The following is a 72,089-nucleotide window of genomic DNA, read 5'->3' as shown; positions in this document are numbered from 1 at the left end:
TTCTCTTTCCACATTAACAGGTTTTATATTTCTAAGTGACATGATGAAGCACATTAAATTTTCATTATGCTCCTGGCTTCAATCCACCAAATTTGGGGAGAACAAATTATATTCTTTATTTTGTCTATCTTGCTGACGGATTACTTAAAATATCTATTGGTCCTCTATCTAGAATAACAAGAATACACATCCACATAAAAAAGACACAGTTTTTAAGAAACAGCCTGAAAAGTTACCTTTTCTCCAAACCTTCATCACTTCTTTAATTTTGCCATTACAAGGCTATGACATTTCATAATAAAAACAGTCTTAAACAGTTGCAAAGAATTTGGACACCTACAATAGCATAACACCGTGTTTCAGTAATTTAGCAAGGGCATGATTAATTCAATAGTGGCACTACCAAAAAAAGGAACAACAATTACTCTTTTATTGCAAATACAAATGGTTGTCTATCATCTTTATTAATTATTGTTGTTATATTATAATAAGAGTATTTGATGGATTCTGGATGGTTAGGCGGTGAGCTGTGTCCTTTCCCTCATTCAAATACAGCTGCTTTCTTTCTTCCACGGAGGTTGTCTCTACACAATGTTTTTGGTATACCTCTTTTGCAATGAATGAATTTGCTTACAGGTAGAAAATCCTTCTTTACTACACATAAGGTCTACAGGTTTTGGACAGAGTCATATTACACTCCTTATATTTCTTCAAAGTTATGACCACTCTTACTTATAATTGTGTAAATGTGTTCCCTCACCCTAAAACACTCTTCCCTCTCTCTTCTATCTAGTCTCTTTTTGTCTAGATAACTCCTATCTCATCTGCAGGCATTAGCTCAGATATCATCTTCCTTCCTTCTACTCACTGTGTTAATTTGCCCTCATAGGCAGTCTCACAGCATCACTTGTGAAACTTACAGAGCAATTGTTGGTACTCATGTGGAGTCTTTACCCTCTTCGGGAGGAGAAAGTCATTATCACAGTTATCTTAGCATATGTATCGGGTCTTCTCAGCTTCGCCTGTGTTCAGAACCTTTGGCTACTTATCTCAGCTAACACTGGAGAGACCATTTGTAGGAGGACTCTTCCAGGCATTGCAGAGGCACAGACTCACTTCAAACCTATCCTTCACCAAGTCTTCATAACTGAGGCTGATACATATCCAAAAATGCAGGAGAATTAGCACTCTGTGTGGCCAAATTTTGTCCAGTGGAAAACCTGAGACAATGGATAAAGTCTTTTTCTTTCCTCCTCTACATGTAACTATTCTGAGGCACAACCATTTAAGTGATTTCTTGGAAAGCAGTTATACAACATCAGTGATAATAGCTAGCTCCATAAGAAACCCTAATATGGGTTCTTCTTCTTTTCCCCTCTGTTCTCTTTTTCTCTCACTTTTGCTTTCCTAGGATTGTACTTCATAACAAAGGGAGCACATTAAGCCATTGTCTGAGGCTCTGTCTCCTGAGGAACCCAGGTTATGACAGGCAGTAATTAGAATATAGTAGTTGTTTAACAAAGGGTTGTTAACTAAATTAATAAATACCTCTAAAATCAAAAATACCTTCTTAAATATTTATTGATAGTTCAGTATCTCATAGAGTGAATGCAGGGGAAGAAATGACTTGGTCTGTTGGGCACAGTGGCTCACGCCTGTAATCCTAGCACCTTGGGAGACTAAGGCAGGCAGATAACTTGAACCTAGCAGTTCGAGACCAGCCTGGGCAACATGGTGAAATCTCGTCTCTAAAAAATAAAATACAAAAATTAGCCAGGTGTGGTGGCGGGTGTCTGTAGTCCCCGCTGCTCGGTAGGCTGAGGTGGGAGGATCACTTAAGTCTGGGAGGTCAAGGCTGCAGGGAGCCGTGATTGTGCCATGGCACTCCATCCTGTGTGAGTAATAGAGTGAGATCCTGTCTCAAACAAACAAACAAGCAACTAGACTTAGTCTTAGAATTAGCTAACGTCAAATGTATAATTGCCAGCATGAAATTTCATATAGGTATACTAGATACCCGCAGATAGTGCTTTATGCCTTGAAAATTTACAAAAGTAAAACAACTGGTAATTCTTAACTTCCGCTGATACTTTCCTTAGGATACCCAAAGGGTTGGAGGAGCAATTTGTCATAACACTTGGATATCAAACATATGATAGAGAGTAGGTTACTGGCAAGAAAAAACACTGGGAGACACTAGTGTGGTTTTAGTCACTTGCTTACCCATTAACACCATGAACTTGGTCATGTCAGTTAAATATTTTGAGATATGGTATCCTCACCTATAAAGTGAGAAACCAGATGAAATTTGTCTTTCTCAACCTAAACTATACTGTGTCCTTACAAACTAGATCCATTACCAAAATTCCATGTCTGGGGTGAGAATGTGAGGAAAACAGAATACAAATGACTAAGATGTAAACTTCTAAGGGGACTAGTCAGAGTGGAGAATAGTCATAGAGCAGTACAGTTTTGTGAATCTTTGCCTGGAAATATCAGAGAGGATAATGACACCCATTCCTTTCGGATTCAAAATTCCACAAGTTGTTGGAATACTGGGAGACGGCAGAGATGTTGCTGGTTCAGTTCCAGACCACCACCATAAAGTGAATATTGCAATAAAGCAAATCACACAAATTTTTTGGTGTATATAAATGTTTTGCATATAAAAGTTATGTTTATACTATACTGTAATCTAGTAAATGTACAGTTGCATTATGTTTAGAAAACAATGTGCACACCTGAATTAAAAATCCTTTATTGCTAAAAAATCCTAACAGTTATCTAAGCCTTCAGCAAGTCATAATCTTTTTGTTAGAAGAGAGTCTTTCCTTCATGTTGATGGCTGCTGACTGATCAGGATGTAGTGGCTGAAGGTTGAGTGGTTGTGGCAATTTCTTAAAATAAGACAATAATGAAGTTTGCTACATTGATTGACTCTGCCTTTCTTGAAAGAGGACTCTGTAGCATGTGACACTGTTTCACAGCATTTTACCCAAAATAGAATTTCTTTCAAAATTAGAGTCAGTCCTCTCAAATCCTGCCACTGCTTTATCAACTACGTTTGTGTAATATTCTATATCTTCTGTTTTTATTTCAAAAATGTTCATAACATCTTCACCATAAGCAGACCCATCTCAAGAAACCACATTTTTTGCTCATTCATAGGAAACAACATCTTATCCCTTTCTGTTTTATTATGAGATTGCAGCAATTCAATCACATCTTCATGCTCCACTTCTAATTTTAGTGCTCTTCCTATTACCACCACATCTGCAGTTACTTTTTCCACTGACGTCTTGAACTCATCAACATCATCTGTGAGGTTTGGAATCAACTTCTTGCAAACTTCTGTTAATGTTGATATTTTGACCTCTCCCCATGAATCAGTAATGTTTTTGATGGAATCTAGAATTGTTAATCCATTTCAGAAGATTTTCAATGTACTTTGCCCAGATCCATCAGAGAAATCACAATCTATGACAGCAATAGCCTTACAAAACATAATTCTTAAATAAGAAGACTTGAAAGTCAGAATTACTCCATGATCCACGAGCTGCAGAATGAACATTGTGTTAGCAGGCCTGAAAACATCAATTTCCTTGAACATCTCCATCGGAGCCCTTGGGTAACAAGGTATACTGTCAATGAGCAGTAACATTTTTAAAGGAATCTTTTCTTCCAAACAGTATGTTTCAACAGTGGGCTTAAAATACTCACTAAACCGTGTTGTAAACAGATGTGCTGTCATCCAGAGTTTGTTGTTTCATTTATAAGAGCACCATAAGCAGAGTAGATTTAGCATAATTCTTAAAGGCCCTAGGATTTTGGGAATGGTAAATAAGCATTGGCTTCAACTTAAAGTCACCAGTGGCACTAGACCCTAACAAGAGAGTCAGCTTGTCCTTTGAAGCTTTAAATCCAGGCATTGGGGCATTGGCATCTCCTCTCTAACTATATAAGTCCTAGAAGGCGTCTTCTTCCAATATAAGGCTATTTTATTTACATTGAAAATCTGTTGTTTGGTGTTTAGCCACCTTCATCAATGATCTTATTACTTCATTGATCAATGATCAATGAAGAGTTTAACCACTTTGATCAATGATCATAGCTAGATCTTCTGAATAACTTGTTGCAACACCTGTATCAGTACTTGCTGCTTCACCTTGCACTTTTATGGTATGAAGACAGTACCTTTCCTTAAACCTCATGGACCAACCTCTGCTAGCCTCAAACTTCTCTTTTGCAGTTTCCTCACCTCTCTCAGTCTTCATAGAATTAAAGAGAGTTAGGGTTTTGCTCTGGACTAGGCGTTGGCTAAGGATGATGTTATGTCAGGTTTGATCTTCTATCCAAACCATTCAAACTTTCACCATATTGACAATAAAGATGTTTCACTTTCTTATCATTAATGTGTTCAGTGGAGTAGCACTTTTCATTTCCTACATAGACTTTTCCTTTGCATTCACAACTTGGCTGTTTGGTGCAAGCAGCTTAGGTTTTGCCCTATCTTCACTTTTGACATGCCTTCTTCACTAAGCTTAATCATTTCTCTCTTTTAGCTAAAAGTGAAAGATGTGGGAATCTTCCTTTACTTGAACACTTAGAAGCCATTGTAGAGTTATTAGTTGACCTAATTTCAGTATTGGTGTATCTCAAGGAATAGGGAGGCCCAAGGAGAAAGAGAAAGATGGGAGAACAACCAGTTGATGGATCAGCCAGAACACACAAAACATTTATCAGTTAAGTTCATCTTCTTACATGGTTGCAGTTCTTGGTGCCCCAAATAATTACAATAGTGTCATTAAATGTCACTGATCACAGATCACCACACTAGATATAATAATAAAAATGGTTTGAAATACTGTGAGAATTAACAAAATGTGACATAAAACCACAAAAAAGCATATGCTTTTGGAGAGATGGCACCAGCAGACATGATCAATACAGAGTTGCCACAAACTTTCAATTTGTAAAAACTGCACTACCTGTGAAGCACAATAAAGCAAAGCAAAGTTAAGTGAGGCTTGCCTGTACTTCAAAAAATGTCCTATCTAATTGGAAAGAGTGAATTTACATAAGTAAGAATAATTTTAAATTTTTGTACTAATAAATGCTGAAAGAAAATATTCAAAAGTGAAGAGAATGCAAGCCAAAGAAGACTAATAAGTCACAAAGCCTTTTTCAAATGTTTAGCATATTATCAAACACACACACACACCACACACACACACACACACACACACACAGGCATTCTAATAAGAGTTGGCATTCTTACCAAGTCTTTGTAAGAGATAAAGCAGCTATTGTTTACAGTTCAAATCAATATTGGGCCAATACCTCAATAAAGGATGAAGGATGTGTTTAGGCGGTTTTACTAAATCTACATTTTAGATCATTGTAACTTCTCTTTCTCTTTTACACCCACTTTAAGCGATCATAGATTGATTAAATACCCTAGACAAAAATTAGAGTCAAGTTATTTGAAGGCAAGAGGAAGACTCATATATAAGTATTAGTTGAAAAAGAATTCATGTCAAGACGGCAGCTGAGCATAAGCTAAAGCTTCCCCACTCCTACTTCAAACAATAGAATGGCTAAATAAAATATTTTAACATGTAACATTGAAAACCATGACAGAGCTGAACCATAAGGATGGGAAATCTTCACAGGCTAGAAACAGAAAGAAAACCTATTGGTGGGGAGTATATAAACCAGCAAAGTCTACAGTGCAGAAATGGGGTATTTTTAGTCTGGCTATAGGACATGAGGCTAGAGTTCTAATATCGAGGCAGGAAAAACTAGATTTGAGGTTTGGGGCTTCAAGCATATAAGGAATCTAAAATTGAGTTTTCCACAGACAGTTAGTGCTGGTCCTACAACACAGGTTCACAATCTGTGATGAAGAACTTCAATATTCCTACCTTCCAGTTAGAGGGTTAGCCCAGATATATGCAATACATATATGGCTATGGTAGAAAAAGACTCACTAAAATGAGATTGGGACATTTAGCCTGCATTGCAGGAGGATTGATATTTTGAATTTCAAGACTGTAATTTAAAACTAGATTAGAGATGATATGTTTTGGGATAGGGCAGAAGCATTCTCAAAACTGCATTATAGAGAGCACCTGCAATTCTACATGAGATAACTAGTGGAAGATAACCTCACCTATTAAGAATTACAAAATTTGAGGAGATGCAATGCCTTTTAAAATAATATGCATACATCCCAAATGGGTGAATTCACTCAGAGAAACTAAAGAAAGGAAAACAGCAACCATAAAGGTTTTACTCAAGTTACAAAATTAAAGATGAAACACATCTTTTTTTTACTTGTGTCAAAGATGCAATAGAAGGGCTAACACCCACAAAACAAGAATAAGGTATTATAAAACAAAATCTAATATATTTAAAAATTAAGTAAAATTCTGAAAAAAGTCTACTCACTAAAATAAAAAATACTGAAAAAATGGTTGGAACAGATTAGACACCATAGAAGATAAAATTAGAGAATTGGAAGACAGAAAAAAATTACAGAGACATAAAGTGATAGAAATTATGGATAAAGGACTAAGAGCTTTGGAGGATAGAAACAGCAGCTCTAATATATATGTGAGGGAAGTCCCACAAGTAGAAACTAAAGAGACTTGTGGAAAGTCAATATTCTAAGAGACAAAGGATGAAAAATTTTCTGAAAAAAGAAATAAGTCAAGTAGTCAAAAGTTATGTCAAGTACTAATTAGGATACATGTAATTAAGTCAGCACCTAGGTATTGCTATCACAACACCTCAAGGATAAAGAAAAAGAAAGATTGCCTATAAAAACATGACAATTAGATCAATCACAGACTTTAGACACATCCTTGGGTGTTACTGTGGGTTCAAGTTATTAAGCATCAGATTGAAAAACATAGGAATACAGCTTTATACAAATTCCTACATTAGGATTAGAAACCCTGTGGCCTAGTTACCATTCACTCCTTAATTGGGATCAGAAATTCCCAGTGAGAGGTTGGGGGTCATGAATCCTGTAGCTTGGTAGTTTCCTAGACTATCCTCTTGATGAGCCTCCTGCTCAGGTCACACCCTCACATCCCCCGATCCTCTTTGACTGCATCTTGCTGGTCTAGTGTCTTCTTCCATCTACATCCTCAAAGGGCTCTAGGTTCTTCACTGTGCTTTTTCCCGGGCCTGGGCCACAGATGAATGAAGTGAACCTTTGGTATTTCGGGGCAACTACTGGTTTTAAAATCAATTCCAAAGATTGTGCATCCCTTCCCATCATCACTGCCAAAAAAAAAAAAAAAAAAAATTTGGCATTTAACACTACATGAACAAGACCATTTTTTATTCACAGACTGGGCTTCATAGGGCATGCAGAGTTCAGAGTTCGGTGTCTCAGATACTCATTATAGAAAGGACTAAACACACACATACACAGAGAGAAAAAAAATGCATGTCATTAAAATTCATTCTAAAGAAAAAAAACTCATTCTAAAGAAACTTGGTAAAAGAATGTAAGAATGAATGTTAATTATGGATTTTTTCCTTTTAATGTAGCAATAGATTTCATCAGTCAGTCAAGGCAATCTATATCTAAACATAGTTGACCCTTGAACAACACAAGGTTAGCATTGCCAACATCCTGTGGAGTTGAAAATCCTCATATAACTTTTGACTCCCCGAAGACTTAACTACTAATAATATAAATGGTCAATTAACACATATTTTGTAGGTTATATGTATTATGTACTGTACTCTTACAATAAAGTAAGCTAGAGAAAAATGTTATTAAGAAAATCATAAGGAAGAGAATATATATTTACTATTTAGTAAGTGGAAGTGGGTCATCATAAAGGTCTTCATAATTTTTGTCTTCAGGTCAAGTAAGCTGAGTAAAAGGAGGAAGAGGAAAAGGTGGTTTTCCTGTCTCAGGCATGGCAGAGTTGAACAAAAATTTGCATGTAAGTGAACCCTCACAGGTCCAACCTGTGTTGTTTAAGTAGCAACTCTACATACAATATCTAAGTATCTATATTTGTGTAACTAATGGATAATTTTGCAATTGTTTTTTATAATTATTATATAATACCTTCTAAATGGAATCAGAAGGTACAGTTTCCTACATGTTTTGTTACAGCGTGAATATTATCTCAATTTCAGTATTATTGAAAACGTCACCCTGAGTAAGAAATGGTTCACACTTTTCCTTTTTACCTACACTAGAAATCTAAAGCCTTAAGAGAAAAGAAGCTTTAAATAAAAGGAGCTGTTAGTTAGCATCATACAATGACAGTCATTACAATTTCAAAAAATATCCAACTATTGCAATTTTCCAACTAAATGAATGAGGATGCTTTGGGTTAAGTAAGATATTATTGTCAGGAATTTAAAAGTTCTTACATATGATAAAAATCTGTGAAGATTGCAGAACCATACATATATTGTTGCTCCAGAAAAGTCAGGTAAAAATCAATCAGATATTTTGAACAGCAGTGATCAAACAGCTGCCATGAGTCTTACAACCTCCAGACAAGGACTCCATGACCCACCTCCAAGTCATAGGCTTCTTGTTTCCCAAGCAGCATGTGTGTAAGGAAAGTAGGAAAATCAGACTTCTCAAAGATGTAGTAGACTGTTAGCTGTTTGTTTAAACCTGCTTTCTGGGATTAGCTCTATCTTACTTTGTGCGTTTGGGGCTGAAGGTTAGACAAGGGTCAAGTAGGAGATTTCAACACATCTGATAAAGGTTTGTTCTTCATGAGAAGAGGAGAACTTTTCACCAATTAGGCCTAATGCCCTCATCTTAACCTCTTCGTATTATTCGCCTGTGTAAGGAGGCTCAGGACAGCATAGGGCAATTTTAAATCTCAATGCACAAATCCATAACATTCATTATTATCTAACTTCGGAACTACTCTCTAGCCTGAAAGCTCACTGTTCAAATATGGCCTTGCATTAGCACCGGCCAGTTCATCCTGGACTGTGTTTGTGGATTAGGGACAAAGTGAAGACATTTTTTTTCCCCTTTCAAACAGAAATTATCACAACTAAATATTTGTGAAAGCCAAACAAAGGAATATTCTTAGATATTTAAATGCAATATGTACTCCCTATTCTTCAAAAACAAGTCTAGAATGATCTTAAATTTTTTTCTAAGATGATTGTTCATTCTTTAAACATGTTACTGTTTGTGAGGGTAGATTCTAGTCTTAAAGACTTATAAATCCCTCTGATTGGTACTAAAAGTTCCCCCATCTCAATGACATTGTTTTCACAGTTATATTTTAGGAGAGAGAGAAAAAAAGTATAAATAGGAAGAAAAGTTGTAGAGAGACAGGAGAGCTAATCCGTGTCTCACATTCTCAGTGTTTGCTTTGTAAACTGCTGCCACACAAAACTATGGTCATGTCTAGCTTACGACAGGGCTACAGTTTCAGAAATGCATCATTAGGTAATTTTTTTGTTTGTTTTGTTTTGTTTTTTTGGCTCACTGCAATTTCCGCCCCCTGGGTTCAAGGGATTCTCCTGCCTCAACCTTCCAAGTAGCTGGGATTACAGGCATGTACCACCATGCCCGGCTAATTTTTGTATTTTTAGTAAAGACGGGGTTTCACCATGTTGGCCAGGCTGTTCTTGAACTCCTGACCTCAGGTGATCCGCCCACCTCAACCTCCCAAAGTGCTGGAATTACAGGCATGAGCCACCACACCCAACCTCATCAAGTAATTTCACTCCACGGTAACTTCATAGAGTGTGCTTACACAAACCTAGATGCTATAGCATAGTATACACTTAGGCTATATGGCATAGGCTACAAACCTGTACAGCATATTGCTGTACTGAATGCTGTAGGCAGCTGTAACACAATGCTATTTGTGTATCTAGCCGTATCGGAACATAGAAAATGTAATGTGCTCTGTTTAATACTGTTAAGATGTTACAAAAGCTACAACACCACCAGGCAATAGGAATTTTTCAGCTTCCTTATAACCTTAGGGGAATTACGTGGCACAGAACTGTACTTGCTATGCCCCAAGGGGATTAACAGATGGGGAATAGGGAAGGGAGATGTTCTCATATTGGCGTCCCCAAGTCTGTGCAATGATTTGCACTCCTGCCTCCAGGTCTTAGTTAGCAGACATTTTCTGCAAGTCTACTGACTGACGAGTTTTAACATTACACTTATCACTCTGTATTTCATCTTCTGATTCCTTGTCTATCTTTCTCGATAGACTATGAACAACTTGAGTACAGCGTCTCTGTCTCATTTGCCTCTGTATCTTTAGTGCTTGACACAGTTCTGAGAACAGAGCACGTGCTCAATATTTAACCAGAGAATCAATGAACACTGAAGTTACGCCACTTCCCTTCACCCTCTACATACACTTAGATATACATAATATTTAGGGTTAATTCAACTGAATTCCACATACTTAATTAGCTGCATTTTCTTTTGCACATAACTATTCTGTCCTTCCATTGTGTCCTGGGTTAGTGCACCCCAGCTCTGCTTTCAAAACTTTTCTGTTACTTTTCTGTTCCTGAGTTACGCAAGGCATCTTAAACACCTGGAAATAAAATATTTATGTGCTTCTTTCCATTCTTCGCACCATAACCATAAGTGAAAGAGGAAACTATTTTAAAATAAGGCAATAATATTATAAAGTCAAATAGCCTTCTGTGGGGAAAAAAGACAGATAGTAAATAAAAGTCAAGATAGCCATTGAAGTTGCCCAAACTCCAATACTGAAAGGAAATAAGACAGATGTTTGAATTACATGACAAATCAAACTGAATGCAACGATACCATAATTTCATAATTAAGTATTTTCTTTTGCATTACTTTCTAGTTAAATACCAAAGCTAATCGCATTTTAGAATACTTCTCCAATATACTGCGGTTTAGAGGCCTGAGCTAGTAAACAACTCATAATGTTCTTTACTTCCTGTATCCTTTGTTTTATTTTAAACTGGAAATAGCCAGGTGTAAAACTCTGCATTGCATTTTTCTCATGCGGTGTGATTTTATTAGATCATTGTTTGGAATTAACCATATGATTAAAATTATAGCCTTTACCTCATCCTATTAAAGAATGGTTACAGAAAAATGACCCCAATGCAATATAAAACATGGTGGCTATGCTCCTATGGTTTTTACCTTAGGATCCTACCACCTTCTTAGCTTATTTCATATGTAAATAAGATCCTCCTTGCTCATGATGCTTCTCTGTTTCTCGTCAGTTATTTGTCATCTTTTGAAACAGGATTAACTGTTTCAATGACATGGAGCATATGTCTTTAATTCCACAGCCTAACTTCCCTTGAACTTGATTTTACTTTTAAATTTTACATTTTCTTTTCTCAGTGATTCACCCTCTATTCCTAAATATCACAATCAGAACAGAAGACAACTCATTTACCCTTGATATTTTAAATAACCTAGACTTCTCGCTCTCATTGTAGATCACAAACATCTTTTCCTGGAGCCTCACTCCTGCCATGCCAGATCTCATTTTTGCTCTGTCTAGCCACCCTGAAACATCTTTCCTGCTACTCTCTATCAACTCAAAACTTACTATTTCTTAAAATTGGCTCCTGTCCTCTTTTGCTTCTTGACAGCTTCTCCAAACAAAAGCAATCTCAGAGACATATATGGTTCTCAGTTAAAATGGCAATTTTCCACCATCTTCCCATTTAACAATTAGGAACATACTGTCTTCCATTGCTCATTTATTGTTTTACGGTTATTAGTAGTGGCTCTTCCATGAGATTATAACAGGGGTTGCAAACTCTTTCTGTAATGGGCCAGGCAGTAAATATTTTAGGTGTTTCATACCTTACAACATCTGTCACAACTACCGAACTCTGCCATTTTATATGTGGACAGCAGCCGTATGGCATATGTACATGAATGGAATGACTGTGTTCCAACACAACTTCATGTATGAACTCTGAAATTTAAATTGTATGTAATTTTCACGTGACATGAAATAATATTCTTTTGAAAAATTTCCCAACTATTTAAAAATGTGAGAACCTTTCTTAATTCACAAATCACACAAAAAGAGATGGCAGACTGGGTTTGGTCTCTGAGCCATAGTTTATTGACCACTGGATTATAAACTTCTTGAAGGCAGAAACAGATATTACAGGGTTTGAGAGTCCAACAGTTGTTCATCATTTACCTAGCCTGAGGCAAGGGACCAATGATTCTAGCCATCCAATCTGGGAATGTTTGGAGGGCCTGAAAAACATTTTAGAAAACAGATATAAGAGGTTGAAATCTCAAGGAAGAGGGAAGAAGAGGCTCCACTTCTCTCTCCACTTCCTAAGTTCTCGGGACGTCTGTGTTCAAACACAGTATTTCTTTGAACTAAGCAGAAATCTTTGAAAGGGCAGAAGGCAGGCTCAAAGCCGCAGATGCCATTTTGAATACAAGCTTCATATGGTCTCCGTGGGAGTCTGTAAAACCCAGCGCTCTCCTCTGTGGGAGTTCTTCACTTTTAGCGTGATGGCTCTGTATTTAATTACACTGTATATTTTCTTCTTTAGTGCTGTGATACAGAAAGACAGAGACACAGAGAGTGCAGGAGAGAGAGAGAGAGCGAGCTGTACTCCAGCCCTGCAGATTAGGAATGTCCTCAACATTCAACCCATGAAGCACACGAAGATACTCCCCCTTGACATTATTTATCTAGAATGTTCTCTTTGAGTTATAGTACCAAAGGGGGGAAATACTCATTTAATGAAGAGAGAGTTTCGTCCAGTTTAAAAGCCATAATTTTGTATGCATGTCAGAAAAACACATAATCTGAACAATAAATTCACCCAGCCAGACTGAGGGCCCACTTGCCACTGGAATCTGTTTTTCTTTTTACCATAATGAGGCGACATCCCTTTCCTTGGAGAGGAGAGTTCAATAGTTTAATTTTTGTTAACTGAGATCCCTTGTATGAAGGTAAATTACATTGCCTTTTCTATTACTAGCTCTGTTAATTGTCAAGCAATCAGAGTTTATGCACTCATCCAAGACAGCGGAGAATTTCCCATAATGTTACAAAATAAAACCTGACAAAGCACAATAATCTTTAGTTTATTGATGTGCTACCAGGCTGTTGAAAGCATCAGATCAGTAATGTGCTTTGGTTAGGAAATTGGGGTCTAGGGAGAAATATTGGGAGTTAGAGAGAGAACATCAGGGCTTGCAGAAAAAATATATTAGGAGTTAAAAGGGAACAAAGATGTTTGTGGTGGGATTTTAGATTTTATGAAAAAAACACTGAGATCTTGTAAGGATTCTGAAGAAAAACACATCTGGGGTGGACAGATGAACTTTGGCCCCAGTGGCCAAAAAAGATTTATTTATTTTTTGTTGGGAGAGGTGCTGCATATCATAATATAAATAACACACACAATTTCCAGAATTCCAGGAAAGGCACATTCTGAAGATAGTCATTGCATGGTTTAATAAAAACTGTAGGTAGCCAGGATGGCAAAACGAAATCTAGATTTGGTTTTTTAAAAAGTTAAAAATAGGAGCTCAATAAAATATCCCAGCTGCTTTTCTAGTTTCCTTCAAATTCTACCTGCAGTGATGGGAAAAATAACTCCACATTTGCTTGGAGCCTTGGGGACTTTTAAGATTTGCAAAATTTATTTGTGGAGAGTTAAAGCCCTCTCTTCATGCTCCTTCCTGTGCTGTTCTCTTCTTTCCCCTCTTCGCTATCTGATAAGGGATTCTGCCTTGGACTTGTCATGCCGGACACCCTTCAGGACTTCCAGGTATAACTTATGATGACAATATTCTGGCTGTTGATGCTGAGAGAAATGAGAGTGTATGGTCGCGAGTGCTTCCTTCTGAGTGCTTGAAGGGTTTACGTTTCCATTTTTAAAGTTTGACTTTAGTAGTCCTATTGACCCTAGGAATTAAGATTTGAGCCGCATTATTAAATTGTCCCCATAGATTGGGATTTTGAGCTCTAAGAAGCTAAAGACTTTGCTTGCTGACAGAGAGCTTATTTGGGAGCCAGCTTTACATTAATATTGTAATCGTACTCAAACTTATTTTAGGAGTCAAAGGGAAACCATGTAAAAAAAAAACCTCCCATATATCAAAGGAAAACGCTGATTAAACAACTGTCTTCCCAACCCCAAATTCAAACTATCTAAAAGCATAAAAGAAAATAAATTTCTTATTTGGCAGTTTGGTATTTTAAAAAATGAGATGTATTAAGTGTAAGAGTGTGTAAGTGTGTATAGGAGGTAAGTGTGTATACGTGCAGAGGTGTGTGTGTGAGAGAGAGAGAGCAAGTGAACAAGAGATTGAGATTCTCTACCTTGCAATAAAAGATGGCAAGGTGATAAATTAGTGCTCTCAATGAAATTGATTATACTGTGTTCCCATCCAGTTCATGTGGCAGCCACACAGATGCTCTGAAACACCTTAATGACACATTGGAGAAAACTTCTCAAGCGGGCCCCTTGTAGTGTTCTTTCCCTTCCTCCCCTCATTGGCTCCCAGAGTGAACATTGTGGATGCTGCGTACATTAGGGAAAGGGGCATGCAAACATTCCTCCACTCCCTCTTGCACAGAAATGTCTTTATTTTATATCTCAAGAATCCTTTAGACAATCCTAGGAGCCTAAATGCTAAAATGACAAATGTAAGTGATTTTGTCTTCTCAATGCTCAGATTTATCTATTCCCAGCTCTCTGGAGAGGCAGCACATATAGCAAAAAGATGAAGCAGCATCGAGCCACCTAGAGGCAATCTTATCCAAGCCTGCCCAGCAAAACAAAGCAAAGTTATGAGGCTTATTGCCATAATTGTAGATTAAATGAAATTGCTCAAGGATTGAAAGGAAGAAGTTACCAATGTACTTGAATTAAAGGAGTACTAGGGAAGATGGACCATTACAATGAAGCCCTCCGTTTTAAACAATTCAAGAAGTCTTAAGGTAAAAACCCTAATGGGATATATTGATAACTGCCGAAATGTAATCAATTGCCTTCCATTGAAATTATGAGAATAACTGATAACTTAAGAAATTTCAAAAATCTGTGTGTGTATATATATATATTAACATTTTTATATATTTGTGTATTTATAATATATAAATATTCCAGAAATTTTAATAAATATTAAATGCTCAGTTAATTTTGACCAGTACAAAAATAATTTAAAAATAGTATTTTTCCACTTAAGAGTATTACAGCTTTGAAAGGAGACCCAGATTTCAATGTCTATGTAAGTCTGTAAATGGCTTTATTGAGCTCTGCAAAGATTAATCAAAAGTTCTATTAGTTATTTATACATTGTTTTCTATATGATTAACAATCTACATCTATGTGTTGAATTATTATTTATGCTTAATAATTTTGAACCTGTATTAACTTCTTTTAAAATATTCTGTAGTATTTATAACACATTTACTGATCATTTCCATTTGGTGGCCTTAAACACTGAAAAGTTGTCACAAGAGTGATGGTTGATTTCATTGACTCTGGTCAATGCAGGACATTCTAGTGGTCAATAGGCACAGGCAATGGTACAAGCTCCTTTAATACAGGTAAAGCCTACAGCTTATTACCCAAATGAAGACAAAAGCCCTCAAGCCCCTTCCAAGGAAAGTGCCTCCCTCAAACAAGATCCTTCAATTTCCTGAAGACATTCAATCTTCTCACCCTCAGAAAGTTCCTTTCCTCTCTTGGCAGCTTCTCCAACTTTTCTGAGCCCTACCTCTATCCCTTCATGCCTGCCTGCTGCAAGAATCATTCCCCCTGTTACATTCGTGAATGTGAGAGTAGGTGATACAAAGATCAGAGTTCTTATGGCCCCATCTTCTAGCAAGGCTGGGTGACAGGCATCCTTTAGTCCTGCTACTGCAAAAATACTGCAGTATTTACCTTATTGAGGTCCACATAAACAAATGTTCCAGAAATGTATATATTTCTTTCTTTCTTTTTCTTTTTTTTTTTTTTTTTTTTTGAGACACAGTCTTACTCTGTCGCCCAGGCTGGAATGCAATGACTTTGATCTCGGCTCACTATAACCTCTACCTCCCGGGTTCAAGTGATTCTCCTGCCTGAGCCTCATGAGTACCTGGGATTATAGGCATGAGCCACCGTGCCCAACTATTTTTTGTGTTTTTAGTAGACACAGGGTTTCACCATGTTGGCCAGACTGGTCTCAAACTCCTGACTTCAGGCGATCTACTCACCTCAGCCTCCCAAAGTGCTGGGATTATAGGCGTAAGCCACCGCGCCCGACCAGAAATGTATGTATTTCTTAAAGAAAATCTTAAAGCATATGTTGTTGACAGAAACATTTGTTGCCTGCAAAGTAGTAGTCTCTTATTAAATCAAGCAGCATCAAAACTTTCCCACCTTTATTCCTCATCAGTTAAATAAATAATCCCTCAATTTTGTAAGCTTAAAAAATTGCATTGTTAATATCTTCTACTTGAGCAGATCTTCAAGTTTAAAAGACCCATGTAACTTTTTCAAAAACCGACCAAAATGTTAAAGGATTTTTGTCTGAGTTTATGTACCAAAGAGATTAGTTTACCAAAAGCAACAGTGGCAAATATAATAATAACTGTATATCTTGCTTCTCAAAATAATTCCTCAGACATTAGCTTAGTGGCTAGTATATTCTGTATTCACAGATGAAGATACTGAACTGTCAAAAGCTCAAATGAGTTGTCCAAACTGGCTGGTGACTGTGCTCGGCCAGGTGTAGTTAGACTATAATACAGGGGAGAGATGGTGAGAAATTGGCGGTGGTGTCACCAGTGTGTCTGTGACAGTTTTTTAACCCTACACATTTGGCACTGTGACAGAAAAAATAAAACTATGACCTGCATAATATAACTTGCATAGAACTGTTTTCATGTAATTCTAACAGTGTTATTGCATTTATGAAGTTCTGTCCTTTCTTCTTTGTGATGGGAGTCACATGGCCCCTCCAAGCCCCTTGATTTACCTCCTAGCACCAGAATAAAGCCTAAGCCTTTGTATCCTAGTATGTCACTGCAGCTAAAAAAAGCACACATTTGGAGATTTTTGACGGAGGATGGAAACAAGATTGAAGGAAAAGGAAAGCACACATATTTGCACCTTGCCTCTCATTATGTTGATAATTACCAGTGTGTTCGATTTTGCCCAAGAGAACTACAATATTCTGAACAAATGGTTTTAAAACATGTATTTTTTTTTTTTTACCAGTAGGATCTTTTCGTAAATGAAATCTTATGTTGAACCCCTTTTTTATAAAGAGACAAATGCCAAGCTTCCCTGGATGTAGATAACTCCTTGCTCTATTTTAAGGCTTCTTGAGATCCCCGCTTAGAACCCTACAACTCAGGAGGGTCTAATTTGAAAATCATTCTCCTAAACAATTGAATTAGAAACATCCTGCCTTGAGCAGAGGTCTTTTCTTAACTATATGTTATTGAGGGGTTGATTCAATCTTCCTCACCTCATTCGTTCCCCTCTTGGCATTTCTCCCCTTGAGCCCAAACTGAAACTGTCTTTTTTGTGTGATCTGATTAAATATTTCCTCATGACAGTGACGGAATTCTCTAGAAAAACTCCCCTTACTTTCACTGTTGTTCAGCCTTGAAGAATACTCTTCCTATTCAATAATAACTTATTGAGTATCTTCTCTATGCCAGGTACTGAGAAACCTGCAGATTTGTGTTTGTAGTCAGGAGATTCAATTCTACTTTGTATAAATCTGCTTTACTTTGCTTCTTACTTAAAGGAACCTTGGAGATTTTTTTTTCCAGAGATTTTTAGCCAAAAATTAAAAAAAAAAAAAGCAGGAAGATAAGAATTGTCATTTCCATGGGAATCTTCAATGTAATGGTACATACACAATTGAAATAAATGGGAAGTCACATACAATTATACTCAGAGAAGTGTAAGCAGACTTTGTAAAATAGTTGTTGCATTTCTTCATATTGAATAAAATAATAAATTATTTGAATAGTTCCATTATCTATCCTTAACTGAAACATACAGTGCCTGTCCTATTTCTTCAAAAAGCTTGTTAATATGCAATCACCTAGTACAACTGCTAAGTTTTGAAAGGTCACCCATGTTTTATTCATAAAGGGTGGTTTTCTGGAGGGGAAAAAGGTTACAATGTCATGTAATACCATATTCTGATGGAGGCTTTGCTTTCCAAGGTAGGTTCTAATGGATTGGATGGGGAAAGAGCGAGATTTGGGGACAGGGAAATAGCTTGTTTCAGAGCTTCAGTAAAACTGCATTTAGAACAGGAAAACTTTGAAACGGGGGCAGGGTGGGGGGAATTTATTCTACTTTTAACCATCAAGTAAGCATGACAGCCTCTGTTACTTACGCTCACAAATACTTGGCTTTCCCCTATGGCCAGCTACCTGGAAGGAAATATTTCCAGCCCCCTTGAAGTTAAAACTGTAGCCATGTGACCAGTTCTGTCCAGTGAAATATGAGTAGACGTGATTGTGTCACCTGAAACTGAAGCATTTTATTGACATTATTTGAACCACCTGCAGCTCCTCCTTCTGTCATGGTCATGGGGAGGGCAACGTTCTAGATGAAGAGATTAGTATCGGGGGTCTGCTTAAAGGACCACTGCCCCAGTAATTTGCACAAATGCAAATTTGTTCAGAATGATTCTGCATGGGAAGGAAATAAACATTTACTGTGTTGAGTCACTAAAATTCTGAGGTTGTTTACATAGAACATTATTGCCTTTTCCTGGCTAATGTATGGACCTAGTCATATCTTTTACACCTATAAAAAGTCAAGTCTCATCTTTTCACGGCTAAGCATAGTTAGCAAAAGAGGCCCTTATATTTACCTAGTTCATCACCCTTTGATGGCTGTTAATCCATCTTTCCAAGGTCATATATATTTACTAGAAACAGAATAGAAAGTAATTTAGCTAATCCTAATCCAAAGCCCTTTGTATAGCATCTAGTCTGTATTTCAAGATGAAATTATAGCAGTTGCTGTTTCCATCCTTGGGTAATCTTATCTTTTCCATTATTTTAAACTGCTCTTCTATGTAGAAGACAACAAAATTATCACCTCTAAGAATTTCTCCTTAAATTCCTCAAGGTGTCTCACACTCAACCACCGAAACAACATCACACTCACCTTCTAGGTGCCATGATTTATGCATCACTTGACTCTGGACAATGTCAAATATATTTCTTTGTAGTAGGGCTCAATAAATGTTTCAATTTAATTGAATGAAAAATTAATTTCTATTTTTTTCACCTTGATTCATTTGCACTGCATCTTTCTATGTGATCAGAAATCATCTGATTTCATTGCACTGGACTTAAGAACCTCAAAGTCATCTTTGATTTCTTCTTCTTCCTCAACACTAAAGGCCAAATGACTGCCAAGACCTTTCATGATATTTTTACTACATCTCCAAAAATCTATGTTCTTCTTTTCTGACTATTATTTCAGGCCTTCATCTCTCAAATGCAACGTATCTTTTCCATTTTAATTTCTGATTATTCCAATTTTTGTATTGGTTCTGGAACTAAATCATATTTTCTTCCTTTTATTTTATTTATGTATCATTCTTAAAATTTTCCTTCTGGTCAGAAAGAGCAATTTTTGTAGAAAGGAAGAGAGAGTTTGCAGTGTATAGGTTAAGGAGAGAGGTTTTAGAGCCCAACTCATCTGGGTTTGCATCTTGAAATCTGACTTTTCAGTTGAATGGCTGCATATCCTTGATCTCTTCAGTTAGAATTTCCATACTTCACTTTAGTCATGTAGACAACTGTGGCCTGATCTTGGCACTTACCATTTTCATGATTTTCGAAATCTCCTAATAAAACCTACTTATACACAAATACAATTACAGACACCCCCCTCACACACACACACACATACATTGGTAAGCAATGTGAAAATTATGAAAGATTTCTTAGAGAAGGTGAAGGAAAGGCCCTACAATGCATAGCTCCAAGCAGAACCCTTTTTTCTCTACCACTGCCTACTCACTTCTATTTGTTCTCTTATTTATTCTCTTCTGGGCTTTTTCCTTCTGGTATCTCAAATTTCTTGTCATTTTCCTTATGCAGAGCAAATTAGCAACCATAATTTTCTTGTGGTCTCACCCTTACTTTTAAACAGCTTCTAGAAGTGTATGTTCCAAACATATGCATTGTTTACCCTATAGTGATTTTCATTTAAGGTGTTCTCTCCATCTTTAACCTGGGATGATATCACTGTCCATATGTTTTGTGAGTATCCAATAGTTTAATGTATGTAAAAGCTTGGGAAAGAACCAATCAAATCCAAGTATTCAATAAAGGTTGGGTATCAGCATTATTATTATAGAAATATGAGTGTCTTATTTGGTGAGATATTTGTACATGACAATCACTGCTAGCACTTCTGGGGTCTAAATAAATCAGGATAAATATCAGGGGACAAAATACAGATAATTGCTAGATCAAGTCGTATTCTGTTTTGTTTTGTTTGGTTTCTGGAGATGGAGTCTCACTCTGTCGCCCAGGCTGGAGTGCACTGGTGCCATCTTGGCTCACTGCAACCTCCACCTCCTGGGTTCAAGTGATTGATTCTCCTGCCTCAACCTCTCAAGTAGCTGGGACTGCAGGCACACACCACCACACCTAGGTAATTTTTGTATTTTTTTAGTAGAGATGGGGTTTCGCTATGTGGGCCAGACTGGTCTTGAACTCCTGACCTCAAATGGTCTGCCTGCCTCGGCCTCCCAAAGTGCTGGGATTACAGGCCTGAGCTACGGTGCTCAGCCTCAAGTCATATTCTGATGCAGGTCATGCAGGTCTTTTGGGGGCTCTCATCTGAGCAATAACGAGGGACCCAGGCTTTTTCCATCTTGTGTTGCCATGGGTGGAAAGGAGCACAAAAGATACACGGCCAGGCTAGAATAACCAAACATCATTTCTGCTTACATTCCATTGGCTAGAACCAGTCATTTCCATGCAAAGTAGGCTGAGAAACAGTTGTTTTCTACTGGAAGAGGAAATGTGATTGGTGATCCAATCCTTGATGTAAGGTCTGTGTTATTACAAAAGTAAAAACTGTGGCTAAGAAAATCTCAAGGTAATATGCATGAGTAAAATGTTTGTAAAACTTTTGTACAAGATTAAGTTAAAATAAGATTTATTGACAAGGAGATATGAGGCATACCTTTTGCTCTACCATTTTCTTACCCACACATTTGAGGCAGGCTGAACTGAAATGTACCCCAACCCCCTTGTGTATGATTCTCACCTTCTGATATTCACTCCCTTGTGTAGCCCTCTCCCCTTGAGCGAGAGCTGGGCTGGTGATTGCTTCTAACCAATTGAATATGATAAATGTAATGGGATTTCACTTCCATGATTAAATTACAAAAGATGAGATCTTCCTTTTGTTATCAGACTCTTTCTGTTGCCTTCTGGATTTATATGCTCTAATAAAATAAGTGATCATGTTGCAAAGGCCAGGTTGGCAACGAATGGAGGTCCTCAGTCAAACAGCTCTCCAAATACTAGGTTCTGTTAACACCCTGAATGAGCTTACAAGTAGATCATTTCCCTGAAGTGGGACTTTCAGACAAGGCCCCAGCCCCAGCTGACATCTCAATGGAAGCCTAGTCAGAGACCCTGAAATACAGGACCTAGTGAAACCATGCCTGAGCTCTTTACCCACAGAAACCGGAAAATAATGAATGTATCGTTTTGAAGTGCTAAGTTTGCTCTAATTTGTTACACAGAAATAGACAACTAATGTACTGTTCTAGTTGGTGTTAAGATTGCCTAACACATATATGTATACATGTGTGTGTATACATGTATGTATGTATTAACATACACAAATGTATATATGTGTACATATACATATATGTGTATCTCCAGTTTGAATTCAACTAAATTGTTTTAGAATGTATCCATATTTTATATAGAGAAATTGATGCTTCCAAATCATCAGAGAGCATGCATTAGTACGTTTCAACCAATATGAGCCAACATAGAAGATGAAAAATACAAATTTATGGTAAAGTGCAGAAACAGAGAAATTTAGGGTTAGAAAAAAGGGAAGCCTTAAGATATGCAAATATTAGTTGTGCTAAATAAGAAAGGTGAATCTGAATCAAAGTTTAGGAAGCGTGTGAAATACTAGCACAGACTCTGAAGGTTGATGTGCCTGTTTGTTTCTTTTCCCTTAAAGCAGCTTAAACAGTTTGATAAGGGTTTTTTAAATCTATATTCATTTCCTTTTTTAAAAAAGCCAAAGTCATACATTGTCTCAATTTGTGTTCACAAAAACCAGATGCATTTTTCTGAAAAGGATGCCTGCACTCCTGGCTCCCTTCCTCACTCCTCTCATAGGTTCAGATAGAGCCCCAGTATTATATCACAGGCCATGAGGTAAAACCTACACTGTAACGAAGCTGCACAAGGTAAAGCCTCCAGTTGAAGTAATAACATAAAATGCATTGGTTTAGAGGCGAGGTTTTTATTTGTTACTGTGGTTGCTGCTATATTTTAAGAATATATTGTAATGAATGATTTAATTACACTTCTACCCAGAGGCTTTGCAAAAAGGATGAAATCTTAAAATGCAACAAATGGATTAAATGGCTTCTGTGTGTGTATAACACACACTTTATATGACTCTGTGTGAAGAGGACAGTGGGATCAGTGATTTGTTGGTTGATAGTAGAATGTTCAATTCGACCTCATTCCATGTTTTTTCCCCTTGGACCCAGAGGACAGTGCCAAAAATTTTAAGTTGACGCTTAAGCAGTTTCAGGATTTTTCTTTTAACTTATTAATAAAAGACAGTTGGTAAATTAGCTATTTTTGAGTTTAATAGCAGAGTTCACCAACAAATTTATCCATGTTTCCTCAACTCTTACTCCATGCAGATAAAACTAAAAGGACCATTTTAACTTGAACTTTGGATTCTGTGACAAACAGATACTCTTACATACACTTTTATGTATCAAGGCCTTTTCCTGTGTAAATGGATAAAAGGAAGAAGGTATCCAACCCACCTGTTCTCAAATGACTGTATCCAGGATCCTTGCTTTGATTGGCTCAATCTCCAATTTAAAAATGCAAACGTGCCTGTGAGAGTTAATGTGTCAATACAGTCATACTTTAATACGGATGAGTTTAGTCTAAGATGCATTTCTGAACAATTTAAGTGAGATACATAGGGTTGGGGAGAATGGGACTTAGGATAAAAAAGAACAGGAAGACCATGATAACTTAGAGGAGGAAAGTGCCATTCAATGCACAGTGTAGTGAGTCGTGTAAGTGGTACGGAACAGCTTTCAAACACTAGGACAGGAAAGAAGGGCTAAGAACAGGACCACTGGTGTATATGTTTATATACTGGAGCCTGTAATTGCAATCTTCCCAGGAAAAGAAACAAAAATGAATGGTGATTTGGGGTGTGCAAATTCAACTTCCCCAGGTTTTCAGATAAACATTTTTAAGTATTCTTTTTCAAAACTATTTTAAATTATTATTGTGTGTGTGTGCATGCACACGTGAAATCCTAAAATTCAAATTATTACTGCCTTGATGGATTTTCTTATTGCAAAATTCTTGATAAGCTCTGCTAAGCTGATCTTTCTCTCCCGCTTCACTGGTGCCCCAAACATGTGCTTTGGCCACCTCTGGCTACAAATATATTATTGTTTCAAGTTCTTACAAACAGAACACCAAAAACAAATTTTTCTGACCATTGACTATGTCTTCAAAACTACCATTTTTGTCGTCTTCACCTGACATGTCCTTTAAAATATAGTCTGTTCAGAGTGATTTAATTTCTTCACCAAATACTAACTTGCTCAATCCTTGCAACTTTTCTACTACATAGGGTTAGCAGATAAATAGTATGCCTAGTTAAAATCAAATTGCAGATAAACAAATACCATGTTAATATAAGTATGTGCCAAATAGTTGCTAAATCTGGCACCTACAACCTCAAACTTGGAAGTGTCCATTACAAGTCTTTATGGACCATTACATGCAATGGCGGGACCATGAGTGGACCAGACACACAACGTAGAATCTGAAGGACCATCTGCCCCATTTACTCAGTGACTTAGGACACATCAAATATTTCAGAACTAATTGGAGGCACATCTTCTATGTATACAGTGTGTGCTCTGAGTGTCAGTTTAGGTGCTGGCCATAGCAAGATAAAGCAACAGCCCAGTAGAAAAGCAGTGCTTTTGGACGCTGAAAATATAATATTCAAGTTTTACTCTTTTCAGGAGGCATTTATTTTTCTCAACAAAAGTTTAAAGTGGAGGTCTAATGTATGCAGTATACAAAAACAGAACTTCTGTGTTTGAGAGCAGAGACTGACTTTGCAAATTCTTGGCTCCTCCTTCATTGAAGACCATGGCAATCTCCAGTGACTTGTATGGAACATCTAGGGCTCTACCTGACACAGCATGTAAGCCACGCTTTTAATCCACTAGCTTGAGTGCAATGCTGCTAACAAGAGAAGACACTGAAGAGAAAAGAAGAGGTAAGAGATACCTCTTGTGGGTGTTCTGGCCTCTTTTGCCACATTCTCTGTTAAAAACCTGCATAGTTCACTTTGCATGAATGCCATCAAAATAAAGGTTTTTTATTTTTTGCTGTTTTTTTCTTCCTGTTTGGCAATATAAGGAATTCTCTTGGCCATTTAATGATTTACTATGTACAAATTCCCATGTCCAGATTTGGTGAAACAGCCCATCTGAATCTGCCCTAGGCAAAGAAATAATATCTCTGGCTAGATATAACATCAGTGTAAAATATCTTAATATGGTTGGCCGGATATGCAAATTCCCTGAAGGTATATGACCTAAGGGTCATATAAGAAAGAAGGCAACTAATGGGCCACCGGGAGAAAGATTTTGTTTTGGCCAGGCTTCATTCAGGACAATTTTTCAACCTCACTTAGCTAAAGGCAATGCTAAAAGCCACTTAACTCAAAGATCGGACTGTGTTGGTGTAAGTGTTTTATTATTACCACTTTATCCAAGTCTAAGAAACGTGACTCTGAATCGTAAGTGAATGAAGCAACTCTTTACCCTTTACAACCAGTCAGGTCTTTGGAGTTATTAAACCAGCAAAAAGAAACAGTTTGTTCCAGCATTTAGATGGCAAGTGTGCTCACTAAATAAATCTCAACATAAATAAGGTTCTAAATCTATGCATTTATTAGGATTCTTTACCAGTGGTGACATTTCTTTGGCCTCTCTTGGAGTTTCTACTTTACTCTTTTAGTTGAGACAATCACACTAGGAGGAAATATAGCATTGGTCATCTCCAATCTTCAGAACATGCCCTTCTTACAGAAGTATAATTCAGCGAGTCTCGGAAACATTTCTATCAGAACAAAGGGGTTGAGTAGGCACAAGCTGAGAACATTCTGGGGAGGAACTACTTTACTGTGTTAAGTGTTTACCTGGCATTCTATGGCATCTTCACGTTGGCTATAGACACACTTCAGCCACAAAGCTAAAAAGAGCAAATGTGCTTGTCTGGCTGCCTTGCCAGGTCTCATTATCTTAAACCCGTCAAAGGTACATTTATTTTACTGAAAACTTAGTAAGTCAGTGTCAGAGCTACTCTTCCCATTTTTACAAATGGAATCATACATCAACTTTCAATTACCAGGGATATCTGGTAGAAGAAAAAAATTCACAGATTAATTCTGAATCTTAATTTGGCAGTTGATTTCAGCCTTCCCTTCTTCAAGACAATTCTCAGTGAGCAGCCAGATGATCTAGAAAGTGACTGAATTGAGTAATAATAGTATCAACATTAATTATATGACTATGATTTTCAAAGTGTTTTCACATTCATCATCTCATTTAGTTTTCACAAACTCTCTGTGATGGAGATAGAAAGTGTGAGCTTTATTTCTCTTTCAGTGTGAGAAAGCAGAGAATGAAAGTTCAGATCACTTGCCTAGGTATTTGGCCTGTTTCTCTCTCTATAATACTATACCTAGATAATCCAAGATTTAGCAAGATTTACAGGTACCGCTTTGTTACCTGTACATTTATATTTGGTGAGCTGACAATGAGCTCATGAATTGAGGATATAAATACAGCAAACCTGGTTTTTAACAAAATGTTTTAACACTTTCACAGGATTCCTTCCCAAGATCCTGGGAACTCAATTTTGTGAATTTTCTAAGTACTGTGTGAATTTACTAAGCCACCTTTCTCTTCTTTCTTTTGTTCATGGTTGTTTTATTCTAGTGAGTAGTCTAGTCTATAGAACAATGTAAATCTTAAATGGTTTATACGTTTTATACTGTTAACTGGCCAAAATACAAGGCATCATTTACAATGGGAAATGGAATAACAAAGCTTTGTTCAAATGAAAATGTCCTAACCTATGCTGTTTTATATTCTAGATTCAAACATATGATCTAGAAATTTAGAAGTTTCCAGAGAGTCAGATATCCTGCAAAGGCCTTTTCACTTCTTCTTACCACATATAAATAAAAGAAGACATTTCTGAGGCATGAAACACCGAGTCTAACACTCATTTGTCCTCTTATCATCTCCCTGTCTCTTCTGGCACAACAGTATTCCATTCCTAGGTTTGGCAGAAGATGAGAAGCAGAGAAAAATGAAATGGAAATATCAATCAGAGAATACTTGCCTTTATTGTATTTTCTTTCCTAAAACTAATTATTCTGGCTTGAGAAGGAAAAGAATAATAAAACACTGTGAATCTTTACTTGATTTCAAGATTTGCTTAGAGCCAAAATATTGGGTAGGGCTTAGTTTTCCTTATGTTAGCTACAAGTTCAAACCCTTTCATGGGTCATTTTTCCATTATTTCATAACATATTTCTCCCCTTTCAACCAAAAAGTAAATACTCTGGTTTAGAAATGACAAATTTGGTTTTCACTTTCAAAATAGAGCTAGAATGTAATTTGAAGGGTCAGGTTAAATGATATGGTCAAAAATGCTAGCGGCCAAACTCACAAATTTACACCTCAGCCATTTCCAATATATTAGGAATTCTAAGTGTCTTGTCACCTTTTACATATTCTACTGAGTCCACAGTCCTGGAAGGGGAAGCCTTCCTGTGTCATTTCCACAGCTTCTCCTCCTCAATAAATGTTATTTATTTTTCAAGATTCAGTTGACACATCAACTTCTCCTAGCCCTCCCTGACTTCTCAATTGTGTTGTTAGCCTCTTGTGGGTATCTCGAAATCCTAGACACTTTTCTTGGTGCTGTTTGCACATGATTAAACCTGCAAGGTGGACCTCATTTTTGCCACTTGACACATACAGAAGCCAAGGTTCAGTGAGGCACAAGAACCTGCCCAAGGTCATGGTTGATTCAGGATTTATTTGTGGTTTGAATTCAGAGCTCATCTGTAGACTGTGTGCTCAAGGACTCTACCTGGGAAGGCAAGTTGGTTTATGTTACATGTACGTGAAGAATCCTATCAAGGTTATCGGTCAGTTTGGAAATGCTCACTAGGGAAATGTTCTAGGCTAAAATGCTAACCAATGTGCTACAGGACTCTGCCATAGGAAACTAGTTCAGTAAGCTACTTCATGGAAACAGGAACCCTTAATTGAATCAGTATTGGAAAGCCATACTATTCTTGGATATTTGCAGCTCACATTAGCCTAGTTAAGGCTTTAAGAAATCCTGCAAGGAAACAACTGGTTGAGCCTTGTTTTATTCATTGGATCTCAAACTTATTTGATCATAGAATATCCATATCACCCTTTAGAAATAATGCTTCCTGGAGAAAACTGTGTTGCAAGGTAGACCCTGGGGGCCCTGAGGAACAGTTTCTCCATCTGGAGCAGACTAGGAACAGTTTCTGAGGAAGACTCTTACTCCTCTAGGCTGAGGTGGAGGACATAGCCATCATACGATCAAATAACTTTCCCACCGCTCAGCACAGGATTAGTTGTCAAGGCATTAAGATGTTCCTTTAATCAGCTCCACATGGTATCTGTACTTCTGGTCTTTACCCAGGATGGCCTCCTGAAATTCTCTGCTCTCTTTTATGCTTATCCAATATCTTAATGTGAGGTGCACTACTCGGAAGTCTCATGTGTAACGCGAATGAAAAACAACAGTCCCTGTGTTGGGAATAGGAATGTGGATATCTACTCCCTAGAGTCATTTTCCACCACCTCCCACATGCACCAGAATGATCACCTCCATGGGGTTTGGTTTAAATGCACTTTTCTAAATTTTATAGTAGGTTCAGGCAAGATGAAAAGAGGGTTAGATTTTTTTTTCTTTTTTTTTTTTTTTTTTTTTTTTTTTTGAGGCGGAGTCTCGCTCTGTTGCCCAGGCTGGAGTGCAGTGGCCGGATCTCAGCTCACTGCAAGCTCCACCTCCCAGGTTCACGCCATTCTCCCGCCTCAGACTCCCGAGTAGCTGGGACTACAGGCGCCCGCCACCTTGCCCGGCTAGATTTTTGTATTTTTTAGTAGAGACGGGGTTTCACCGTGTTAGCCAGGATGGTCTCCATCTCCTGACCTCGTGATCCGCCCGTCTCGGCCTCCCAAGTGCTGGGATTACAGGCTTGAGCTACCGCGCCCGGCCGAGAGTTCGATTTTTTTCCTGCATTATTTTACCTATTCACACACTTGCTTTTACTGTAGTTTACCTGGATGTTAGGTCACTGGAATACTTTAAGGACCATACAATGAATGGTCACATCAAAGTGAATATTTTAATTATTGTGTAGTTGTTGGCAAGCCTCCCACCTATCATATAGCACAGTGTTTTCAAATTGAGACTCCATGGGACAATTTTCCCTCTCATCTCAATAACTGCAAAATCTCTCCCACTTGGTTTTAGCCAATAGCCTGTTATCTTATAAATCTTTGTAACTGATCACATTTCCTACTTTGCTTGGATGTCTCAAAAGTAAATTTAGTGCCAAACTTTTGTTTATTTTCAGCAACTTTGTAATATCCCTATGGAAGTTACACCTTGCATATTGGTCTTATTCTGTCCTAACTTTTTTCTTATCCAAGTTTTTCCTTTACCAGAAGTCCTTCCATTATTTGTATTCATCCTATATTCACACACACATACATATATACATACATACATGTACACCTATGTGCACGTATTTATGAACAAATTTAAATCCTTTGTGGAATGGGCTGGGGCATAAAGAATTAGTGTGTGTGCACATCTCTCTCAGTGTCTAGCTTAGTGCCTTATGATAGAAGGTACTAGATAAACATTTCCAGATTAATAAGTGGGGAGATGAAATTTATTTGAAACGTCTTCTATGTCAAATTCTCCGGCAGCTTTATTAATGCTAACCTTTCTATTACATCCACGCTGGAAAATGTTTCTGAAGCATTTGCCTTATTATCACTTACCAAAGGAACTTCACAAAAGATCCTGCTGGTGTATAACTGTGCGTCGCTGATGACGGCTGCCAGGGTGCAGTGCTGAGAAGTGCTGAGAAGGAACTGGGGCTGACTCCAGGCCTGGAAAGAGCAGGGTTGGTTAATGTTGTCTCCATTGGATACAGAAGACGAGAGTTGTGCACGGCCACCAACTCACCATTCCTACCTAACGGGAATGTTGTCCACAAAAGAACTTCTTTGCCTGTATTTAATCCATGACATAGAAAAGAAACCAGTGTTCTCTTAAACAAAGACGTATTTGGCCACTTAATAGTTTCCAAATATTCATTTGTTTCTGCAGTTATTCCTCCAATTGGTGTCAAAATCAATTAAAGAAAGAATCTTCAGCTTGGCATAGTTTTAATTCTGTTAGCACATTAATCTTCTATTGCCCTAAAGGTTTAGGATATCACTAAAACTCTTTCCCATTGAGTCCCACATGTATTTTTCACACAAGCAAGATTAAAATATATGTAAGCATGTTTCCGAACACGCTGGTATAAAAACAGGGATTAAATTTTACTCACCACACTGCTAACTAAATTTCACAGATGTTTTATGTGAATTAAGGATTGTAAAACACTTAGAACAAAAGAGCAAGTGCAGTGATTACCTTAAACTCAGTTTTAATGCCAGACAAGTTATTGCATCTGTTACCAAATGGAATTTCAAATTAACAAATCTCTACAACCTGTTCATACCATTAAATGGAACCCTGGTATTTAAATGTCTAAATTGTAAAAATTTCAAGTCATAGGCATGAATTAATTTGTTTTGAAATTTAATACTTTATGGAACTTGCGCAACGGAAGTAAAATCGTTTCGTGTAAGACAAATTATTTTCCAGAATTCTAGCCTGCCCTAGTCTTTAACAAAATCATGTGACCTTTCTAACTGATTTTAATATTTTGGTTCAGTGCCCATAGAATAACCTGCCCACTGCTGTCTCACATAAAGTTACTTCATTATCACCAAGAATCTGTATAAAACCTTCTAAAATTCTAATCTTGGGGACAAAATTAAAGCATAGCTAGGTAGTAATCACTTTCCACGGAATGGTTGTATTTCTGAGTGTTCATAGCATTACTTTATCCAAATAAATCTCACATAACTATATTCCCTGAAAGGTATAAAATAAAGTGGATTGAGATGGATTATACTAATTAATGGATATGAACTGGCCTTTCACCCCAAGAGTTGTGGACAAGTTCACTCTAGGAACTTAAATCAGGGTTTGCTGTTCTAAGCCCTAGCAGACATCAATTCACATCATATAATTTGGCAGAGCTGGCCCAGAAATGAACTTGCTGTGGATTTGATCCTCCCAGTCATAGTTGGGGCAGCACAGGGAAAGAAAATAAAAGCATGTACAGACACACACATCCAAACCATTACAACTGTCTGAATTTTGTGAAAAAGATCGAAGGCTCCACTTTAAAAAGTTCTACTTGAATGTACTGGTTACCAATGAAAATCTTATAAAATAACATTATATCATAATTCATCACTCCGCTCTTCATTCAGTTGAAGACTGAGAAGTAATCTATTTATTTATACCGTCATTTAAACCTACTGGATATTCATCCTGTAAAACAAATAGAATTTGAGGTATATAAGCATCATCAACTTTTACCTGAGTTTCTCTGTAGCCTGATTAAAAATAAATTCCATAAAGAAATAACATTTTCCCAAAGAACATACCTTTTCTGAAAATACATATCTCATTGCATTTACATCAAACTCATTGTAAATATAAATAAATGTACATATGTGTGTTTGTATTAGTCTTATTTGTAACTAGCCTATGAGACAGCTTTTCTGTGAGTCCCCCACTTTCTGTGTTAAAAAAAAAAAAATCATGGACAGCAATCCCAATGGTGAGAGTCACCAGTCAAGCCAGGACAGAAGGTCCCAGAGGAACCCCCTGCCAACTGAGTACTGCAGGGCTTGGGGTCACGGGTCAGACAGCCAGTGAGGGCGCTGAGCTGGTTTGAATAAGAAAGCTGTGAATGACAGAGGGGCGGATGGATTTCAGGGAAGCCTTCTGTCATGGTGACCATGCTAGCATGATGAAGCACTGCTCGGGGCCTTGGAGAATAATATTGCTGTTAGTGAATATTTGTACACTTGGCAGTAAGAATATTATTTTACTGTTAATGCAATTTTCTCAATACTTGGTGGCTGAAATACACAGCACAACCTTTCGTTAAAGGTCACATATCCAAAAAAAGAAAAGAAAAGAAAAGAAAAGAAAAGTACTCCTGTTTTCTAAAAACAAAATATTCTTTCGTTAAAAAGAAAGAAAAAAGCTATGTGAAGTCCATACCAGATCTGAAGAGTTTTAGCTGAAACATTTATTTGTGTGTAGTCAATGCAAAATTTGTTATGCGTTTTTAAGTTCTAAATACGGAATCTATTTGAATAGATGTTAGAGGCCTCTACCTGAAACATCCACATCTAGTTGTAACAAGTGTGATTAGAATACATTACAGCAGCCTCCTAGCGGATTTAGCTTAAATCAGCTCTGCCTCATCTCTGCATTTCCGTTTTTAGGGCATTTGAAAATATGTTCCATAAAGTCACAAATAAGTTGATACCAAGATATTTACATGTCTTATTAATAAAATTATAATCATTGTACATAGGGAATACTAGTTAACTCTCCTTAGTAGTAACTTTCGGGCTGTTCCTTAGATTTATAGCTGACGATTGACTGATTTAGGAAGGGTGAAACAAAAATTATTATGTGATTTTGTAAGTATGAAATTTTATGAAAAATCAAACCGTGCACACAGAGCAATGGAATTTGGCAAGTAACTTACAGTGCAGCATTCTATTTTAATTATCAGATAACTATGCTTTATGTTTCTGATCTGTAAAGGGGACGGAATAAATTGTTCTAGTTTACAAGCTCTTTCCTGTTATCTGTCTTAGCACCTCCCAACCCACTGTTTTTTCTTCCCTAAGCTTCAGTGGGATGTAAGCCATCTTTGTGTTCCTAATATTAAGACAGAGAATAAGAAGTCATAAAGAGTCTACACATTTATAAAGATCAATCATGTGTGTTCTTTTTCCTTTAATGCATTGTTAAAGAGACTTTCTGCATCAAAGTCTATGATAAGTTCATTCTGATGGGAAAATTAGAAAGTTGGACGTATTTATACCAGTCATGGGGAATGTGCATGTAGTTAAATAGGTCATTTCCAATTTTAACAATTCCACCCCCAATTTCATTCAGCATCTTTGACACAGAAACCCAGTTTAACTCCTCCTGGGAGGGGTAAAGCCCTGGAGCAGCAATTCCCCGAGTGGGGCCGGCGCATCCCTGGGATAGCTCCTTTACTTAAGAAGACTTTCTCCAACGTGCCTGCTGCTCCCGGCAGATGTGCTGGTGAGACACCAGGGAAGGAAAAATTATTTAAAACATAAAAGGAAATTCACAAAATGTATTAACTGCCATGGCTGAAGGAGACCAAAGAAACACCAGTTGTTTAAAAAAAAAAAAAAAAAAAAAGTAAAATAAGGGGCCCAGATTTGAGCTCATGTATGTTTATTCATCTGTAAAAACATTTAGTGTGCCACCCATACCTTTATTTCCTTTCTAATTTTATATGGTGTGTTTAAGCTCCGGGATTTGTTTGTAGAACAATTAGTTTACAATTGGCAAAGATGCCAATGACTAGTTTCTTCTCATTGGAGAAAGTTAATTAATTTCTTCCTCGTTGGCTTCTGCTAATGGAGGCAAAGATTGCATTCAATACCATTTTTGCTGTGTTTACCAAAAGCCAGAGAAGCCAAAACCTCTTGCCAAGTTTCTTCAAGTCGCAATCTGGAATAACCTTTAACTGCCCGCATAATTTGTTGAGACTACACACAGAAGAAACAATGTATGTAGTAAAAGTCTTGCAAGGCATAACAATGGTTACTGATACAGAGGCGGATGGCAGAGTAAATTGGGTCATTGACCTTGAACCTCTAAAGGCCCGAGGTTAGATCTGGATTAAATCACGAGTGAAATGATCACAGAGGTTTTGCTTCAAAAATTAGCACTCAGGTTGATTCACTTTGACAGGAAAAGGCGAGGGTGCCAGTGACTAAATTAAATAGAATTAGATTGTTCTGCCTAAGTGGGGCATCTGCTGAGGATGAAGCTTTATTCTCACACATCTTAACCTACTGAATACCCAAGTTGGATTTTTTTTAATAATATATGGTATAAAAATAGTTTTGAGATGGCATAAAGGATATCAAGATAGCACAAGAGGCTAAAAATGTACAGTGGCTGCACTAATTTGGCAAAAATAGCTTAGAAATTAATTACAGTTGAGTGCCAGTCCTTGGAACAGAAAGTATTCTGTTAAGTTTATATTCAGTTTCCCCAGTTACCAAGTCTCTCACCAGTATTTGGGAAAATATCTCCAGTCATCTGATGAATGCTGTGATTGTGTAGGACCTAAAAATCTCAAAAGGAAGACCTATTTTAAAAAAGAAGTAAACCTATATCTGATAAAGAGGTACCATTTTTAATGAGTATTTTGAAAGTTCTGGAAACTATGTAAAATATTTTACTATTATAATTATTTCAATTGCTTTCCAGAGTATAGCATAAGAAAATTTCAAGTAATAGAAAAACAGAAATTATGCAGTTATAAAGACATTCTTTAATTTTAATTATTTCACTTCAAGAAAATTGCATTTTATTTACTTTTTGAATAAGTATCACATTCACGTTTTAAAAAATAAGTATCACATTCATTTGATTCAGATTTCAAAAGCTAGTACAATAAAAATTACCCTTTTACCTTGTGTTCATTTCATTCTTTTCTCATCCTATAAATATTTTTGTGAATCTTCTAGAGATATTTTTACTCAGATGCAATAATCAAATGTATATATGTTGACTATGTGTGTGTATATGTATATTGGATACCTTGTTTTGCTTTTACAATACATATTTAAAATTATTTCATATCAGTAACAAACAACCTTATTATGCTCTTAATTAGCCATATAGTCGTTTACCTAGTTTTCTTTCAATCCTCAGTTGTATAAAGGGGAAAGCATTGGTGAGGTGTCAGTATTTCTGAAGTGACTTTTTAACATGTCCCAATCTCTCTTTCTTTTATACAAAAATAAAGATAAAAAGAAAAGAAAATAGATGGCAGGAATGTACATAATCTTAAGAAAATTAAGGCAAAGCTCTGCAGTAGTGAGATAAGTAGGAGCCATGAAATTCAGCAACATAAGATGTGGGGTTATGTTACAGGGAGGATGTTGAAGAGACCTGAGCCAGCATGCACAGTGATTGAGCCAGGAAGTCTCAGAGTGTCACCGCGGGATTCCCGTCCACCCACGTTCCACATGCACTTTGGTACCACCTGATTGCACTTGCCTACTCTGACTTAAATATCAATGAGGATCCTCCATCCTTCAGCTGGCTGGAATTTCCAAGACAGTGGCCATGATTCCAGGACCCTCCCACTTAAATGGTATCCATGTTGTTCACCTGATCCAAAGAGATTCAGTCAGAAGACTCCTAGGAGACCTGCTATCTGTGCCTTAGCTTCCCAAGACCAGATAATTTACTATTTATCTTCCCTATCTTGCCCTTGGCATCGTATTTCACTCCCCCCATCTTTGAGATAAGAACTCTTCAAACTGCATAGGTCCACCATGAACATCAGCCCTGCACAAAACTATATTCTCCATACAAATTGATTGTGCATGCTCTGTTGATCAAATATTCTGGCATAAATATCTGTGTTATTACTTTCCTTGGGTCTGTCTATAAGACATCTTGAATGAGGACTAAAAGACATGGAGAGGTGGTGGTGTTTACAGATGAGATGCTACTAGATTCATAGTACCCAGACTCCCAGTGCCATTGCCTTTCAATCCCCATATTTTTTTTTAACAGTGTCAGGTGTCTTTCCTCACCCAGATGAGGGGCTCGATGTGATTATATCTTCTATTTCTTCTGTAACCACATCCCAATGAGCTTGACCTAAACATATTTTTAAAATGCTTATCTAATGCTTCACATATAGTTGGTACCAAATAAATGTGTGCCTCCTGTGTGACTTTCTCCCTTCCTTCAAAACATAGGTTCTGAAGCTAAAATCGCTCTTACTAGATAAACAACTACCTTGTTGGCAGGCACCAGTGCCTGACACATAACAAGCACACAATACATGTTTGTGGAAAGCAGTGATTTTGAAAGTGAATCCATAGTTTACTGGTCTTTACTAAAACTCTGAATCTCAACCTCTCACCCTATGAAAGGGGTATTATAAGTACTTACTTTGGGAAGGGAGAGAGGGAAGGGAAAGGGAGGGAATAGGAAGAAACAGGGGGGGAGGGGAGGGGAGGGGAGGGGAGGGGATACAAGGGGAGAGGAGGGAAGGTAAGAGGAAGAAGAAAATCTCTTAGTTACTGTATATAGTAGGTGCTATATAGTACCTGATGGATATAGTAGGTGATTACCTAAATGGGATTCACATTTTCACTTTCTTCAGTATCCCCTTTATGTGTTAAGCCATCTCCCTTTTTTCTCTACTCTTTTATTCATAAGCATGAATGATTATCCTAAGAAAGCCCCAAGGGCTCATGAAGTCCTACAGTTAACTAAATGCAGCATTTAGTAAGCTCAAATATGTTCCTAGGTAGCAACAGGACAGTCAACCAAAAAACCCCAAGCTTAGGGGAAACTACATTTTTAGTAGTACCCATGAACCCCATTTATAGCTTCACTACTACTCAAGGGATCCCAAAATCTGGCATAACATTTTGGTTTGTAATAGTCAACAACACCGAAACTCATAATCACCAACAGTAGAACATCTTTTTGCCTAGTCTGTCTTCTGTAAATTAGAATTTTAAAACTGTTATTGTCACCATTGATTATAAATGAAGACATAGGAAAGTCAGGAGTTAGGAAAGTTGATTCCCTGGGTCACAGTGGGTGGACTAGAATTTTCTGTTATCCACAATGAACAAAAGTTTCCTCTACCCCTAGCTTTTTATTTTGGAAATGTTCAAGTCTATGAAAGTTGTGGAAGATTAGCACAATGAACACCTAAATACTTAACAGCTGGATTCACCAATGATTAATATTGTGCTGAATCATGTGAAAGTAAGCTATGGATGTCAAATTCTGCACATCTAAACCCTTCACGGAGCATCTCTTCAAGTGCAGGGGCATTCACTACATTAAGTAGTTATCCTACCCAAGAAAGTTAACATTGATTGAAAATGCCTTCCAACTGCATTTTAAACCACATTCCAGTGTGTGCTTGCCCTGGGGGATTTTACTCTTGGAGAATTCTGCTCTATTAACTATGATGATAGATGCTCAGAATCCCACCCCTTAATAGAAACAGAAGGGCAGGGAATTCAGAGGAAAGAACAGTCTTTGAAGGTGCATAAACTTTGATTTGAAATCTAGCTTTGCCATATGGTATCCATGAACTTGTCCAAATTTAACCACAACTAGCCTCCCTTTTCCCATAATAAAAGACAGGAATAAGAACACCTATGTCGCTTGACTGCTAGGAGATTACATGAGACAAGGGATATAAAGAAGCTGACCCATTGTTGATCCTCAATAAATATTGGTTGTTTTCTTATGTGGTCCGTACCAACAACAACAACAAAAATGACCACACCTTGGAACTTTCATAGAAAAAGATATCAAAAAGACAAAGGCAAAAACAGAACAAACAAACAAACAACAACAACAATAAAGCAAACTTTCCTGGAGTTTCACTCAGACCACAGGAAAGGGACTGAATGAGAGAGAATACTTGGAACTTCTCCATTGACATTCTCCAGCTTGCCTGAAACAAAATGCCAGCAATTGTGCCAGATCTCCCCAGTTGGAGAATGTGTCAGGATTTCAGGAATAACTGTGTGTGTGTGTGTGTGTGTGTGTGTGTGTATACACCTCCAATAGGCCTCCACCCCCCAATAGGCCTCAGTGTCTGTTGCTGTCCTCTTTGTATCCATGAGTTCTCAACTTTTAGCTTTCACTTATAAGTAAGAACATGTGGTATTTGGTTTTCTGTTCCTGCATTCGGTTTTTTAAGGATGATGACCACAAGCTCCACCATGTTCCTGCAAAGGACACGATCTCATTCTTTTTTATGCCTGCAGAGTATTCCATGGTGAATATGTACCACCTTTTCTTTATCCAGTCTACCATTGATGGGTGTTCAGGTTGATTCCATGTCTTTGCTATTGTGGATAGTGCCACAATGAACATATGTGTGCATCTAAATTTAATAAAACATTAATAATGTAAGTAGTGGTGGTAGAAATTAGCAGGAAAACCTACCTTCTACCTATTCTATTTCAATCTGAATCTTGCCAGACAACAGAATGAGCTGCAGCTTAGGTAAAGTGTTTTATTGATGTCTCTAAAAATCCCAGTTTGTTAAAAAGTATCAGGCCTACATTCTGAGGTGAGTAACCAAAAAGAAAAGGGCATCAGTAAAGTGGTTCACATTTTCTAATGCATTTTAGGGACCAGTCACCATCTAAACGCTCCATACACATTTTCAATTAATCCTAATTAGACAACCTGTATACAAAGGTACCACAAATAAGCAAAGTGAAGCTGAGAAGTATTTATTTTAGAACGGTGTAAAAAAAATTGTCAATAATTCATCTTTAAGCTTTTTGAGAAGACTGAGTTATCTATTTCTTCCTTCTTCCTTTGTTTAAATACATTACGTTCCTCAGAGAAGTTGTAAGATATTATGTTTTATGTGGTCACAAGAAGTAACTGAAGCCAGTGATAATGCCTAATGTTGTTTTAATTAAGCCCTCAATTAAGAATTTTAAAAGTTCCAACCTCAGGTCTCTCTGTGGCTGGGTTCCTGACCTTGGGCAATCTTTTCCCACATAACAAGGGCTCCATTCTTTTAAATAAAAATGTATCTTGATTAAGGAACTCTAGTGGTAGTATAGTTTTAAGTAGATAATAGCTGACATGGACTTTTTTTCCCCTTTAGGACCACCAGAAAATTAAATATTTTTGAAAGTCAAAACAATGTTGCTATGACTTTCAATGAGTTTCCATTTCCATGCTGCCTCCAAACTTCCTGATTCCAGCTGGGATTGTGATCAAAAATGCAAAAACATATGTAGAGAAGTTATTCTTCTGGAACATCTGACCGGAAGCAGGAAATGCAAGATATCTCATGGGACTGCCTGTTATCAAAATATACCCAGTCCAGCACTGCAAAGACAAGAGAAGTTTGTTTGTTCAACACCCAGATAAAGAGAATTATAGAACATTCTGGTATAGATGTAGCACTGGGAAATGATATGGGACAGAAATGCGCCTTGTAAGTTCTAGTCCCTGACTCACCCTGTATCATTATGTGACCTTGCAAAGTCCACCTTAACCTCTGACTGCCTCATTAAACACTTCTACACAACAGATTTTTACAATAATAACTTTAAAGCACATCTCCTTTAACAAAACTTCTAAATGGGAAAATCCTTTTATTATCCATGGGTAAAATGGAGATTTATACTCATAGTAACTGCTAAAGGTTACCATACACTCCATCCTAATGCTCAAAAAGAAAACTGACTTTGTTATTTGAATTTAAAATTATACATTTTGTTTTTCCTGTAAGTCCTGAAAATATTTACTTGAACTTTTTCAATAAAATCAAATTTCATGAAAACATGTATTTTAATTACATAATAATTAAGTTTTATCCTCTTTATAAAAAATAGAAGAAATTGAAGGGAAATATTCTTCAAGAATTCTAGCCAGGTATTTTAAACCCATCCATCATAAAATCATTGGCACACAGCAGGCAACTGGAAAAAGGATACCTTTTAACCTCAACTGGCATAAACGTGTGTATTTATTTTTAAGAAGTGAAATATAAACAGACATGCTGAGAGCCAAGTGTTTTATGAATAAAAAAAAAGATTTCATACACACACACACACACACACACACACACACACACATACATATAAAACTTTGGCCACCGAGGATTTATGTGGATGTGAACTCTATTTACTGTTAGTATTAAGGAAATAGTGGCTTTTTAACAAGTTACTCATGCCTGGAAAAAATCCCAGTTTTGCAAGTTATCCAGGATTCTTTGCCAACTGTCCGTGGGAATCACTGGGATGGGAAAAGTTCAAATTTGTTTTAAAAGAATTTGCTTAATGGAAAATTTTTTAAAAAGTAGAAGAAAACCAGTAACCCACTGTGCTAATCTTTTGGTTAAATAAGAATAAAATATGGTCTAGTTACTTTATTTTTCTTCGATATTATTTTAAGAAAAGGAAAAAACCCCCAAATTTTCCATTTTTATGTTATCGCATAAAGTCACATTTAGGACTTTATTTCAGTTATCCAAGGGTCTGATGACTTGCTGGCTTTGATTAGCCTAAGATTATACCAAAAGGGGCTTGGGGACTTTGGTCAGAGGCATTAAATCAGATGACTTGACATGGCTTATCTTATGTCATTTTCTTTAAGGTCTTTTTTTTTTCTGTTTCAATCAAACAGCACAGTCTAGCTACATTATTGCTGTCAATTTCAAAACTACAAAAGACTAAAAAAGCCAAGATTAAAAGTTGTGTCATTTACAGTTAGAAAGCCAGAATAATTGTATATTTTCTGGAACCTAAAAGGTGCCCAGCAGTGTTCCAAGTTCTTTTATATATATTAACGCCTTTCAAGTTTCCTTACAACCTTACGGTTTTACTCTCCTTTCACAGGTTTGGAAACTGAGGCCCAGGGAGGTTAAATAACTTCCCCATGCTACACAAACAGTAAATGGCAAAGCAAGGGCGGAAACCCAGGTAGTCAGGTTCCAGAGTGCTTGCTTTAACCTCATAAATTATACCGCTTCTAAGAAAATCCAATGCACAATTCTTTTGACCAAGAGATTTTATTAGAATATATCACAAGTTAATGTGATTTTAATTTGATATGACAGAACCCACTTTTTATAGAGTAAGAAATCATAAAATGGAAACCTTGCTTTTCCTCTTATGACATAATAGATGTGAAATAGCTTCTCTTGCAGCCATCCATGCAATGGGTGTGCTTGTTCTAGTTTTATTCTGCAAAAGGACCCTCGGGCAGAAGCATCACATATAACTGGGCTCGTATATAGAGAGTTCTCAACTAAGTAAACAAACAAACAAACAAACCCTTCTTCCTCCCAAAAATAAATCCATAGATTCCTGTCCAGAAAAGCAAAATAGTAAAAGGAAAAATTCTACATATTTTGTATTTAAAAAATATTGTTAAGAAAAGTGGTTCTCCTGGGTAGACATTTGATTAAAAAGTTTTTCACTCTCTTAATATTTATATTTTTCAAAGATACAGTTGAGCATATTCTAGAGATTCTGTCCATCAATTATTTTTAGCATTCATACTCTTAGAAAGAAATAGTGCTTCAGGTTCTTTTTTTCTGTGCATTTATATTCTTTGATTTTTTCAGAATTTAATATCTAGGTGATTGCTTTTACTTGGCACAATTGGGAAACACTGCCAGTCTAGATCTAAATATTTTCACATACAATAATAACAACAAAACTGTACTCTGCTAAGCTCCGCTGATTTATAGAGCTTCAAAAAATGGGTTTCAGATGTGATTTTGCCAAGTTGTAAACCAAGAAGCCTTAATTTAAATTTTTCCTGACAGGAAGCTAATTCTTCATCTGAGATAAAGTATTTTAGTATTTTCACACACACAAAATAAGGTTTATAAATTGCATTCAAGCTGGTATTATTCGCACGATGGCTTTTTTAATACCTTGATATGCAACATAAGTGTACAATATTTTCACTGGGTAGAGTCCCATTGGAATGACTAGGACAAGGTTTATGCTACTGATTCTAGTTATAATTTTTACAGTAAAATACTAGTCAGCATTATTTTATATTATTTGGTTGAAATTTACATACACTTGAGAGTTGAGATTGCAACTTAAGTTATAAAAGGAAGCCTAAGTTTCTAATTAATATCCATGAACTTCTCTAAGAACCATACTATTAATGCAAGTAATAAACATGTATGCTTATTTTTAAAAATTAAAATTAACAATATTAGCTTCACAGCTCACAGAAGAATGTCATGTATACCATGATTATTTTGCATGTTGCTGTTAAAATATGCATAATAAAGGTATGGCATTTCAAATTCAATTTTGAAAAGCTGAATTATTCACCAAATCCTGTTTTATTGGCTATCAGTGGGCAAAAAATAAAGTTAGATTCCTTCTTCACATAATTTACCAAAATAAACTCCAGAGATATTAAAATCTAACTAAAAAGAAGAAAAAGTGAAGAAAAATGAATAATTATTTTCACTCAGTGAACATGTCTCTTAGCACATAGTAAGCTTTCAGTAAATGTTCGTTGTAATTATTGCAAGAGTAAATTCTTTCTAAGCAGAAAACCAAAGGAACAATGATTGATAGATTTCACTATACTAGCAAAACAAAGTTTGAATTAAAACATCACTGTAAGAAAATGTAAGGCAAATAAAAATCTAGGTACAATGTTCAAAATATTTGACCCACCAAAAGATAATATCCTTTATAAATAAAATGGTCTTACAATTTAATAAGAAAATGATCAGCATTTGGTCAGTACAAGTCCTGTTCAGTACTAGGCAAGTACTTGGTCAGTACATTTGTGAATATAGATAAAATGTCATAAGTCAAAAAAGATAAACTAATTTGTTACAATTTCTACTTTTTCAGATTGGAGTTAGTGTAAGACAGTGAGGTTTTGTGTGTGGTGATACAAAGTGATAGAAACTTTTCAGAGCACAACATTCTTTAACCTAGAAATTTCACTTTTAGGAATGTATAGTATAGGAAAAAAATGGGGGATATTCACTAAAACATAGGTTGAAGAATGATCATTGCAATATTATGTACAACAGCAAAAGTTTGAAAACAGGTTTACAAAAATATTAGATTACATGCAGAAAATACAGAAAGCATACAATGAAGTCTTATCTAAACAAAAATAATATCTATAAGTTTATTAAATGGCATAAACATTTATTCACATAAATAATATAAACTGAAAGATCTAGTTGCAAAACAATATGAACATGATTTTATGTACAGGTGTATAGGTGTGTGTAAAAGATAATCCCTCCTTTAACCACACACAAATTTGTAGGAGAAACAAAGTAGAATGGCTGAATTCTCTTCCTCTTCTTTCTCCTTTGTTCTTTCATGTTTCTGCATTTTCAATTTTTCCTCAACTGATCATATATTGCCTTTGTGATTTTAATGCAAGATTTTAAGGCTATTGCTTTATTAACTCAGAGTTTAAAACACTCTCCAATTGTTTACTATTTTATAAAAATGAGTGCCTGAATACTGTGAAAACTCAACAGGTATGAAAAGTTTTAATCATATTTTTTATCATAATTCAAAAGACTAGTGGGACCCACATTGATTCCTACGCAGATATTTAGTGTCCTTATGGTCAGAGTCTTACAAAAACTTTATATTACATGAATTAACAATTTAAGATACATGAAGGTGGAAATCCAGGAGTCTACCCTTAGTCTTCTTGTTTCTCAGCTCTTAGAAATTAGAAGCCAATGGTGTTTTTAAAGTTGAAAGCGACATGTTTATGGAAACCCAGGGTAGCCATTAAGTTATCAACTACTACTTTTTTGTGTTTTCTTTAGAGGGTCACAGTATTATTTTAACCAAGGTCAGTTGGGTTTTTGTTTTTGTTTTTAGTATTTTTTTTCCTGGTCTTACTTTGTTGATGTGGAAAGTAATTTAAACTTTATGGCCCATTTGAAACAAGATTATTTATATCTGTGTGGCAGTGTCTGCGTGTGCATGTAATTTATACACCACTGCTATTGCTTCTCAAATTCCTCCTACTTGGTTGAATTTATTTCCATTGTAAGCTTGTTATTTTTCACTTTAGTTACTTAGAAATTAGAAAGTCGGAAGAAAAGTTTCCTTAACTAAGGATGAACAGTTGTTTTCTGTGTGTGTGTGTGTGTGTGTGTGTGTACTTGTTTCCTGCTTGACTTTTCTCTTTTTGTTTAGTGTTTGAAACTTAGCTTTTAGTGTTTGAAACTTAGCTTTTCTTAGGTGAGAACTGAAAACTCCAGAGTGAGTACTATGATGTTAAAGATGGCTTTAATTCATCCACTTAAACATTAGTTTAGAAAATTATGCCAAGAATATTATGATGGAGAATGCACCAGCAAAATATTTCTTTGAAAAATTGTATATTTAATTAACAAGGCAACAGAATATTTATAAATCAAATTGAAGTTTTACATCTTTAGTACAAATGAGAAGTTCTTCATATTAATTTCAATTCCAGAACTTTGAGTTCTACGATTCTAACTTATCATACTACAACATAGAGACATTTTCCCTCAGGAATGAAAATGTCATGCTTAAATAGAGTCATATTTCCAAACATAAAATCATTAAAGATGGTCTGATACTATATTTGAGAAAAGAGAGGTTTGTGATGAAATGTTCACTGTGATCACTGAATTTTTCGATGCTTCCTGACAAAATTGTTTGTCATTTCCTTTGAGTTGGTATGCGTAACCATGAACCATATTTTTAAAATGTTTTCTGTTTTTGGTGTCTGTTATTATACAACACATTTGTCTGAGGAAGAAATTTAACTGAGCCTCTAGGCCTTTAGGGATGTGCACCATGACCTAAAACCCTTTTCACCCTTTCTTCCTCCCTACATCCTAAGTGTATTAAGCCAAATGTCTCCAAATGGTATCTCCAAATGGTGGCCTCAATGTGGGAAACATGAACATTGGTAAGGGTAGGCCTTTATTTCTTTAATTTCGTGTCTCCAAATGGTGGCCTCAATAGAGGAAACATGAATATTGATCAGGGTAGGCCTTTATTTCTTTAGTTTTCACATTCTTAACTTTTCCATAATTTGAAAATTTCATGATACTTTCTTTCTCCATGCCCCTCTCTGATCAGGCCTGAGATTCCAATTTCACTGAATAATAAAGTTTCCATTACAAGTGCCCTCTAATCTTTCTTGCTCATGAAAGATAAACAAAGAAAAAGGGTTAGCTGTTCAAAAGGAAAATTGAGATAAATTCCAATATTCAAAGAAATGTGAGAGGAACAACAGAAAAGAATAAATGACTTTTTCTCCTCCTACATCCCCCACTAAACCTTGAAGAAAATGAGATTATTCAAAGGTCTAGTGATTTCCATCTGAAGACATCACTCCTCCCATTAGGAAGAAGAACGTGAGTTTCAGTGGCTTGTAGAGAAGAACAACTCCAGGCGTAGGATGTAGCATGGGGTATTGGTAAAAACATTCCTTCTGCAGAAATACTAAAGGGCCCCCTGTGTGATTTTAAATCAAACTTATTAGAGAAGAAATCTCTTTTGTTCTTCTAAGTGGCACCTGATCCAGATAAGAGAACAGCTTGATCTAAACAAGTTCATTGAGAGTGGCATTAATTATCGGCCTTCATTTTTCTATAAACTTATATAAAACTTGTAGCTTCATGTGTTTTGTTCCTATTGACAACTGAATCAGGCTAAACTTCTAAAGAAAAGATGAAGAACAAAAATAGAACACAGAATATAAAACAGTGAACATTCATCTTTTTGCTGTAGAGAAGCTGTTGCTTCCAAGTTCTGTGAGTGCATTTTATATAAGTGTTTATGGTTTAGGGTTGTAAACTTGGATTTCAAATGAGAAAATTTCTTCCTAAATCTGATTCAGCCCCTCAACTGTTTTAATTATTATTGTTTTCTACAAATCTGAACACTTGACTTCTCCTCCCTAATGCTTAGAACTGTGCAATAACATTTCCATAGGATGAATTAATTAATAAAACCGTACAGTATTCTGTTTTCCAGAATAACGTATAGCAGCCATTTTAGTATTTAGAGAGAGACAGATTCCCAAAATAAACTCCATGGGGGAGAAAAAAAGCTATCACTCTACAAATGCATTTGCAAGGCATTATGATTAATATTGATATAATGCCTCTATATATCTACTTGGCACCTGTTGAATTGTTGTACTTACCCATTAGCACTCCATTTAATACCAGAAGGCAGTTAATAAATTCTTCCTTCCTGTGCAGGAAATTGACTAAAAGACACAAAATTAGCTTTTAAATTTTAAAGAATTAAGATCTCTACTGCTGACTTTTTCCTTTATTCAGTTACCTTGAGAAGGAGCGTTCAACCTTATTCTTTGTGTAGCTAGAACCTGTTAGATCCTCAGACCTCAGACTTTGCTTCTAAAAGGCACAATCTGTGTCCTTTCTCAGATCTTCCCTGCATCAGTTCACAGGAAAGATCTAGGTTTGGATGACTGTCTGGGCCTTAGGCCCCAGAGGCCACAGAGTTCAGGCTTTTGTACTGAGAAGTTGCCTGGATTTCTTTACATTCTTTGTCTGATAAAAGATAGCAATGGCTTTTTGTACCACGCACACTCCACCCCCAACTGTAAGCACAATGGCATGCCAACCAAAAAGGGGCTAACCCAAAGAGGTACATCTTTATGGCTTCCATGGAGATTTTATATGGCTATTTTAAATTTCAGAAACAAAAAGGCAAACTGTCAAAAAAACTTGAATGCAAGAGTTTTGATTCTTTGCAGCAAAGTCTCAATATAAGAAAAATGCATATTTTGAAGTGTAAAAGTAGCCCCTTCTAGTTGATAAAATTCTTGTAGAGAACAACTTATAAATCTTTTTTAAAATACAAGATTCACATAAATCTCTCGAAATGGTATTACAAACACGAACAGGAAAAACTGCTGGTATCCGGAAGGATGATGTTAGAATAGTAGTGGGTTCTCTTGTTTGTTTGTTGTTGAACAGTTTAAGTGTTTATTTGCTTATGATGTCTGTTTAGTTAGCAAGAAGAGATATTTATTATTCTTTTATGCATTTAGAAGAAAGTCTGAATTATTTTCCTCCACCATCTCAACATTCTTCAAAACTTTGGAAAAAATGCATATGGTTAGAAAATCCAAAAGAATTCATCACTTTTTTCCTCGAACATCAAGAGTCTTATCATCTTTCCCAGGGTCCTTCAATGTAGTAAAAATCTACAGAAAAAAAAAAAAAAAAAAAAAAAAAAAACGGCCTCTACTTTAGAATGGGAGAATTTATATCTCCCAAACAAGAATGCTCCCATTATTATCAGAAACACACATAAATTGTGAGGGCACCACAGAAAAGAAGGGCAGGTGTTTACATTAAGCCTTCCTCAAGGCTGCCTTTGCCCATCTGTTGAGTATTTGTATACTTGGTTTTTGAAAAAAAAAAATCTGTGTAGCGACTAGAGATAGATGGGGGTAAAATAACAAATAAATCCATTTTTATTCTTATATTTTAGCTTCATCTATCCTTTCTATTTTAAAAGTACTATAACAGAAAACCAATTCTCTTTTTAAGACTATCTCCCAGAAATTACTGATTGCTACCTCTATGACTCTTCGGAAATTTCCTTTCACATCACAGTGATGCATACATTAAAAAATAAATTTCTCTTCAATAGTGATAACAGATTTTTCAAATATTTAAAAATGGTTAATTACCATTAATTGCCCTAAAATCCTTGGGCTTATTGCATTAGATGAGATTTGAGCATTCAGTCATTCCTTGCATCTTATTTCTTTAGCTTGTTTTTTTGTTTTGTTTTGCTTTAGTTTATTATTTATTTATTTAGAGATGGAGTCTCACTATGTTGCCCAGGCTGCAGTGCAGTGGGGCAATCTTGGCTTACTGCAGCCACTGTCTCCCACGTTCAAGCGATTCTCCTGCCTCAGCCTCCCGAATGGCTGGGACCACAGGCGTGCACTACCATGCCTGGCTAATTTTTGTATTTTAGTAGAGACAGTGTTTCACTATTTTGGCCAGGTTGGTCTCGGATTGCTGGCCTCAAGTGGTCCACCCACCTCGGCCTCCCAAAGTGCTGGGATTACAGGCATGAGCCAAAGCACCAGCCAAGCTTGGTTTTAAAATCCCATTCCTCCAAACTGATTTTTTTATAAGGGAAGCACTGTTTTCCAAATCTAGAACCACTCAACGACTCTGTAATAAGCATACGCTACTAGAATTTTCCCGAAGATTTTGGGGAAGCTTACCAAGGTGCCTATGCCATTGGGCAGCATTTCCCAAGTAACTATCTGAGCAGGAAGGAACAAAGGTGGGGTAAAACAAATCTTCAAGGATGGCCCTTCAGAGGGTAGTGTAGAGCTTTCAGCGGCTGCCACAAATGCCTGGCATTTGCCAATAGCACTGAGCTCTCTGTTGACTTTCTATCTGAGGCCTTAAAGCAAATGGACTGTCCAACACTGAAATATTGCCTTGTAGTGGTCCTAACTACAGCCAGGGAGTTGTCACATAACGCATACCATGCCATCTAAAGGAAATTCTGGTCTTTTCTTGGGCAACAGCCTAAATGTTTCTGGGTCATGTCCACAACTGCTCATATGCATCCATCATCAGGGTTTCCAATGTGCCATGGCTCTTTTGCCCTGGCCTGAGGAATCTCAATCATTCACCCATTTGACAAACATAGTAAGTTCCTACTTTATTCCAGGTACTGTGCTAAATGATAAACCTACAGTACTTAACAAAATTGATGTGTGTGTTACACCAATACATAAGTAATACATATCAATCATATGCCTAGGAGTGTGATAGATACAAGAGAATCCAAAGGATTCCCCTGCCTTTGCAAATTTTATAGTCTGATTGAGAAAAAAATGATGTTTACATTAGAAACCATTATGAGACAATACAGTATGGTATTATTTTCCCCATTCTACAAATTTTCTCTTCCTTCCACATGTTACAAGAAAAATCCTATTCCATTTTTGTGAAGTTATACATTTCTAGGACAATGCAGAAAATTAATGTGTCATAGATCCAGGGAGATTTTAGAACATTGTCTTTTCTCTGAATCCCAAGCTTTCTTGTGCAGCTAAGAGACCGAAAAACCTGCTCTTACTCCTGCTGTTTATTGCCTAAATGTTAACAAAAAGTGTAAATTACCATCTTCCTAATTCATGAATGTGTTTTCAGATTCTTTTAAAAAGCATAGTTTTTGTGGATTTAGCGAGTTTTAGAAGAGCCATCAAAATTCAGATTAGCTTAGTTTGTGGCCAAGAAAGTGGACAAGTAGTGTGAGTTCTAGGTAGTACGAGTTCTTTGCTAACAGACAAGTTTTGGCTTGCCACTGGACTAAAGGCAGCATTTGTATTTTTATGAAATGTTTTATGTTGTCCTCAGATTTAACAGACGTACTGTTTTGGGGCTTATCTTGGACTTGTTTTCACTGTTTCCTCAGAACCTGCCCCTTACTTTCATCTGTGCATCTCACAGGAGTTTCATATTCTCTTCAATTCCCTTGCATTTTGGAAATAGTTACTATGGCCAGTCTACAATGAAAAGCTGGAAGCTCCAACTCCCAAGGCCTCTTTAAGTCAAAGCTTATTGGACAATGTGATTCTACTTGATCATCATTTTCCTGGGCATGGAGGAGAGGAACTCAGGAATGTTCATCTGGCTACCATACACACAAACACACACACACACACACACACATACATACACACACACACGTACATACACATACACATACATATATACACACGTGTGTGTATACACACATACATATATATACACATATGTATATATATCACTAGATATATGTGTGTGTGTATATATATCCCTATATATATGTGTGCATGTGTATGTGTGTGTATATACATCCCCTTCTATATATATAGGTAGATAGATGGGGATTTCTTGCTTTCTTGTTTTTAACCACTGAACTGCTGCCCACAGTCCACTTTGAGACTTAGGGCAAATTTGAATCCAGAAAACATTGATTTCCTCACTGTCATGTTGTTGAAATCATAAAACTACATAACAAGAGTGCAGAAAGCCATATTTTATAAACACCCTAATGTACGGCACATGACTAAAGTGATAAATCTTGACACGTTCACCAAACAAAGTAAAAATCTTCGTTTGTCTTACAGAAAGAGAAGTACTCCCATGTGTTTGGACATCTGCACAGTCAGCATGTGGCAATTATTGTGCGAAAAATAGAATCACTGTCATTGCTGTTGCAAATCACGGCCTCATTGATTAGTATCTTACTCCCTCTCAAACTCTCCGCCTCATCACAAATAAGGAGACACACACACTCAAGGCCTTTTAGGAGATTTTCCCCAAACCGTTTTAGAATAGATTTACTCTCAGCAGGCTCTCCTACACCATTACACAGTCTTTGCTTTTTGTTGAAGGATATCTTCAGAATTTCTTACATACCCTTCCTGTATGTTTACTTAGGCACTAAAATAAAGTACACATAATGAAGCCATCTGCAGCAAACAGAATTAATAAATGGAATACCATATTGCTGTGAAGATGTATATTCAACAAATATGTAACATACACCGTTCTCTGCGGAACTTGGCATTTCTCATGTGTTACTGAGAATATTTGAACGGGTCCCAAGTTATTTTGGTGTCTGGGGATTGCATACTGAGGCTGGAAACCTCACCAATAAGTTCATCCTATAAAATGTTTCTGACTCCTCGTACCAGACTTTCTATCAGGAAACTAATGTGATATACACATATCATAAAGTTTGGGGGATTGATCAAATGAATATTATAAAATGCCAATCATTACTTAGTCTAAAGATGTTTCTTCTTAGATTTCCATGCTGTTTTTTCTTCATATTCACCAGACCTAATTTGGGGCTGATTATTTTTCAAGACATACATGAGGGACACACCCAGATGGTGTCAAACTGCCCCACTACGTTTATCAGAATTTCTTGGAAAAGCAAAGAAATAAAGTATGAAGCAATCATCCATGAGCTGCACTTGGCTTCTATATAAATATACCAAGGATTGATTATGCCATTTCTGTCAAGCTTGTGTTTGTCTTTATTTTACAAGCAAATTCGTATTATGCTGGAGATGCTACAAGACCTAGCTAAGGTAGGGAAATGGAATTTAGTCTTTGAACCAATTGCAGAGGGGAGTCAAACTGAAGTTCAGATTCATTTCCTTCATACCACCCCTAGATAAAAGAGGACACAAGCTGATATGTGTTCAACAGTGCTCCTGGTTTGGGAAAGGGAGGATATCTCTGACAAGGAAGATGCACTCTATGGACCAGCTCTTAATAAGCAAATGTGTGCTAACCAGGACTGACTTTCTCTCTGCTTGCACAGCACAGCCATCCTGTCATGGCAGCTCCACCAGAAGATTTGGCTGGGGGAGAAGGGGAGATGTCACTAGGACATTTGCCATCGTTGTGCAAATTTTTTCATCAAGCCATCCTTTGATTTGTATAGCGGATTCCTTAAGTCCATAAATACAGATTCCACAAATAGCACACAAAAGGGAAACCCTGGGCTAAACATTTGCCACCTTCACCAGAATATGGCACACTTATTTTCTAAATTGCATAAGGATCTAGACCAAGGTCAGCATTTCCTCGGGACAAGGCTTCAGGTTATGTTTTTGTTGTTGTTGTTGTTGTTGTTGTTGTTGTTTTTCTAGATCTATCTTCTTTCAGACACCTGGGTAAAAATCCCAGCCTGCAGCCACTTGCTTTTTCCGCTCACAGAAGGATTCCCATGGACACAACAAATGACACCAATTGAAAGGCGAGCCTGCTCTGGAAACTGACCTCACCTGCCTTCCTTCCCCTCTCACCCTTGAAGCTTCAGCTCAGCTGGCCCAAGTTCCAGGGGAAGTTTCCCAATGGCTTCTTAACAGTGTGGATCTCACTACAGGACACAGTGGAAGACGGTTTCTCTCTAGAGATGACTGAGGTGAAGAACTTAGTCTTCATACTTACCATCTATTATTACAAGAGGGAAGGAGAAAGAAGAGGAAGCAATCACTTGTTAAGCACTCACTCGTACTACACTGAGCTAGGCACTTAGACAGAGTCCTCATTTAATTCCCTATTACCTTGTGGGGAGAATGTTAAATTTACAGATGTTAAAACTGAGGCTCATAGAGACAGCCAGTGAAAGATCTTGAACTTGATTTTATGTTTTTCTAAATCCAAAGCTTATATTTGTGTGTGTGTGTGTGTGTGTGTGTGTGTGTGTGTGTTTGTGTTTTCTTTTTTCTTTTTGCTTCAGATTGCTTCTTATTGTTTTTAATTATTTTTTAAATAGCCCCACCTATACCTCATCATTGGAGAGTCTTACCAGGACAGTTGAAGGTTAATTATGTGAAAAATCTGCTGTGTTATGACAAAATGCCCTAATGCCAGAAGAGAAGTTGGCATTCAACATGCTAGTGAAAGAGCAACCCAGCTGGCAAAGAGGTATATAAATTGCTCCATAATTGACCTTCTCCATGGTTTGCTCTTGTATGACCTAAATGTGATAAACTGTATAAAGGGCTTAGCTCAGTGCTTGGCAACCAGAAGACATTTCCCTGTAGTTGGGGTCCCAGATGTAGCAAATGAAAATTCAGGCCAGCCAGTGAAATTGTAATTTCAGATTAAAAAGTGAGTTACATTTTATTATATGTTCCATGCAACCTCTGGGATAGGCTTATACTAAAATCTCATTTAATGTTTTAAATCTGAGATTCAATTTGAATGAGGCATCCTCTAGTTTACTGTCAAGGCATTCTATAGTTTACCGTACCGGTAGCGAGATGAGTATTAAAGCCCAGTGTGGTAATCATACTCTCTCTAGAGAAAGAAAATTTCCTTAAGTAATGGAGATAATAGTGCCTACTTCACAGGTAAATGGAAAGATTATAGGTGAACCTATACATAAAACACTTAATATATAGTTGGGATTTAGCGTAGAAAACTAAATTGTTTATTCACCCTTCGTTCAGAGAGTTTAAAGCTCTGAGGTCATCTGAAGCCACACCTAATTTGGGATTCCTAGGGGAGAAAAAGGAGAGCTGACTACCCCCCCAAGAGTCATCTCTGGTATACTCTGTAAATCTCAGAATCTCTGCAGCAGTCAAGACCACAACTTTTAATAACGAAAACCTAGTAAAATCTGTGTCAGATGCTGTTCTAAATGAATAACCTGAATCAAATTATTTAATCATCTCAACAACCCTGTACGCTTACCATCTTTAGTTTTACAAATTGTGCTTGAGGCACAGAGTGGTAAAGTAACTGGCTTAGGGAATCTCTGATGGTACAGAACCAAGGCAGCCTGGTTCCAGAGTACAAACTCTTACACCTACACTAAGACCCAGGACAATGACTGATGCACACGAATTGGGACTTTCTCATGCTTGATTGCCTGGGGTTCTGTGGTGGTCTGGCATCTGCTGCTTCCCACAGCATCTGAAGACAAGGGTTGGAAAAGGGTGAATGGAGTGTGTGCGATTGTGGAATTGCCCGTGGATGACATATTAAATCTCCTCTTGTAGAGACTTATCTTAAGGGATTAGCTGGGGACCTATTTTCTGTGTGCTGAAGAGAATACTGGTCATGTGCCTGGGAAACCTGTTCTTGAACATGGGACACCATGTGTGGTGGTAGAGCCAGCACCACTACTGGTGATTTGCTACATCTCATGCTGAAACATGTGTGTTTCAGTTGGTTCTTCCTGCTGCTGAGAACATCCTGACATAGCGAGGGCCACAGCATTGCCAAGTGGGCGTTTGCTCAATGAGACATAGCCATTCAGAGGCTACTCTGCAAGAGAGCAGTCGCAATCCACTGTGCCAATGATTGGCTGATTAGCTAGGCATTAGGGGTCTGAAGGGCCTCCCTGAATCCAAATGGATTTCAATTAGGCCCCTTTTTCAATACTATTAAAAAATGTTTACTTAAAACCACCATTAAACTACAAATGCTGCAAGAAAATCACATCAATTCTTAATACAACCACAATACCCAGAGGATAGTTGATGGATCACTGAGGCACTGTGCTAGGCACTAGGGGAAACATTCTATATATATTTCTCAGGTAACCTTCCAGTTACGCTTCAGGGTGGAAGGGTGATGTTAAGTGCTTTCCTTGCCATGAGACCAAAGGTAAATCAGGAAGGAATGGGAACTGATGAGTGCCAAAGTGACTTCATCATGAGCCTGCAATAGAGTTTACACTTCCTGATGAAAAGATTCCAAGACTTTTAGTTGGAAAAACTGCATTTAGAAAACAAATATGCATAAGCTACCACATAGATGTATCTTGAGCACATTGTCATTTAACAATTATGGAAAGTCCATTGGGGAATGTTCAGAGAACACACAGCTTGTCCATTTCTCCCCAGATTCTATATTATATCTATCCTCTGATCAAGCCAAATCAGGTGACCATTGATAATTAAATTACACCGTCTTTCTCTCTTCGCTAAGATAATTTCCCCCAACCATCAGTGCACACTGGGAATCTCGGAGAAAATAGCCCAGCATTGCTCTTGTCTCATCCGTCAAAAGATTGCCTTGAATATTGTTCACTCAAGTATACGGCTTTGCCCCTATGAGACTCCCAGGGAGAAATACTTGTCTGGAATTAGTACCAATAATAGTTGAAAATCCCAAAAGCTACTGGTGATTACTTATTTCATGGATGCTATAAACTATGTATCTGAAAATATTTCTCTTCACTTTGGCTTCTAGGAAGCTGAAACCTAACTCTTAAATCTGCCCAGAGAATCAGTAAATACATTGTGGCCAGTCCTATTGGTATCACTTTTCCACTATACTTTTTTTCATGTTAATTTTAATTCATTTACTCATATCATTTTAAGTGCCCTTTAAGGCAGCCATAACACTTTTCAAAAGACAATAAAAAAGGTAGGAAGGGAAAGGGAGAATAGGCAATATTCTTGAGAATGACGACATGTGTGAGAGCACAGTGTTAATTGTAGATTGTTGTGCAAAAATAATATATTTACACTATTAGTAGTAGGAGTCATATCTAATAATTGTGTTAATATTATTATTGGCATTATTATCCCTAATTTGGTAAGACAGTGATGAGTGACAGGAAAGAGAAGAAGAGAACTGGCATTAAACCAAACTTGGTGCTAGCTGCTGAAGGCAGGTGATGGCATCCATTCTTCAAGAATAACCCATGAGAGCAGGGTGTTCACATGCTCACTGTATAACTGAGGAAATGGAGACTGATGAAGCAAGCTGGTGGAGCATCAGCTTTAGTGGTGCTCAGGTCTCACCGCTAATGCTGGGGCTGGTGTTGCTGTCAAGTCTATCTGCCTCCGCCTTTGCACTCTTTATAGCACCCTATGGACAATGAGGCCAATATTCAGTCCTGTTTATTTGCATACCTCATTTGTCTCAGAAAATATTTAAGAGCGTAGCACCTGTTACTTATGTTATGCTTAAAGCTCCAGAAAAGATTTCCTTCCTTGCAGAAGTCTTTCCTGGCTCAGTCACTTCCCTTCCACGTTCTCCCACTATCACCGCACACATCATGGTGTGTTCTTACCTCGACTGCCCACTGGCTGGGAGCCTCCCGAGGACAGGATGGCTCTCCTCTCCAGCACTGTATTTGTGGGCCTCTAGCAGACTACCTGGCTGATGGCTAGTGCTACTCAATAAATGTTGAATAAATGAGTGAGTGGCGACTGGAAAGTCTGAGGCTGCCAAGGGCTGTGTGTCTCATAATTTCTTCTTTGTGTCATCTTCTCCTCCATTGCAGATGAAGAGCCGTCTTCTTTCTTTTTATGACTAGACCACCCACCTTCCCATTGACTGACTGTTATGTCATCTGCCTCTTTAAATATCTTGTTACTTTCCCACCAACATTTTCAACCTCTCACCCCTTTATACTAAGTCCTCTACCAGTGACAAAGTATTCCTGGGTATCTTGTGTCCAGTTGTCCCTCACCCTAGCTGATCATCCAGACTACCTGGAGAAATGTTGAAATCTGAGCCTCACCTTGGATTACTAAACTGGGATTTCCAGGATTGGGCCTAGGTATTACTCTTTAAAAAAAAAAAAAAAAAAGAAGAAGAAAAAGAAGGAGAAGGAGAAGGGGAAGGGGAAGGAGAAAAAATAAACCCCATCAACAATCCTTTACTCCCATAAATAAACTTCCTTTGTGGATGTAGAATCAATACTCGACAGCAATAGCTCACTCCAGATAACTCTACTCGCATTCTGCTTTGAGTAACTTTCTCTTGCTATTATTTCCTTCCAGATTGAAGTTTGAAGACATAATTTTTCTTTTTATGTTTGAAGTTTGAAGACATAATTTTTCTTTTATAAAACAGTGAGTTTATCATGTGGTCCCATCCCATTCTTGTGAATGTGCATAGACAAAGGTGTCTAAAAAGGTATAGTGCTGAATGCTTTCTCAACTGGCAATCTGGGAGAAAGAGAAATAGGCAAAAAGGGAGACAGGGCAAAGCGGAAGGTCTCATACTATATACATGAGCCCATTTATGCCCTATATTTTTCAGCCTCTTCAGGGAAGGTTGAATAATGAGATTCTTGCCAAGATTGAGTAAAAATAACAGTTTCACTTTCAGTTGAAGGTTTATAAGCAAGGGTGTGAGTTCTCCACGCTCATCCTTCTCCCACCACAGAGACCTTGAAAGATGTGTGTCCCAAAAGCTATATAACCAGGTAAAAGCCCCATTAGTCCCTCAATCCTCCTGGAGAAGTGTTCCACCCTGGAGAGCTGCTTCTCCTCTAGAGGACTTTGAATAAGCAAGAAGCTGTCTTTCATGTGATAGGCCACTGAGAACTGGAAGTTTATTACCACAGTACACGCTTTCCTATTCTTATTAATATAGAAATTGGAAACAGAAGTGAGAATTGCTCACAACAAAAACTAAGAATAATTGCCATTGGCTGAGCAGCGGGGCAAGAAGGGGAGAAAATGAATATCATATTTGGGAAATAATTGAAACTATGGAGCTGCTTGTCATGCAATGCTCAATATATTATATATTTCAAAACTGCTTAAAGAGTGGATTTTAAGTGTCCTCAGCACAAAAAATAAGTGAAGTGATTGATACGTTAATTTGTTTGATTTAATAATTTCTAAATGTATACATATATCAAAATATCACATCATACCTTAAAATGTATACAATTATTGTCAGTTAAAAATAAAATAATAAAAAAGAAGTAACTTTAAACATTTCAAAACATATGTACAGAAAGCCTGTTACCCATGTTCATTTGGGAGATGGATGCTACCTACCAAAATAGGAGAAGACTTTGGAAAACAGAATATTTAGCTGTTCTTAATTGAATTTGGCAAGATATTGTAAGAATGAGATGAGCTCAAGAGAAAAACAATGCCAGTTTGAAGGCACCAATGCAAAGGAATAGGGTGATTTAAGATATTCCAGGATCTATAAGATTGGAGAATATGAGGACTTGTAGAGATGAGGTTAACAAGATTGGAGGGACAAGTGCTAGGCGAATACTTCATTTGTTAAAAAATACTTCCAGGGCAAAGTCAAATTAGGTGTATGTAACCCTCTTCATTGATTAAAGTACCTGATGGCAAAAGTCATACTATAGTTATGTCCTCCTCTGTGAAATCAAAAAGCCACCAAGTAGCCACCATAGAATAGAAAGAGGAAGGCCTAGGAGAGAGGCAGACGAACAGGAAAAGAAATAAAACTGTGAAGATGCTTTGGAGAAAATCTTGGGTATGATTTGGGCACAGAAAACAGTGAAGGCAGGCCGGGCACAGTGGCTCACGCCAGTAATCCCAGTGCTTTGGGAGGCCAAAACAGGTGGATCACCTGAGGTCAAGAGTTCAAAACCAACCTGGCCAATATGGTGAAACCCCATCTCTACTAAAAATACAAAATTAGCTGGGCATGGTGGTACATCCCTGTAATCCCAGCTACTTGGGAGGCTGAGGCAGGAGAATCACTTGAACCTGGGAGGCAGAGATTGCAGTGAGCTGAGATCGTGCCATTGCACTCCAGCCTGGGTGACAAGAGAGAAACTCTGTCTCAAAAAAAATAAAAAAGAAAGCAGTGAAGGCACCATTGGGTACCTTGGCAGGCCAGAAACTCAGCAATGAGAGACACGGTAGAATAAAACACATGGTAGATCCCTTGGGATCCACCCAGACATGGACATAGAATACTGAGAATTGCTATAGCATATGAAGGGCTTACTAAGTCCCAGCACCTGGAATAACTATTTGTATTTATCCTCATTTTATCCCTGTGAGGTAAGTATAATTATTCTCATTTTAGAGGTGGACAAAATGAAGGCTTAGAGGAGTTAATTTCCTGAAGACCTGTTACCTATGAAGCAGCAGACCTAAGATTCCAATCTTGTTGAAGAGAAAGAGCACCAGTCATGAATTAGAGGAGGCAAGACAGATTTTATCCAGACTACTGCAATGGGAGAGAGAGACTCCAGTATAAGCTGAACTCAGTGTCAACTAAGATAAAGATGATTATGGTTATTAAAGGGAAAACAAAGAGAAAACAAACAAGGGTTATGAGGAAATTTTAAAAAGAGAAACAAAAAAGAGACTGGGAGCCAGGTGTGGGGGGAAGGGAAAATGATAGAAGATGTGCTTTGCATGGTTTGGCAGCACATATTTCCTTCAGCAAAGACTCAGCATAAGGTTTGGGAATCCCTGTTAGGGACAGAGCCTAGTACAGGTGGAAGCCAGGATAAATTTGGTCCAGTCTCTTAGAACAGTGTTAGGGCAAGACCTTTGTGCCATGTGGGAGTGCATAGTTCACACTCTTGCCTGGATGACTTCAAAAACCATGCTTTTAACCTTAATTACATACCATCTGTGGACAAATGGATAGTTGCCAAACAATTTCAAAAATGATGCAATGCTACAGTAAGGTAACACTGGATTGCAAGAGGGCATCAGAGGGCGAGGCATGGAAGTAGAATCTAAAAAAATGCATAGTTGGTGTCAAATGGTTTAATATGTGGCTTAAGATGAGTTTGGCATGATAAGCAGAAACTAGAGCTCAAAGGTATTTGAAAGTCAGGCCACAACATTTGAGTTTTCTCCTCAAGATCATGGAAACTGCTGTTCTCTAAAATGAATGAAGATTAATTACATTAGCCAAAATTAGGTACCATGTTGATCTAAAATTGCCATCCCAAAGTAGAAGTTGCCACTGACCAGAGGCCATAAAGAACTCACACCACTATAGGAATCTTAGATAACTGTAGAGGTTAATGGGGAAGGCAGAATTCTGTTCAGAATAATTTTAGCACACCCCAAAAGATTTGCCCATGAATGTCACGTATACATTTTAGACTGGAAAGTGATTTTCTTTTTAGACCCCTTCGTCACACCAATTAATCAAGTCAAAGAATATGAGATTGATCATTATTGGTCCCTTTGTCTCAAATCCAGAGGTTGGCTCTCATTTTATTCCTCAGGCCACCCATCAAGCCAGAAAGGAAGCAGGAATCACAACGCTCAGGGTCTCCTGATGCTAACCTCTATCCTGAGACCACCAGGCTAGGCTGCCTCACCCTGAAAGAGCTATTTTATCCAGAGAAAGCCAAACCCCAAAAAATTCTATGCTGGTCTGTTTTCTATGAAGTTCCCAACATTGCGGATGCTTATCTGAATGCTATCTGAACTATTCACGTCTCCAGGGACAGCATAATTGGACTGGAAATTTCCTAAAAACAAACTTTCTTGTAAACGTTTCAGGCTGCCCTGGGTTGGGTCAGGCCAGAAATATCCCTTCTCTAGCCCTCTGGCCTGAATTCTGCACCTCTGAGGATGAGGACAGTTGAGACAGAAGAAGTAAGGCCCTGGTGAAAAATGACAGGGTGGCCTCAAGTCTCTCAACACTCCCACAACATTTTGATACTGGGTCCTATCAAAATCTGGAAGTTTTCTGTTCATCTGAAAAAGAAGTCCCAGGTCCTTTGGGCACATCTCCAGGTGGCCTCATTAGTGGTAAATTAAATAAAAGCATTTTCTTACTTTTCCCCACAGAAAGTAATGATATTTTAATAATGCTATGCCATTACTTTCTTGGGATAACAACAGAGAGGAGAATAGCAAGGAACATCAGGCCTGGAAAACTGCCCAGAATATAGTATTAGGTGGTTAAGCCACAGAAGAACTGAAGAAGGAAAAAGAAGGCAAAGAAATACTTAAAACACCAAGACAGGAGCTGAAGAACAGCTATGCATATGTCACAATGTTAAGTCATTATTTCTTAACATTGGCTACTTGATGAATGATTGCTGTTTGGCCATTACAAACACACGCCTAAGATACCTTCACTTCATTTTTTTTTTTGTTCTTTTTCTTATTTGGATTTAACTACAGACAAACAGAAATGGCTTCTCAGGGAGCCATTCTCCTCTTAAAATGTAGATGTCAATTTTTGTTTTTTACAAGGTTTATTGATCACTTTCTAAACAAAGATAATTCAGAGAAAATTGAGTCAGCCTCGTTTCGCTAATAGTTGGTATTTTCTTTGCGGTGGTGGCATGCAGCTGGAAAGTGTGTGGAGGTATGAATTTTCACATTATTGCATCTGACTGTTGAGTGAAGTCTGCTGGGATTGTTGGTGATTTGTGACAAGCTAAGGAATTCCTTTCTCAGCCTGCAGTAAGCGTGAAGCACATTATTTAAAACCAACCCAGATCATTGATATATTGTCATCTTCTGCTTTTAAGAGGGTCCTTTCCCCCAGAACATATAATTTTCTGTATGGCCTTTAGCTTTTCTGTTTCAAATCTTACTCTTTGGTGTTATGTTGCTATTATCAAGATAAAGGGCCTATTTAAAATAGCTATCTATTTAATAATTTGATTACAGGTGACTTTTTGCTTTCTGTTGTCTAATTTATTTCAATAAGCATTTACTTAACTTTAATAATGAAAGTAACAAGTATATAAGTATTGTAAATGACTCTTTCATCTCTTTTGCCTTGTCTTACAGGTGAAGACTTCTAAAGCTGTAGCTCACACTGATTCTATTCTTCTTTGAACTGCTACAGTCCTTATTTGTGTTTTTTCATTTTAACTATTTTATATACTAGCTGTTAGTTGCCAGTGATGCCCCCTGAGTAATCATGCTTTCAAGTGTTTCTGGCCTTGTACAGTAGCCTCCTGCACCAAATGAAAGCTGAGCCTTCAATTAGTGTTAATCAGTAGAGAGAGGTGCTTAACCAGTCTTGAGTCAGTGGACAACGCCAGGCAGATTTGGCTGCTGCAATTCTGGGAGACTTGAGAGTTGAAATCCGGCTACGCTGTGGCTATTTTAAAATACTAAGTTTTGAGGTTACTGCTCATGTAGCAATAGAAGCATTCATAGATACCAAACTTTCATTTCCTTATGTTTTGTCAGAATGTCAGTGACTTTTTTGTCGGTTTCTGTATGTTAGTACACAGCTGACTACCACACACATAATAAGTTGTAAATAAATATCAAAAGAACAGATGAACTAATGAGCATATAAATGATTGAATACTATTAGAAAAAGAAGTCAATCACAGAGTGACAGGGGATTTTATCTGAAATATCTAAACACATCATTCAAGTTCAAGTCTTATTGTGTCATTGTGAACTCAATCCAATAAGAATAATGTAACTTTTACCTACAATGTATCAGTCTCAACTCCTATTATTCTCACTATGGTAGGGGATTCAAAGCTTCCACATCATCTGGGACCTGACGAACAATGCAGAATCTCAGGCCCCACCTCAGATCTGCTGAGTCAGAATCTGCATTTTAGTAAGACCCCAGGGAACGTGTGTGCTTGCTGAAGTTTGAGAAGTGGGACTCTAAGGCACCTACTTTTCTATGTTCTTTGTGAGTCTATCAAATGCACATGCTGAATAAATGCTTAAAAACATATGACAATAAATAGGATTCTTTGAGGAAGATATCATTTGTGATTGACTGTGTTTTACAAACAAGTACATTCTGATGTCAACAACATCCACATTCTCTAAAGGCTCCCAGCGCAGCCACAGTGTCACCCAGCTGTGACAGCCTGAGTGATTTCAAACACTACTGATTGACATCTTAAACGTTGCCTGGAAATGCCGCGCTCTGCAAAATCCTTCATCACAAGAACACATCTGCCTTAAAGTCGGCTGTCCAAATGGAGGGGCATTTCCTCCAGAAAGCAAAACACCAGCCTTTCATCTCTTCAAAGCAAATCCTCGTTTTGGGTACAAAGAGGAGTTTTCCCACCTCCTTCTAGTCAGTCGAGTGCCCCTCCCGGGTGAGCACCAGCCCTTTGCTTTGGGCCCTGACTTAAGAACAGCTCCACCATGCAGATGATAAATCTCAGCACTACCAAGCAGTTGCCATATTTCCCGGGATCATGTTGTGTGAATGGCTGACGGGAAAAACCCAGGGGTATCGCGTTACAGGAAAGAGCTGTGATTTATTTATTTATTTTCTTCCTTCTGTAACTAATTCCAAAAACAGACCCCTGCTTGGGAGCCGAAGTACCAGAGAACAAGATAAATTCTGCAAAATTCTAATTGGGGAACAGCTGACTTAATTGGTGTCCGTTTGGCAGACAATGGGAAAGGCTCTCCGGCTGGGCTGGGAAAAGACTCTGGGGGAATATAGCCTTGCAAGAAGCCCCAAAGCTCTGGGGACCAATTGTTTCCTGAGGTGAAACCTGGAGACCAGAGCTTGGATTAACTCTACAACTGTCAAGCTCCATTAGGGGCAATCAGAGGAGACAGAGCATGGGTTAAACACAGGAAACGGAGCTGACAATAGAGGCATATGTCTCTGAGAGCAGGGAAGGGAGGCAGGCATATCTACGTCTAATAACAAACATAAACATTTTTCTTTCAGGTTCAGATGTAGTACTGATGGGTCAAAGATATTCCTCAGTATGGGGTGTTAAATGTCAAATATTCAGAACCTAAGCAGTTCAGTTGCACATGCTTATTTTGTGCAATCTGATGGTGGTGAAGACCTTTCCTGAGCATCTCAAGTCTATGGAGAATTAGAGCGGGTGGCTGAGTGTTAAGAGCTGAGGGTTGCCTGGAGGAGGACACAAGACGACCCCAGGTTCCACTCCCTGCATTGTTTTTATCCTTCTGTCTGCCACTGGATGACTTTTCTGAGTACTCTAATCCTGGTTTGGTCATTTTAAAAATCGGGGGACTATTATCAATCATGTCTAAGGACCCTTCCACCAGTAACATTTCATTAATTTATATCTTGCTTGATTTCAAGAAACACAGAATCATTTTCTCTTTGTGTGTGTGGGGGTGTGATTATGTAACCAGCATGTACGGTGTGTTTTTCAATATATTGCATATTGATAATATAGCACAAAAGTTTGTGTATTGTTCTTCCGTAATATTTTTAAGTATTATGAATAATTATAATACATTACAAAAAAAATCACAAAATATACCATACCGATGGCATATTATTAAATGCTTAAATATGTAATTATATTTTGTAAATGCTTAAAACATCATAACTAAGAGTTAAAATCACATTAAATGCTAGCATAAAGAGAGCATCTATAGAACAATTAGTTCAAAATTCAAACAACCCTCATCTATGAAAGATCTGAATGTACTTAGATTCTGTGCTTATGAAAGGTGTACTTTTCATAGCTTTACACAAACGATTCATCTCCCCTAAAGACAGAAGACCTAAAACCATCCTTTTGCAAGGAATCCTTCTACTTGGCCATGCACTCCTCAAGAGCAAGTACTGCGCAGAATTCTCATTGTATGGCCAGGATGCAGGATGTGAACAGAACCAGGCCAGATATGTGCATATCGGTTCAAGACGGCAGAGGCAATGCCTTGGTTCATGAGACAACACAGAAACTTTTCACTTGATCTTTAAAGCACTCCAAGAACAAACTCCAGAGTGAGTACATGATCTGACAGGTGAAAGCAAGAAGGTGGGAGCTGAATTTCACCAGAGGGTGAATGTATAATCACTGAATGCAATTGACCATTGCAACGCAGAGCAACATAGAATGGAAGGAAAGGGCACCATTTTTTTTTCAGAATTGTCCAAAATTAATGGATTAAATTAAACATCTTTGCTCCACCTCTAGAATAATAGAACACATGATAGAAAGTCATTTGACTGTCCTGCACTCAAGGCATCGATCCATATATAGTTGAAGTCCCAGAGAAAGCAAGGGAAGAATTCTCTTCTTTTTTTTTTCTCTCATGGGCATTTCCTGAATGTTAGAAATGAAGTCGGGAGCTTTAGACTGAAGACACAACGCTAGTCTGCAACAACCTTGGTCTTTAAAATGGAAGGTTGGCAAAATCCATTTTGATCTCAGTTCACCTGTCTGCCTTCCCTCCTCTTCTGAAATGTCAATCTTACAGAAGAATTTGGTTTTGAGAGCTATGAAAAAATCTTTATAGGCAAAACGGATATTTAAATGCAAGACTTTTTTCCCCTCTCCTATTAGATTGACCAGTAAAAGACAGCTGTGAGATTGTTTTGTTTTTCTTTTTGTTTTTGCTTTTCTTTTTATCCTGCAAGTCTAACTTCGAATTAAGGAAAGTACCGTCACTGTCCCATGAGGAGTAATTAATTCAAAACAGGCTTTTCTTATTTGGGTCAGGATATTTTTAAAACAGGTGAGCTGTTACTGGTGATGATATGAGATGAAGAAACAGGAAGAAAACCTTTGTGACTGAAGATGAATTAAACTGAAATATAAAAGCAACAGTAAAGTGAAAGTATAGCATTCTGTGGTCCAATTAAGTCTTGATTATGCAATAGAATCATTTGGATTTTCCTCCTAATATTGGAAGAAAAGGCTGTTTTCTTGTTCTCTCCAGTTTAAGCACTTTTTTCTTGCCATTTTGTATTTTGATTTTGCATTCTAAGTACAGCATTCTGCCTCACTCCTCTTATTCAACAGCTACTTCTGTTTATCTTTTATTCTCCCTGTCCCACATACCTGTTGTGCACCTTTGTCTTTGTCCGTTGCATCTCTTAGACCAGACCCATGCTAGCCCCAGGGCTTGTCAATTTTATGATTCATAGCTATATTTTTTCCCAGCCTCCTACAAAGAAGGTCTTGGAGTAATTTAAAAACAGATATTTCCACTGGCAAGCTGGATTGGGGGGAAAAAAATCCCTTATTGACTGATCTTATCTCGTATAATGTAATCTAATAATAAAACCTGTTCTCAGAGGAAATATTCAATAGATATTATACTGTTAAAGCAGATTTTAGACAGTGTGCTCAAACACATTAAATACAACAGAGCTGTCCAGTTAGTTTCTATTTATCAAACTGCTTAAAAATAAAAGTTGTGATAATAATTTTCTCAAAGTCTAAGGGAGTCCCCTGTATGTTAACATTCCACAAGTCTATAATCCTAGGACATGCATTATCTTTACACACACCTTTAGACCATAATTAAATGGTCACTCATATAGAAAGTTCTTGGCAGTTGTTCTGGTAGTTAAATGCAGAATAGCAAGCCAATTTATTTATAGCAAATGGGTAAAAGCAGCTTCTGTCATCTGCCAGTAAGTTCTTTCATCAGCACCATTTTCTGAGTGCTTAACATTTTGAAAAACACCGTGCAGGCATGATTTCCTTCAACCATGCCACCCTATGAACTGGCACCATGGTTATCTCCATGTTACTGGGGATAATAGAAAGGAAAGCATGTAGTTGATGCAGTTACATGGTTGATAGGTAACAAGACTCAGATGAGGTTTTATGCATCCAGCCTCCATAGTTTATGCTCTTAACACCACACTATCCTGGCAAGAATTTTAGACCTTCAGTCTTTCATTAAACTCTTTTTTTGTTGTTGTTATTGTTGCTTTTTAAAAAAAAAATTTAAATTGTTTTATTTTATGGGTACATAGCAGGTATATGTATTTGTGGGATACATAAGATATTTTGATACAGGCATACAATGTGTAATAATCACATCAGAGTACATGGGGTATCAAGCATTAATCATTTATTTGTGTTACAAACAATCCAATTATACTCTTTCTGTTATTTGAAAATGTTCACTAAATTATTTTTGACTGTAGTCACTCTGTTGTACTATCAAATACTACATCTCATTCTAACTATATTTTTGTACCCATTAACCATCCCTACTTTTCCCTCCCCTCTCCACTACCTTTCTCAGCGTCTAGTAACCATCATTCTGCTCTCTAGCTCCATGAGTTAATTGTCTTAATTTTTAGCTCTCACAAATGAGTGAGACATGTAAAGATTATCTTTGTGTTTTCACTTAACATAATGGCCTCCACCTCCATTCAAGTTGTTGCAAATGACAGGATCTCATTCTTTTTCATGGTTGACTAGTAATCCATTGTGTATATGTACCACATCTTCTTCATTGATTTATCTGTTGATGAACACTTACATTGATTTCACAGCTCGACTTGTGAGTAGTGCTGCAATACACATAAGAGTGTAGATATCTTTTCAATATACTGATTTTCATTCTTTGGGGTATATACCTAGCAGTGGGATTGCTGGACATATGGTAGTTTTACTTTTAGTTCTTTAAGAAACCTTCATACTGTTCTCCATAGTAGTTGTACTAATAATTTACATTCCACCAAAGTGTACGAAGGCCTCATTTTATCCACATCTTCCACTCACATATGTTATTGTCTATCTTTTGGATAAAAGCCATTTTAATTGGAGTAAGATGATATCTAATTGTAGTTTTGATCCACATTTCTCTGATGAACAATGATGTTGAGCACCTTTTCATATACCTGTTTGCCATTCGTATGTGTTCTTTTGAGAAATGTCTCTTCAGAGATGTGCCCATATTTTAATCAAATTGATTTGTTTTCCTATTGCGTTGTTTGATCTACTTATATATTCTGGATATTAATCCTCTGCCAAATAAATAGCTTGCAGATATTTTCTCCTATTCAGCAGGTTGTCTCTTCAGTTTTTTTGTATAATTTCCTTTGCTATAGAACAGGTTTTCAACTTGACATGATCTCTTTTGTCTATTTTTGCTTCGATTGGCTATGCTTTTGGGGTATTACTCAAGAAATCTTTGCCCAAATCAATGTTCTGCAGGCTTTTCCCAATGTTTTCTTATAGTAGTTTTACAACTTGAGGTCATTGAATTCAGTCTTTAATCCATTTTGATTTGATTTTTGTATAGGGTGAGAGATGGGGTCTAGTTTTATTCTTCTGCTATGGATATCCAGTTTTGCTAGCACTATTCATTGAAGAGACTGTCCTTTCTTCAATGTATGTTCTTGGCACCTTTGTAAAAAATTAGTTCACTGTAGATGTATAGATTTATTTCTGAGTTCTCTGTTCAGTTCCATTGATCCATGTGCCTGTTTTTATGACAGTACTATGCTGTTCTGGTTACTGTAGCTCTGTAGTATAATTTAAAGTCCAGTAGTGTGAATCTTCCAGTTTTGTTCTTTTGGCTCAGGATGGCTTTGGCTACTTCTTTTCTGGTTCAATATAAATTTTAGGACTATTTTTTCTATTTCTGTGAAGAATGTCATTGGTATTTTGATAGGAATTGCATTGCATCTGTGAATTGCTTTGGGTAGTATGAACATTTATAACAATATTGATTCTTTCAATCCATAACAAGGACTTTTTTCCCATTTATTTATATCCTTTTCAGTTTCCTACATCGGTGTTTTATAGTTTATTTTTAAGAGATCTTTCATTTCTATGGTCAAGTTTATTCCTAGGTATTTTATTTTATTTGGAGCTATTGTAAATTAAATTACTTTCTTAATGTTTTTGGTTATTTGTTGTTGACATACGGAAATGCTACTGATTTTTGTATATTGATTTTGTATCCTGTGACTTTACTAAATTTGTTTGTTAGTTCTTTTAGTTTTTTGGTTGAATCTTTTGGATTTTCCAAATATAAAGTCATATTACCTGCAAACAGGATAATTTGACATTTTCCTTTCCAATTTGGATGTCCTTTATATCCTTCCCTTGTCTGATTGTTCCAGCTAGGACTTCCAGACTATGTTGAATAACTGTAATGAAAGTGGGCATCCGGGCTTGTACCAGATCTTAGAGGAAAGGTTTTTGCTTTTTCCCCATTTAGTATGATACTAGCTGTGAATGTGTTGTGTATGGCTTTCATACACCCAGTTTTTTTGAGGATTTTAATAATGAAAGGATATTTAATTTTACCTAATCCATTTTCAGCATCAATTGAAATAATCATGTGGTTTTTGCTCTCCATTCTATTGATATGATGTATCACATTTAATTGACTTGCATATGTTGAATCATCCTTTCATCCTTGAAATAAATCCTACTTGGTCACGATGAAAATTTTTTAAGGTATAGTCAAATTCAGTTTGCTAGTATTTCTGTTGAAGATTTCTGTTATCAATGTTCTTCAAAGGTACTGATCTGTAGTGTTCTTTTTTTGACATGTCTTTGTTTGGTTTCAGTATCAGGATAATTCTGGTCTTGTAGAATGAGTTTAGAAGCATTCCTTCCTCCTCTATTTTTTCAGAACATTTTGAGTAGGATTGGTATTAGTTCTTCTGTAAATGTTTGGTAAGATTCAGGAGTGAAGTTGTCGAGTCCTGGGCTTTCCTTTGCTAGAAGACTTTTTATTCAGCTTTGATCACACTACTTGCTATTGGTCTATTCAGGTTTTGGATTTCTTCACTGTTCAATCTCATTAAATTCTAAACCTGAATATTTTATCCTGGAACTAGTACTTGGAACTAAAAGAGAGAAGTGTGACAGGATGTAGCGTTTACTAAATATGCACCATATATGCTCAGCACTTTATATGTTACCTTGTTTAATTTGTACACAAAATGTCTAATTACATATACTTCACAAGCAACAAAACTGAGACAAGAAGAGCTAAAGAATTTGCTCCAAATAAAACAATATCATTTATTAATTATAAGATTTAAACCTAGAAATATTTGTCTCTAGATCTCATTCTGTGTCCATGAGAGCCTCATGTGCCCACCTGCTTTAGTCTTCTCCAATTTGATTTCATGAAATAAACCCTTGTTTGCAGGGATATTATCTTACTCTGTGACCAATATTCTTAACTGACTCTCTTGATTTTATTATTTCTTTCCTTCATTCAATATGTCTTTCCTTGGTCCACTTACTGCGAACCACACATATGTTTCCAAAACAGAGATGGTGGCCATTTTCAGAAATCCAAGAAAACTATTCTGTGCTGTTGATGAAAGAGAAGACTTTTTTGAGTTCATTACTTCTCACCATACTGAAAGGTAGTCCTTTTGTAAGTATTAATCAAGACCCCACAGTGTATGAAATGCTGTGCACAGACCTTTCATTAGTTATAAACAGAGGTTGTTCTCATTCTCCCAGACATACATGTTTTCTAGACACTGTGTGCCTGCCATAATGATTTTTAAAGAAGTCCCAAAAGCTGATACATACTTGTGTCAGGGGATGTATGGTAATCTTCTTCCCGTTCCCTTATAGACCATGATCCAGGTACATTAGTAACTACTCAGTAAATGTGGCATTGAGCTGAATTCCCAGCCTCCCAGTCTAGAAACCTTGAGGTATTTAAACCTTGAAACTTTAAACTACCATTTTTCATACTTTCATTGTCAAGTCCTAAAATGTTCCTCTCCTTGAAAGCTAGTTAAATCCATCCCTCCTTTTTCTTTCCTTACACAATGGCTTAGTCCCTACCATCACTGAGTTCACACTCCAGCTTTATAACTTATCTTCTGATGAAGGTGGTACCCTCCATTATCCATCCCTCGAGATAGATTGAGCTATATCTTTTGATATTTTATCCAAGAAGGCACAATTCCCCACTGGCGAACTTGTGAGGATACCTCTATTTCCTCACAGCACAAAATGGCCGTCGTACAATGGTAGTTACTGAAGAATCACTTATGATTCTAAAATAATGGAAACAAAGCATAACACCAATCAACAACAGACTGTTGGATAAATTATGGTACATTCTTACAACGAAATAGTGTCCAGCAATTAAAAAGAATGAGGCTGTATCATAAATGAAGAATTTCCAAGATTTATTTTATGAGGAAAGCAAGAAAAACTACTATTTGTGTTAAAGGGGAAAAAATACTTGTTTAAATACTTGAATCTCTTAGAAAGCTCTACCAAAAACTGCTAATGATGCTGCCTCCAGTCAAGAGAGAACTAGGAAGAGAGAGCAGCTTAGGTTTCACCATGTACCCTGTGGGAAAATTTGCATTTTTTATTATATGCCTGTATTAGCCATTCAAAAATAAAGCGTTTTTTGTTTGTTTGTTTTTTTGTAAAAAGGAAATATTTTGCATAGCTTTTAAAACTAACTTGTTCTTTTTTTTTTTTTTTTTTTTTTTTTTTTGAGACAGAGTCTCCCTCTGTCACCCAGGCTGGAGCGCAGTGGCGGGATCTCGGCTCACTGCAAGCTCCGCCTCCCGGGTTTACGCCTATTCTCCTGCCTCAGCTTCCGGAGTAGCTGGGACTACAGACGCCGCCACCTCACCCGGCCAGTTTTTTGTATTTTTTAGTAGAGACGGGGTTTCACTGTGTTAGCCAGGATGGTCTCGATCTCCTGACCTCGTGATCCGCCCGTCTTGGCCTCCCAAAGTGCTGGGATTACAGACTTGAGCCACCGCGCCCGGCCCTAACTTGTTCTTAAAAGTGAATGTATCAGTGAAGACTTTACCAGAGCATAAATTTCTTCAGCTGAAAATTAGCTATTTTTTATTGTGATAAAATATATAACACAAATGTTATCATTTTAATCCTTTTTAAGTGTACTGTTCTATGGCATTAAGTATGTTAACATTGTTGTGCAGTCATCATTCGTATCTACCTCCCCAAATGTTTTATTTTCCCCAACTGAAGCTCTGCACTCATTAAACAACATTCCACATTCTCTCCACACCCTAGTTCTAGGCAATCACCCCCAGTCTACTTTCTGTCTCTACGAATTTGACCACTCTAGGTATCTTATATGAATAGAATCATACAGCATTTGTCCTTTTGTGTCTGGCTTATTTCATTTAGCATCACGTTTTCCAGTTTCATCCACGTCATAGCCTGTGTCGTAATTCTCTTCCTTTTCAGGGTTGAATAGCATTCCATTCTATGTATATGCCACATTTTGTTTATGCATTTATCCATCAATGAACATTTGTGTTGAGCATCTGTATTACCATAGAGCATCTTTTTGATTAACTATGTTTCTAGGTGGAGCCCTTTTAAAAAGTTGGAACGTTATGAGATCCAGATAGGTGTCAATGTTGTGCTGGTGTGATTCTTTCCTGGCCACATCTAAAACATCAGTTAGCATTGTGTGAGTGAACACCCTGAGAATGATTATTTTTAAAGTTGTTCCTAATTAACATTATCATCAAATTAATAAATCCTTTCTGAATGTGAACACTAACTACAATAGTTAAAAACATTAGCTTAAAATATTTAACACAAAATATGAAATATAATTGAAACAGTGCTCTAAATTCACAATTTAGATATCTTATGGGCCTTGTAAGCAGAAGTATCTTAACCTGTGAAATATTTAAGTACCAATCTTAATAACTTACCAAGAGTTTAATGTGAAAAAGCAGCTCTTCCAACATAAACTTATTTTTATTATATTGTACTTTTAAATTGCCAAAATTTAGTTACTGCATTTTATAAATGTACTGTGCATATAAAAATTATGCCATTAATTTAAATGAAGCTCCTTTTGGAAACTTACTTTCTTCATTACCATAATTATTATCACGATTATACATATTTTACCTGGAAAAATTCTGACATGTCTAACCTATTTGGGTCAAACAATTTAAACAGAATAGGTCTTGATATTTTAAAAATATGTATTAGGAGACTGAGTAACTAAATCACAGAGTCATTGGACATCAGAAAGAATCCAGCCTTTGGCCAGACACTGCTATTGGATATGATACGAACGAGGAATTATTTAGCTATTTTGTTTGTCCACCAAATTCTATTAATCATTTCGGTCTGCATTTATCACTCCTGGTTTTAATAATTAGTTACATGTCATATACGTGTCATTTCATACATGTAGCTTCTTGAATAGTAGCTCTGTTGGCTAATTTTACATTTTTAAATTGCTGCACGTGTGAAATGAAATCAGCTTTAAGTGAAATCTTGGTATAGAAGAAAAAGCACAAGCTCTTGAATCAAAGAAATTGGTATTTCAAACACAGCTCTAATACTGATCAGCTATGTGCTTGGGAAAATTACATAAACTCCGATTCTCTGTAAGCTGGGAATAAAGTCAGAAAAAGTAAAATGAGTCCACACAGAATGGTTGTAAAATGAGATGAGGCGTGCAATGTGCCTAGCACCCAGTGAAGCTAAGAACACAGTAGGCATCCAATAAATGTTGGTTCTCTTTACTTGCTTATTGTTATTTTCATGTAATTCTATAGTAGATCCCCTTAAAGAGCTACTTTTATTAAAATCCAGGATATTCAGAAGCCCAGAAGTGCCCCTTGTTTCACCAAATTCAGTTGTTTGCAATGGAAGTTTCTGAAATTTTCTACATTGATTTATAACCTTAGAGGGAAAAAAAAATCTTAATTCTCCATGGTTTCTGATCACTTCGACTTTTCTGGACTGGGGTAACACAGCATGCCGCATGTTTTCCTAACAAATTGCATTCGGACACTTTCCGACACTTTCATTATTTTAACTCAGGTAATAATTAGTCACTGTCAGAGGAAGGACTTAG

At 37.0% G+C, this 72,089-nt stretch overlaps 1 long non-coding RNA gene across 1 annotated transcript; it reads left to right on the top strand.

Moving 5' to 3' along the window:
- Positions 1-13,453: 13,453 nt before the first annotated feature.
- Positions 13,454-35,569, top strand: LOC103231241 (uncharacterized). The gene is made up of 3 exons (XR_005236797.2): positions 13,454-13,788; positions 14,699-14,963; positions 34,695-35,569. It is a non-coding gene; the product is annotated as an uncharacterized lncRNA (long non-coding RNA).
- Positions 35,570-72,089: the final 36,520 nt, after the last annotated feature.

Source organism: Chlorocebus sabaeus, chromosome 29, assembly GCF_047675955.1.
Source record: "Chlorocebus sabaeus isolate Y175 chromosome 29, mChlSab1.0.hap1, whole genome shotgun sequence".
Classification (NCBI taxonomy): domain Eukaryota; kingdom Metazoa; phylum Chordata; class Mammalia; order Primates; family Cercopithecidae; genus Chlorocebus; species Chlorocebus sabaeus.
The sequence above is the reverse complement of the archived record's forward strand: the minus strand, read 5'-3'. Positions and strand labels throughout refer to the sequence as shown.